The sequence below is a fragment of the Diadema antillarum genome, unplaced genomic scaffold (assembly GCF_040938485.1).
Source record: "Diadema antillarum isolate AM-2024a unplaced genomic scaffold, OU_Dant_1.0 seq00000163_RagTag, whole genome shotgun sequence".
NCBI classification, from domain to species: Eukaryota; Metazoa; Echinodermata; class Echinoidea; order Diadematoida; family Diadematidae; genus Diadema; species Diadema antillarum.
The window spans coordinates 1300406-1372494 of NW_027271234.1; the positions used below are offsets into that span (position 1 = coordinate 1300406).

The 72089-nt window shown below is 38.4% G+C and overlaps 5 protein-coding genes across 5 annotated transcripts in view; 2 read left to right on the forward strand and 3 right to left on the reverse strand.

The window, feature by feature from the left end:
• Window positions 1–9435: 9435 nt before the first annotated feature.
• LOC139728078 (putative divalent cation/proton antiporter TMEM165) lies at window positions 9436–33251 on the reverse strand. The gene is made up of 7 exons (XM_071639040.1): window positions 33190–33251; window positions 27489–27869; window positions 23490–23727; window positions 22481–22656; window positions 15813–15995; window positions 11601–11706; window positions 9436–9509 (listed from the first exon to the last, which is right to left on the reverse strand). Exons 2-7 carry the CDS (start codon window positions 27624–27626, stop codon window positions 9436–9438), a joined length of 915 nt encoding a protein of 304 aa, XP_071495141.1. The 5' UTR covers window positions 27627–27869; window positions 33190–33251.
• A 3710-nt stretch (window positions 33252–36961) lies between these two features.
• On the forward strand, window positions 36962–43752 carry LOC139728079 (coiled-coil domain-containing protein 169-like). The gene is made up of 7 exons (XM_071639041.1): window positions 36962–37136; window positions 38313–38395; window positions 39916–40070; window positions 40730–40828; window positions 41791–41844; window positions 43158–43273; window positions 43659–43752. Exons 1-7 carry the CDS (start codon window positions 37048–37050, stop codon window positions 43750–43752), a joined length of 690 nt encoding a protein of 229 aa, XP_071495142.1. The 5' UTR covers window positions 36962–37047.
• A 5127-nt stretch (window positions 43753–48879) lies between these two features.
• Window positions 48880–51291, reverse strand: LOC139728089 (NADH dehydrogenase [ubiquinone] 1 subunit C2-like). Its single transcript, XM_071639051.1, has 3 exons — window positions 51159–51291; window positions 49746–49886; window positions 48880–49251 (listed from the first exon to the last, which is right to left on the reverse strand). Exons 1-3 carry the CDS (start codon window positions 51289–51291, stop codon window positions 49199–49201), a joined length of 327 nt encoding a protein of 108 aa, XP_071495152.1. The 3' UTR covers window positions 48880–49198.
• A 5464-nt stretch (window positions 51292–56755) lies between these two features.
• On the forward strand, window positions 56756–63910 carry LOC139728090 (L-aminoadipate-semialdehyde dehydrogenase-phosphopantetheinyl transferase-like). The gene is made up of 5 exons (XM_071639052.1): window positions 56756–56899; window positions 57769–58003; window positions 59998–60116; window positions 62003–62209; window positions 63669–63910. Exons 1-5 carry the CDS (start codon window positions 56756–56758, stop codon window positions 63840–63842), a joined length of 879 nt encoding a protein of 292 aa, XP_071495153.1. The 3' UTR covers window positions 63843–63910.
• A 5468-nt stretch (window positions 63911–69378) lies between these two features.
• LOC139728080 (guanylate cyclase soluble subunit beta-1-like) overlaps window positions 69379–72089 on the reverse strand; it is a 12873-nt gene continuing 10162 nt past the window's right edge. Inside the window, exons 6-7 of the mRNA XM_071639042.1 lie at window positions 70093–70247; window positions 69379–69736 (exon numbers count right to left, since the gene is read on the reverse strand). Of these exons, the coding sequence (XP_071495143.1) occupies window positions 69598–69736; window positions 70093–70247 (294 nt within the window). The 3' untranslated portion in view covers window positions 69379–69597. The remainder of the gene's footprint in view (window positions 69737–70092; window positions 70248–72089) is intronic.

Consider the following 72089-nt stretch of genomic DNA (forward strand, 5'->3'; position numbering starts at 1 on the left):
GTTTTCATGTGCCCAAAACTAAGCATCGAACAGAAGTGGTAATGTGTTGGAACTGTAATGACATGTGTGATTGCTTCAAACCTTCAAGAGCAAGTGTCCTCAACTGTGACCCAATTTATGTTTTGATTTCTCAACACAGTTTTATCCCTGAGAATCAGTCTGCCCTTATTGTCTTCTCTGCACTCTTCACTCAAGAATTTTGATGCATTTTTCGGCTGGTCCGGATAACATGTACACCTACACTGTAGTATAGTGCACTATGAAATTGATCAGCTTTAGTCACTTCATTCTTTGTCTCTGTTGTTTTCCTCAGTGGTGCCCTTTGACTTATCAATTCATTATCCTACCATTCAACCAATGAGTAGATAACATTCCATCTGGAAATCTACAGGATGTACTCCGATATGTGCATACTTTGTTACCAAGAGTTTCCAAGTACCATGAGTACATCAGGATATACTGTAGTATTGAGGTCAGATCAAAAAAAGAAAAAAAGAAATGGTGGATAGATTAGCCCTTCCTGCAACACAATTGTTGCAGAAAAGTGTAATTTTAAGTGTGATTTTGGAATGTACATGTAACTAGGACTCATGAAAATATTACAATACTAGTGCTCAAATGAACTAGGTATCTTTGACAAACACTGATGTTTTGTTTAAAAACACCCCAAAAAATAGCTGCTGTAGGATTCTTTCAAACAGTCCTATTCGACAATGCCAAATCTTACAAGATACACGTGCCATCATATTCTGTACACCTGATGTTTTTGTTGCTTTTATTTGTAAAGTTATTTGCAAAGTTAGACATCAGAGCATTTCAAATGCAGGAAGATTGAAAGGTTTTGTATGTTTCTCAGATTTCTTCACCAGTGATAACAATTGCCAATGAAGCTACGGAGAAGCAGATTTGTTCAGCTTCTTGTGTTGCTTATTTGATGTGGGATATAGTGATTATTCAGTGGACTATGGGCTGTGTCAGACTGTCTGAATGTGTTGGGCAGTGCCTGGCTCGCCCTGTGGATTCTTAGGCATGGTATCCAGATGTTGACATCTATCCTGTGCTGTGAAGTCCATAGCATGAGTTACCCTTTGGAAAAGAGTGATGTTTACTGGTAGATACCATAAAAGTGGAAGTTTTCGCACATTTTGCGCCAAAAAGGAATTGGCTTGAATGTAAGAGCGGCATATATTTTTTGTTATGTTTGTTCATAATGATGATTCATGTTTTGATTCCATTGAATTGCAAGCATGTGAAATTTATATTAGTATACCCAGCAGAGTGAAAAAAAAGCCCCCAAATGTCCACTTTTACAGTACCACAAAGTAATGGATTGAGGCTGTGTAGTTGGATGATGAACTTCAAAAGGTATTTAACATCATAGACTTTGCAAGTGCCATTGCAAGGAAAAGCGTTTGCATGTTGTTGCCAAGGAGGCATTAAGGATATGCGAAATTGTGTGCCTAAAAATGCTAGTAAATATGTCAGTTTATCAATTGAGCAAGACAGATGTGATAATGATAGGAGGGAGAGAGAGAATGTCTAGTAAATGGGGTGCAGCGGTTGGTGGGGGGGGGGGGGATGGGATGTGCACCTGCTTGTCAGCAGTTAGTTGCCGAAATGGTGAAATGGTTGCTTGTTGCAGCCGGTTCTTGTCGTTTCTGTCCTAATTGTGCATAGTCTGAGGATGTTGGTGCCTTTGTGCTGCTGTCACCTTTAACCTGCTCTTGTGTGTAGCATTGTGTAGGTGTAGTGTTTCTTTCTTTGTTGCATATCTTGCAGGGGGTTAGCTCACCTGAGCCAAAGGCTCGAATGAGCCAGTAGAAATCAATCATAGTCCCGCATGCATCGTGCATTGTGCGTTGTCTGTCATGCATCTTGCAATTTTAGCTTCTTTGTGAAAACCAAAGAAACTTCTTCTCTAGAACCAGGAGTGATAGAGCTAAGCTAGTGTCATGGGTAAGTTGATAGGGGAATGTAGTTCTATGTTTGTTCATGGCAGCTCTGAGGCCAGCATGGGAGCAATTTTCACACTTTTCATATCGTTCGTGAAAACATATATGGTAAATTTATCACCAAACTTGACAGGTATTACAGCTATTTCGATGATAGAGTATTTCATGCCCCCCGCCCCAGACTATGTTACCCCAGAGCACCAAATTGGAGAATCTTTAAATAAGAAAATGTATTTAAAACCAGAAATGCTCCGGGTAAATGCAGTAGTGAGTGCACTATGACACATCCAGGGGTGACCCCATTGAGGCCAGGACCAAACTGATGGCCAGTTTTCATACTTTGATCAATCTTCCTTTTGAAAATGGATGTTTCAATTTTCTACAAATTTAGCAGTTATCACCAGTGTGATAGAATACACAAACAGACACCATGCCCCCTTGGAGGCTATGTTCTTCTTAAGTAATAGTATGTATAGAGTGCGTGGAGTTGTGATACTCATGTGAGTGTCAGGCCCCCAAGGTCTCTTGTTTGTTGATTTTGCTTTGTTCTGTTATGCTTGTTAACTGGATGCTGGCTTATCCAGTATTTTTTTTTTTTTTCAATTTTATTGATTTTTTTTATTTGCAATGGCATTACTTTCCATTAGAAGGCAGCCTGCTTTTCCTCGAATTATATCATCATTTGCAATGGTATTAATTTCCAGTAGAAGAAAAGCTGTTCTTGAATTTCTTTTTTTGCCAAGAAAAGTGCGTAGCAGTTGCCAGCAAAAATGTGATTTCAGTTCCTATCTAGAATGTACATGTTCCTTCTCATTCATTTCCCTTGTCAAAAAAAAAAGTATATTCTGGTACATTGGAATCAAACCACATTTTGTTTTGAACTTCAAATCATTCTTTTAATTTGAAATGGAAAGAAGTAATAAGAAAGTCAAGCTATATGCACTATTTTCTTAAAATTGTACATTCAGATTTTTTTTTTCTTTTTGTGAGAATAGTGTAAATAAAAAGTAAATGATGATATGGGAAACGATTTATCACAAATCTCTGCAAAAACAAAAACAAAAACAATGATGCTTGTTACTCAATTATGTATATGTAAATGTCTTCATTGTATATATATTTGCCTGTTATGTAAGATAATGTGTTAACAAACATCAAGTTGGAATAAATCAAAGCAAGAAAGTGATTGCCAAGTCAGATTTCTTGTTCATTTCAGATGACATACAATTTACATGTCTTTGAGTCCATTTTTGTTTGAAGTAATTTTTCCACCGTGGGATGTGTGCGTGTGTGGTTAACCTCGATATATAAATCCATAGAAGTTGATCTTGTTTGTGAACACAAGACATTTGATACAAAGTATTTTTCTCATTAAACCGTAACTATAGATGGTTTGGTCCGGAAACATTTTCATTGTAACTATTGTTCACATTTTGTGTATTAAACAATACTTCACATTGATTATACAAATTTAAATTTTTGCAGTGGTTGTTTCTATCCCAAACTCACATTTTAGAACTATTTTAAAGCACTAAAGCTGGGTTTTTGTTTCATCTGCAGAAGGTAAATTATGCCAATTGAGTGAAGTGTCTATTAAAACCAAATGAGAAAAAAGAAAGAAAGGTCATTTTCCAAAATGAGCATATGAGCTAATTACAAAATGGTGAATTCCAACTGGTGCATTGCTGTCAACAAAGTCTGGTTCAAGTCTATCTCTGGCGATTAACCTGTTCACGAGACTAAAGATAATCCAATCATAACCAATATCACTCCTGCTTTATGTACACTAGGTGATTTCAAGTTTGGTGATAGTGCTATCTCAGCACATAGCACCGGTGATAAAACCGAACTTGAAATCAGTCGGTGTTGGGAGGTTGACCTCAAAATTATGACTTGTTTCTGGTTGCTGGTGCTGGGCTCGGTGTTGAATGTTGTCTACTGAAGGGATAAAATTTGTGGCATTTTAATCCGTTTTCCTCATTGTGTGTCTAAAACTATGCAGTCATGGCTACATCTTTTTATATTTGACTTGCTATGCAGCATCACTTTTTTTTTTTGTTGCGCAATTCCCGCAGACTTCGCCAATGGTGCTATACTACATTTACCAACTAGTGTTGGGATCAATAATTTCTATCGGTATCGCCTCGTTAATATGATCGTTGGTGTTGGAGCTCGATTTAAGGCAGTCATTTAGGAGCCAGCACAAGCACTAGCACTGAACTTGAAATCACCCACTGTACAAACATTTTTTCAGCTGTATTTCAGGTCATGGAAACAAATCACTGTGATTCTTAGCATTCCATCCTGTGCCTCCTTCCACACCACATACTCCTGGAAGCCCTCATATCTCGCCTCACTAAAACCCTACCCCTGACTTGACCCTTCCCTTCTCTCAGATGAAAACAAAAGTCACTTCAGAAAACTTATTGGAGGTCATTGAATTTATTGGCTATCATATACAATGCATTTACACATTACAATGGTAATGTTCATAGAAACCACGTCTGCAGCTCGTTCTGCCAGAACTGCCTGACAAAATACAGTTTCATATAGAAGACATAAAATATTCAAAGTATGTTACAAATTCTTAACAGTGATTCATGTACATGTATGTCATGCACATGCACAAAGACATTTCGACATGTCAGATGTTTACACAAAAATAAGACTTTTCTGGTTTCCATAATACACAACACACTGTGTTGAGTATGGAAGGCTTCCATCACATTAATTGGTTAAAGAATATTGGCTTACTAAACTGACAGCCACTTCCAACAAGCACACACACCTTTGCCATATGCAGTTTTAAAATGGTAATGCACAAGTAACATGCACTCCTGTATATATTTCACCATCAATCTACACTTGCAAGACGGAACCAATGGGTTTATGCACCTTGCATCCCATTTCAAATGGAGCCAAAACAGGTCAATCTACCCTAAACTTTTGACACCGGTTGAAATCTTCGCTCATCCAATTTACAAACATCAACCTTGTCACCAATTTAACATGATTGTCTAACCAACCTACTCCTGGAAGGATCTTCTCTGTACCCAATGTTAACTTAAATCTCTACCAAAAGGCTGCAAACTCCTCTCGACTTCTACTTCCTGCTCCTCACACCATGCATAGTGAGTGGGACTATTAAACTCCATCCGGGGGTTCCTGCACCCTGTACACAAATAAATTCCACGACTTTTTAATGACTTTTCCAAGATAAATTCTACAAAATTCAGGACCCTTTTGCGGACGGTAACTTTATGAAAACCTTAGTGGTTAGTGTTAAATAAATGAAAAGTACTACAGGTATTAATTATTTCATAGTGTCCATGTAAGGCCACAGGGTGTATAACACCCCAACACTGTCTGTAGCGAACAAGTTTATGGTCCGATTTTATTCGATGAAATGTTTTCTTTTAAAACAATGCAAAAAAGGATCCCTAAAAGGTGAAAAGTATAAAATTTTATAGATTTCCAGTTTTCTTTTTTTTCCATGACCACAAGAACCCTGTCCACTACAAATCAGCATGCTGGTGCTACATGTACTCTACAACCTCACATAACAGGCAGGCCAGTAAGGACAATCAACAACTACTAATCATTCTGTAATTGTGCTAACCCTGGAGTGATTAGACAACTACAACAACAAAGAAAACACACTGTAACACGACAGTTTGTTCAAACAGTAAGACATGGCATAGCGATACGAGTTGGGAAAGCTTCCGGTAGATGAAGTACATTTGATGCTGAGGGCAAGTAACTCTTCCAGTGGGGCAATATTTTTTTTTTTTATCTTTTTTTTTTTTAATGAAGGGGCAAACAATACTGGCAACACTATACATTGCAGACAGGACCATGGTGATTACCCAAATTTAACCCTAACTAGGCCGGGGGGGCCTCCGAGGCCCCCCCTCGACATTTCACGTGATGTATCGCTATCGCGAGAAGCTATCGCCGCGATGTTTCATGACTTTTTTCTTTCGAGTCTCCCGCATCTTTTGACACCAAATTTGCGATGCCCGGGTGCGCGGTTCCGAAGTTGTGCATAAATATGCACATGCATGTCAGACCGAAAATTGCTCAAAAACGTGAATTTGTGTACAATTTCAATGCAAACGGTGTTTACAGGCAAATTTCATAAAAGCATGATTATTTTGGAGGTTTATTGATTAAAATAAATTAATTATGCATTTTCTTGTTCAGAACAATGTCACGGACAAATTCCCCCCCCCCCCTATTCTAAGAACTTGCTATATCTCACACAGCACACCACAAAGTGTTGACAATTTAATGTTACATTTAAATCTAGAGTCTGACTTTGTATTTGCACTGACATGTACTGTATACGCCATATATTTCGCGAATCTAAATTTTCGCGAATCACGAATTCCCGACGATTTCGCGAGTGGTTAAATTCGCAACCGTGGAGCCTTGTACTGAACGGAGAAGTGCACACGCGTATGCCACATTCACAACGGGATCAGAGTCAATATTTTCGTGTGTCTTTTAATTTCGCGAATAGCATTTGACTCGCGAAATTCACGAAAATAAAAACCTCGTGAAATATTCGGCGTATACAGTATCCTCTGGAAGCAACAACTGAAGCAAAAAATGAAAAAAAAACCCCAACAAAATGAAATTGACAGCTCTCTCCAAATTCTACACAATAAGATCGAGGAGAGCCAGATTGCAAGCATCGGTGCATAGAGTCGTCAATGTGCGCTGGACAGAAATTCCCTGTCACTGGCAAAATGTAGTATCCTTCACTACCTATACCGCAGCGGTGACACGACATTTGCTCCTGCGACAATTGCTCCGGTCTTATTTTCTCTAAGGACTTAGGGTTAGGGTTAGGGTTGTGATAGGGTTTTAGATTTAGTTTGATGTGAGGATTAGGATTAGGGTTAGGGTTATGGTTATGGGTTGAATTTACGTTTGGCTTAGCATGCAGATATATCATGGGAGTAATTGTCGCAGGAGCAAATGTCATGGAACCACCGCAGCAGATGATTGCAATTATCATACACTGTATCACAAATGAAGTGATTTTAAGGCCTTGAGAAGTCCAAATTTACTTCAGTTTCCATCTTTATAAATCCTTTTTGCTCACCCTGATAACACTTTCCAGGAAAAAAAAAAATCTCTTTAGTGGTATGGCAGAGACTGGAAAACGGCATTACGTCTGAATGTGACCACGTACATGATCACGTACAGTCAAGCATGCAGAAGTTGAATCATCACCAAAGTCGAAGGTCTTTTCAAGTCCTCTTCTCTTTATATCCTTTTGATTTCAATCCCTCATGCGTGGAATTTTTAAGTCGGAGCTATTTCTTCAGTCCAAATAGATTTGACTTAGGAAATGTTGAATGTATATTGTAGCTGTTGTGCATACATTCAAAATTGTTCCTACTTTTTTTTTTCTCGCACACAAAGTGAACAGAATGCAGGAAATTGTTGGCACATTACAGTGCACTCCCGTTACAATGAACACGGTTATAACGAAATTTCGTTATAACGAAGTAAATCTTCTGGTTCCAAAATTGTCACCATTAAAGTCTATGGTACAAATTTCGCTTATAACGAACACGGTTATAGCGAAATTTCCGTTATAACGAAGTCTTTTCCGAGCGCCACAGACAAAGAAAAACAAAAGAAATGTGCTTCGTTATAACGAAATGCGAATTGCTTTCGAAAATACGTAGCGGAACAAGCATTTATAGCGTCTCTGCATGGGTGAACGCTTCACACCACTGTGTGTTTGCTCCTCGTGTAACGCACAGTTTCTGAGAGGAACTTGCGTTTATTATTGTAATACAGTTGTCCCATCACATTTCACATAGCTTTCCAGTGTATGATGAGTATTCAGCAAACAGAATATGATATATATACGTGGTTTCCTTGTTTTCATTATGTATTGTATTTGTTCGCTAATAACGAAATTTCATTATAACGAAAGAAAACTGCCGGTCCCGAGTATTTCGTTATAACGGGAGTGCACTGTATATGAATAGTATCATTAGGTGAGCAAAAGAGGTGAGACCATATCCAGACAGTCCATGGCATAATTCTGGGAATGTTCAAAAAATATCTCATAAATACTTAAATCCACTTTGCACAAACTTGTACAGCACACATTCTCATTCTTATAATGTTTCATATGCCAATTTCCATTTGTGCCACAAATTTTTGTTACTGGTACGCACTACCAAAAACAACAACATAATTTTTCATTGGAAAGTTGACCTCATCTGGATTAAACTTGTCCAGGTCAAAGAAAGGGTTAGATGCATGCACACTAATATAAAGTGAAAGAAAGCAATCCAAAATGCAGCAGGCATATCTATGGCATGTCAAGTAGAAATATAATTCATCTTTACAAGGTTTGAGTCATACACTGCAGTTTATATGTATTTATGTCTCTCTCTATCCATGCATATGCCAATTTACTGCCCAAAGTCTGCTGTTAGTGCATCCCAGGCCATTTTGCTATCACCACGGTACTGTAAAAGAGGAGATTTTTGCGCATTTCTTGTGACTAGAAACTAGCATTGAAATGAAAGCACATATATACTTTGCTTGTTACATGCAACAGGATTGAATATTTTGATTTCGTGGAATTAAAAGCATACAATATTTCATCTTACCCGCCTCAGCACAAAAGATAACTCACGCAAAAATTTCCACTATTGCAGTATTGCATTTACCTCTTGGAACAGAGATAATGGCAGCGAGAATTTTGTTTTCAGGTGTTTCAGAAGCATTTACTCTGACTCCTAATGTGTACATGGAGGGAGGAGAGGTTTACAACATGTAGAGGGTTATCAAAGTAATTGCATTCCATAGATCAACCTGTGAGGCACACAATGTAAGCAAAGTTTTCTATCACAATTATCTTCAGTGCACCCTGTCTTGCTTAAATCACACTCCTTGAAATACCATGGCAGTGTGGGTATAGAAATATATTATCTGGCTGTCTGAGTTAAAGACCACCCTAGGTGTAGCATAAGCGAGAAACTTTCATAGCAGGTGGCTGGTGCTGCTACAAAGTATAATTCATGTGAGTCGAGGCGTGTTTGGAAAGATGCAATACAATTTGATGTGCAATGAGACATTGTTTCTGTTCAATCTAATCAAAAATTTGTCCAAGCTTACAAAATGGCATCTAATCTTGACATTCCAGCCTGCTGAGATGGCGCACAAGCAAAGCAAACTGGCCAATAGTTGTATGATTGCTTGTAAATGTGAGCTGGTGATACGACAAGGCATGCACATACTATTTCATTATTGCAGCAACCATTTCGACATCAAAATGTTTTGTTAAAAAAAAAACACAAACTATTAATGAGAAATGAAATGGCAAATTTCTGTCTCTGCATTCTTGTCTTTGTGCGAAAATGACTGGCCCCCAAGAGCGGGTCGTCTCCTCCACGCAAGACCCAATCTCAGAAACATGTTGCAAAAAACACGCCGGACTCTCCCCGACTCATGACTCATCGGGGGAGAAGAAGAGAGCCGACAGAGCAAAGACCAAGAAGACCACACCTCCAGTCAGCGTCACTATGAGGGAGAATGCAAAATACACACAAAAATTATGATTACAACTCAGGGGATGGGATATCTACAACATGGCTTCACATTTAAGCAGAGGCCCAGGGCCACTAAATATCACGTAGGGCCACCAAATTTCCAAAAAGGTTATCTTTCAGAGGCATGATTGGGCAGCTACAATGCAAACTAAATTTTCATATTTCATTTTCTTTCAGGCGACAACATTTCTTTTTTGCAACATTAATCAATTCCAAGATTTTAGGGTCATTAGAGAAAGAAATTAGTGTCAAGCCCTGTCCATTGAACACAGCAATGTATTTGTGAGGAAAATTGCAATGTGTTGTTTTTTTCTCCATGACAAGGGCAATTCCGTGTTGCCTTTCCTAGAAATCATAAATCTGCAATAATTTGAAATATATATGAGCTACAGGGACAAATTTCGTATCAAATGATAGAACTTGTCTAGTTCTATCATTTGAGTGGCATTTTGATACAATTAAATGGTATTTAGGCATTCTTTTCATCAAAAACCCATTTTGGGGCAAAAACTTTGATAATTTTTGTAAAAACACAAACTCTTTGACTCTCAATATTCTATATTCACCAACACATCAGCATTTCATTCAAAGTAGCTTATGGTTAAGAATGGACCAAAAACACTAATATTAGCCTTGTCTGAGATATGAACTGTGTTGAAGTATGAATATTGGGACTTTAAAAAGTGGACAAAGTTGTAATGTCCGTAACGCTACATTTGTGAACCTGTAGAGTACATGCTGAATGAGCTGTACACAATTATCAATCTACAACAGACCCTGAGAACTCATTTCAGAATAAAATTTCTTTTACTTAATGCTCCGATTCATAAATTTTGCAACATTCCGCATGGAGGTAAATAATTGTGTCCAAAAAATGTAATGTCCGTAACGGCAAGCATTTTGTGTAATATCAGTCAAATGTTTTATCGCAACTAATCAAACCTCAGACTGTTAACATTTCAGGGCAACTGGGTTAGAATAAATGTATTCAGAATGATCATGCTGATCGAGTTGTTGAAATAAGCCCAAAAAGTCACAAAAAATTCTCTAAAATGTAATGCTGGAATTGCCCCATGCTAAAACAGCAAGAAGCAGTAAAAATTCTGTGCAGTTTATAAAAAAGATATATATCATGTGATGTTCATATCATAAATGTTGGAAGAAGGGAATATCATCACACCCATCTCCTGTTGAAATTAGGTGTTTAGAGGTCACAATGCAAATCTAGTTCTCTTGATTGCTTTTCTCATTTGTACGGGCCAGTCAGTTTGTTGAACAATTTCTTTAACTGATTGTCCTCAAGACAACTATCTACAGTTTTGTTTTCCTACAGTCTACACTTGAAACATATCAAATCATGAGTACAGGAAAATACTGTATACGCCATATATTCATCGAGTCTATAAATTTGTGCAATTTCAAGGATTTCACGAGTGGTTAAATTTGCTATCATGGAGGACAGCAAAGAATGGAGAAATGTATACGTGCATGTCACATTCATATCGGGATCAGATTCAATATTTTCTTGTGTTTTTGAATTTGTGAATAGCAACAGACTCATGAAAATCATGAAAATAAGAGCCTTACAAAATATTTGGCATATACTGTAATAGCGATTTAAAGGGCATGGCTAGTAACCGATCAATGGGAATCAGTGGGAATACTGAGGGATGATTGTTCCAATCCTTGTGGGATTCATTTAAGAGTACATTATGTATCTACTGTTGTGTGAAAATTATTTGCTTCAGAACGGTCTCATATTCAAGTAATGTGCAGATTAATACCCCGTCACTGACCAGGCACACCAACCTGGAAACATTAAACTGCACATTACTTGAATATGAAACCATTCTGAAGCAAATAATTTTCACACAACAATAGATGTATAATGTACTCTTGAATGAATCCCACAAGGATTGGAACAATCATCCTCCAGCATTCCCACTGATCAGTTACTAGCCATCCCCTTTAATTCTGCCATCTGTAGCAGCAACTACACGGCACAAGATATCAGTTGCATTTTCGGGTGGCAGGTCTAAGCGGGTTAAGCTGGACTCCATACCTGTTCTGGCTGATATCCTTTGAGCCACCATTCTCCCACCGATCACAGCTAAGCCTGTACAGAAAGCATGACCCAGCGTCCCTCCTATTGTCACTCCTAGCACGTTCTGTGTGAGGAAAAGTGAAAAAAGTTAGAGGGTGTATGTATTCAATCTCACAGAGAAAGAAAGAAAGATTGACATGATGCATACTCTAGTACATTGACAACATAAATTCCATTCAGAAGGCAAAGTGTTTTGATTTTTCATTTCCGATGAACTGCAACATGAAAATCCACTAATTCAAGAATATGCAAGGTAATATTGATAACAAACGTTAAGTGGGCAAATACTTTTTTTTTTTAATGTACTGATACAGAGACATACAGAGATCTTTGAACAATGCTGATAAATTGACACCATATTCTTGACTCTGACTATGTTTGATTTTGTAACATCAGTGAATTGTACTTTTAATAATCAATTTGAACAACTGGTACTCATTAATCTGTCCATCGACATCGATATAAAGGTAAGTGCAATCCAAAACTAGAAATATCACTTAAGGTGATTAATACCCCCGCCCCGTGACGACAGTCTTACCCAAGGAATGATCTTTCCTTGATCTTCTGCCATTTAAATGTCGTTACCATGGCAACGCAGCTTCCGACACGTCCGAAAAATATGTCTTGCACATCTTCCCACCAAGACTATTGTGTGTGCCACATTTCATAAGCTTTTGTCAAAAACTGAGGAAGTAGTTCAATCCACAAGATCTTTCCTTGATCTTCCGCCATTAATATGCCGTTACCATGGCAACGCTGCTTCCGACACGTTCAAAAAATATGTCTTGCACATCTTCCCACCAAGACCAATGTGTGTGCCACATTTCATGAGCTTCAGTCGAATACAGAGGAAGTAGTTCAATCCGCAAGATCTTTCCTTGATCTTCTGCCATTTATATGCCGTTACCATGGCAACGCAGCTTCCGACACGTCCGAAAAATATGTCTTCCACATCTTCCCACCAAGATCAAGGTGTGTACCACATTTCATAAGCTTTGGTCAAAAAACTGAGGAAGTAGTTAAATCCGCAAGATCTTTCCTTGATCTTCTGCCATTAATATGCCGTTACCATGGCAACGTACTTTCGGGTACTGTCAAAAAATGCGTCTTGCACATCTACAACCAAAGGCACACATCTGTACCAAGTTTCATGGAAATTGGGCAAAAACTGAGGAAGTAGTTTGCAACACAAAATTTTCCATCATTTTGGCTCATAATATGTGAGCTGTTACCATGGCAACATACTTTTTGTCACTGTCAAGAAATGTGTCATGCTGACCTATATCCTAAGACAAACATTCAATATGAATTCCATGAGAATTGGAAGAACACTGATGAAGCAGTTTTGCCATGAAGCATTTTGCCCTATATTTTACCAATAACATGCCGTTACCATGGCAACGCACTTTTTGCCACTGCGGAAATATGTGTCTTGCACATTAACATATTCAGATGAACATCTGTACCTAATTTCATAAAAATTGATCAAAAACTGTGGGAGGAGTTCGCGACGCAAGATTTGTACCCATTTTTGCCCATAATATGCCGTTACCATGGCAACGTACTTTTGGGTACTGTCAAAAAATACGTCTTGCACATCTACAACCCAAGGCACACATCTGTGCCAAGTTTTATGGGAATCGGTTGAAAACTGAGGAAGTAGTTCGTGACGCAAGATTTGCAACGGACCGACCGCCCGACCGCCCGACCGACCGCCCGACCGACCGCCCGACCGCCCGACCGCCCGACCGTCCGCTGATTCCTATATACCCCCTTCAAACTTCGTTTGGCGGGGGTATAAATACACTGCTGAGTCCTAAAACAAGAAAGAAAGAAGGGAGGAGAAATACAAAAACAACAAGAAGTCTGTCTGCTGACTAGAAGACTTTTAGTTTTTGTGATTTGAAATACATACTGGTGCATTTGAATTGTGCTAAAGTAACTAACACAGGGTTGCTACTTCCAGCTTGATTTCAAATGCGGCATTACCATGTACATATTTTTCCTTTCCAATCCAAAACACCGCAACAGAATATTTGACTGCCACAAAGTTCACCCATCACGGCTCTAGACGAAAATATTGATACAGCGCCATATTGATTCATTTCGATTTAAAATGGCACTTTGTGTCATATAAATGGTTCAATGTTTTCCCTGAGTTGACACAAGTAAGTGTCACAGGGAGTCAGCTCAAACCGGAGGGTAGACTTTGCCTTCCTCATTCATCTTGTCAATCAAAAGCAATGCGTCGTGTGATGTGACCAACTTAAAACAAAACAAAACAAAAACCTTCTCCCAAAATAATAGAATGTAATGAGTGCAACATACTCTTATCAGACTGCTGACATGTAATGAATTGTAAACAGTGCCCTGTCACACAATGCCACTTCTACCTGTCATTGCCGTTGACAATGCCAATCTGGCATTAATCACATCGGGAGTCACTAGGTCAAGTGGCTTGTCAGACAAGTGTGGGGGCAAAAAAAAAAAGTGATGCACATGACTAGATAAAATCATTGGAGGCAAGAGTCCTCCTGGATGTATCTAAAAGAAGTGCTACAGTGTAGGCCTGTAAAAGTATCTTGACCCGCGTGATCGCTGAGACAGACCAAACAGTGAGACATTCCCCCCATCCGCCCTGCCAATATCTTCAGTACAACTGGGAAAGATATAAATACAACAAATTGCCCTTTTATCATCAGTAATGACAGAGTATATGGCAGTAACAAAACTCAAAGAGTTGACATTTATGACATCATACCCTACAAACAACAACAAAATGGCAAAAAATACATCTCCACAGAAACACTTTTTTAGATTGTATTACCTTTTTTTTTTCCATGATTGAATCATGCTATAAATCTTGATGTCTTAATGTATCTACATCCTTCTTTTCACACATACACTTACTCTATTTGACTTTGACTACATTTCCACAGGTTGATCTTTAACATAAGCCTGAGTTTGATAACAATTATCAAAACATAAAACACAGAATATCCTATGCATATCTAAGTTCAAACTGCCGGCAGTCACTGCATAGAATGTGTTGGGCAGGTCATATGGTTGTCAAGCTGAGCAACTCTCAGTAGCACATCTTGTTTAATGGAAGATGTACTGTGGGTCACAAACCTCCTTGTGCTTTTGGGTTTTGTTTTTGCTTTTTTCTCTGTCTGAGCCCTGTTTTATGAAGAGTTATAATTGATTATATAGTTGATTTCCATGGTAAGTCTATGGCAGTGTTTGGTGAGGAAAGGAAATTTATTATCGATTATATCTTTTGATAAAACGGGGCCCTGGTACATTCATTCGTTGACAGAGACTGAGTCATTATTGAAAATAAACATGTATTCATCACACATCCTTTTCTTCATAAAAATCTACAGATTCTGTTTTGATAACCTTGATCTTACATTGTATTTTCCTGCACAGGTGATCTGCTGAGATTGTTTCTTCAACAAACTGACAGAGGAAGAATCTCTTCCTCTGTAAACTTACATTTGTTTAAAAAAAAAACAATCTTTGGCAAACACATCTACACCTTTCACACCAAACAAAACTGAGAGATTTATCGTTCACCATATTCATACCAAATGATGAATGCATGGATCTCAACAGAACCCATCTGGGCAGAGACATTAACGTCACTTTATGTTACAATGAACAGCACTGGATGGTTGTTGGCATCATCTTAAGTCCAGTAGCATAGGGATATCATCGAGTGGGGAGGCTGGTCCTGCTCGGATATACTCAGGAATCCCCAAAGGAACTGTGTACAGCTTTATCACCAATCTCTACTAAGTACACACACGGCTGAAAAATCTTGAGTGGAGTTGACCGTTACCTATGAACGCATGCTTCAATGCACAGGCATTTGCTGATGCATGAATGATGGGCAATATTTGTGGTTTTCAAACGTCCCCAGGTGGGCAGCAGATGAAAATCAATTGATTTGGACCACCCACGTTTCTCCATGCCATCGGGTCTTTGATGCACTTTGGTAAAATTCTAATGTGAACAGGAGGTGGCCATCAAACACATGATGTTCTGCTTTCCAGCAATGTTGTTCACACTATCACCCTTGCCTTATCATCTCTTGCCTGTCACTTCGCATGGCTAAACTTGATAACGTGAAGAGAGAAGACAATAACGATTTACAATGGTGCTTACCTCTCTTGCTGCTAATACTATTGTTGTCATCTGAGACCTGTCACCCCACTCCGCTAAAAATGTTAGTGTGAACGCCTCCAGCAGGATTGGTGAGAACAGACCCAGAATTTTCCGCCGCTGCCCGCCTCTTATGATTCCAGACTCTGGATCCTGTGTCACACTTGACATCATTTCTTTTTCTCTCTGAGAAAAATCAGACAAGGGAGTCAAATACTCAAATCAACACATTTTCATTTGACATACAAAACATGTTACCATCATATCACACAATACCAAAGCATTTTACTGAATGAACAAATAAACACATCTAACAGAAATACATAGATCTAGGATTAACAAGCGATCATTCCTGGAGATTGTTTTTACAGCTCAGGTTGCATGAATTTTCAGATTTCTGAAATCCTGAAATCAAAGAAATGTGAAAAAGCTGATCAAAACTAATCAAATCTTGAATGATGGTCGGTAATGAAATATGGGGAAGGTTCCTTGTCATTGACATTTAGTGCTATCAAGGTTAGTTATGAGTATGTCAGATATATTTGGAAAAAAAACAACAACAACAACACACCTGAATGCAGATCATGTTTAAAAATTATAAAAATATACACATCCACCCTGGAAGCTTTTTTACTACCTAGAAATTTCCATTGAATAATGACTCTTGAACACTTCCTCATACGTGCCTAATAATTCCATATTACCACTTTCAAGGGGGAAATTTCTTTTTCTAACACTTTTCATTGCCTCAATAACATGTTAATGGTAAAGGGCAATATTTTGAGCAACATTATTTTCATGTAACACAGCATGTACATTGTATACCAAACCAAAATTAGTGTAAATTACTAATTAATAAATCCTGGTAACGAGATGCATTGTGAAAGTGGGTAATACAGGTAGTCCAAACCATACATGTACATGTATATCATGGTATTTGTAAACTGCTCTGTTACCGCTGTATCTGAGTTAGACCTGTATGCTTTGGCTGATTATTAGCGTACAATTATACATACTATGTCAGCATGGAAAAACAGCAAGAGGACATTTCCTAGTACTGAAAGAATGTATAAATATATTTGAATCAAAACAGATGATATGGAGAGGATGGTTTTTTTTGTTGTTGTTGTTGTTGCTGGGATGTAGTATAGGCTTTGGTGAAAAATGCGATAAACAAAAAAAAAAAGCAAGACAAGGCAAAGCAATGAACAATGACAGTTGTATTCAAATGCAAGTAAGATAAATTTGGAGGGGATTCCTTTTTGTCAATGCAGAAATACATACATGTATACGTGTGCATGTATCATGGAAAACAAATGATAGATGTAGGGAGAATATAATGTCGTTTTTACCTTTTCATTAAATATAGTAATGTATGCACAAGTATCTTTAACAAATTATATGAATGATGCGTACAACTGTATGTGTTTGTGGAGGGGGGAGGGGGGTTGGGGGCATGATTTCATTTTTTTTCCGCCCCATGCAGTCACGCATGCAGTAGATGTGTATTATGGAAAATATGACTTCAAAGTGTATCCAACGCTAAAAATCATAATGCGCTGGCACATGTATGGTACAAGAGTTCTCCCTTAAATACCAAACATTAGACCTATTTGCCAACTACTAAACACACGACTTGTATTATATATAGCGATTGAGAAAGTGGCACCGATATTAATGTCTACTTTCATTTTCTGTTTTTTCCAAGTGCAGCAGAACTACCTGTAATAAAATTGTCCCATTTGATATCAATACAATCGTAAGTGCATGCAGGCACAGCGGGGCAATCCTACTTGCAATTTTTACTTCCTTGATCTGTAGTTTCAAACAAAAAAGACTGTATTACTGGCCAGTTGCCAATATATAAAAATTATGTATAGTCAGCAAAACAAAAGATGCACTATTTCCATTGATAAAAAACAACAATAAGAACAACCCAGCAACAACCACCCCATGCAGAGCAATTCAACTGCACCATAATGTAGATCCAATGTAACCAATGTACGTGCCTAACAAGCATTACCAGTGCAGGGGGCCCTTCATTCACATTTTGATATGATGATGTTCATTGATCTTGACAAATGAGGTTTCGCAAGTGAGATCATGTCGGAACCTACATTTAAACCGCAGGCGTGCAGCAGATGGACTGTGTATGATTTATGGGAGAACATTTAGACAAAAACAGGGTCATAAGCTTCAAATAAATGATAATGATAGCAATGATAATCATAAAATAACCGGAAGAACTCTTGTGACACTGCATTGTAGTGTTACATTGCTGCCATGATTGCTGTGAAGGAAGTAGTGTCTTGATGTTTGACTTATGACATGCATTTGACTATTGCATTACATGTAATAATACACGCTGTGGCATTCCTTGATTAAATGACAGGAAGATTTCCTGGATTAAATAACAGGAAGATACACACTGTGACACTCCTGGATTTAACAAAAAGACTTTACCGATGATGCATGCATGTTTGTGCATGTGTATGTACACACGTATGAGAAAGAGCAACAAAGACAGATGCAAGGTTACTCAAGAACTTTTACAGTTTTAAGATCTTGCTTTGGTACACCTATTGGTAATAGGCCACACTATCACATCTGGTGAGGCTTCAAAATGAGAGAATGGGTTGAAGTCTTGTTCTGTTAGGTACAAAGCTGTATTGTTCATTGGAAGACTGTTACTTCTTACATCTAGTGCAAGCTGCATTGTCATCTTCCATACAGTCAAAGAAGCAATACAGTCAAGTGTAGGTATAGGCATGATGTGATGCTGGTCTGAGGCCATATTGTATTACCAGCATGCTACAAGAGATGAGAACCATCACTGGCTGTTGGGCGGAAGCTTGGTGGTCTAGTTGTGGATATATGATGCCTGTCTAGCAATCAGGAAGTCTTTGGTTGGAGTCCGACCCAAGTATGTGTGTGCCCATGATTTTCTATCACGGTTATTACTAAAACACTGAATAATCAGTGTTCATTTCCATTGACAAAGAGCAATTTGTCAATCAGTTGCAATAAAAAGAACTCCACACCAGAACCCTTCATTGGGGAAAAGAGTGTTCTTGAAAAACTGCAAAAAGGGGCACTTTCCCATTTCATTTATGATTTCAAATTTTAGAACTATACAGAATTGCTCTTTTTGAAAAGACACGAAATCAAACTTGACACGATTGATCCATTTCACATATTGTGAGTCTTTGCGAAAAACTGGGTCATGAATACGACTTTCTGTTGGTTTTGTGATGCACGGTCAAATACGATACAATCAAATGTTGTGCATTATAGAGAGCTTTATTCTCTAGTTGTAAATTCAGGGTGGTGCAACGATACATACGATCCGGCAGTCTTCAAGGTGCATGAATCCCAAATACTGAGTGTGGTGTGAGATGCAACAACACGAAATGAAATGAGCCATCTGTGAAGGCTGAACACACTTGTGTGGAGAAGGGACACATGACGGGTCACAGACGCATGTGTGATGCTGGATATTGTAAACTTTTCAAGTAGCTGCTGCAGCATGTAGATGTTCTGAAGGTTATATACAGGGGCACATGGTGTCACCTTTGAACTCTGACCTACTGACCTCATCAGTGCCGTTCTCTACACCTATATGGGTTTCTACATGGTTTGATGTGTGATTTTGAAGAACAGGCAAACTTCCCTTCTTCAGGGATTCCTGTACCTACGTAAGAACAAAAGGTTCAACTAGGCATGCAAAACAGACCCAAATCATAACATACCTTCTAAATATGGCAAGCAAAGAAACAGAAATAAGACATGCATACATGCGTATAACTTGAAATTCTTCCAAAATAAAGGTTTAACAAGAGACCCGTGGGTCTAGCGCTCACCTGAGTATCGCAAGTTCACCTTTCACGCAGTCACTAATCTAAATCATACACAGCTCTACCAAAATTTGACCAGGCATTCTCAAGTAGAAGATGAACATGTACAATTAGGGCCTAAATTCAGATCACCCCCCCCCCCCCCCCCCCCCCATAGTATAAATTTTAGCTCAATCACTTCTGGTTCTATAGAAAAAAACTTTTTTTTTTTAAGATTCCTTAATTGGGGGGGGGGGGGGATGGGGGGGGGGGGATGGGGGGGGGGCAGAAGCATGGTGCCCATTTTAACAAAATGAAATCCTAACCCCCTAGGGATGCTACATGCCAAGTTTGGTGAACATCCATCACGAGGTTTTCAAAAAGAAGATGAAAATGTACAATTTAGGCCCCAATTTGGACCTCCCCACCCCTCCTCCCTGCCCGCAAGGGGGCACCCCTGCATCTACTATCAAACAAACTTGAAACTACAGTCATTAATGTACTAAGCCATAGTATTAACTTAGTTCTATCAGTTCTGATTCTAAAGAAAATTTTTACAGATTCCTTAATTTTGGGAGGTTTGGGTCCCTTGGGGTTCTCCAGGTGGGATACAGTGCCCATTGGAACAAGTTGAGATCCTACACCCCTAGGGATGCTACCTGCCAAGTTTGGTGAAAATGGGTCATGGGGTTCACAAGAAGAAGATGAAAATGTACAATTTAGGACCCATTAGGACCCCTCCCCCACCCTCCTCCTGTGGGTCCCAAGGGGGCACCCCTAATTCCACCATGAACAAACTTGAAACTACAGTCACTAATGTACTAACTCATAGGATTAACTTAGCTCTATCACTTCTGGTTCTAGAGAAGAAGATTTTAAAAGATACCTTGATTTGGGGGGGGGGGTTGGGCCCCCTGGGGCCCCCCTGGGTGGGGCATGATGCCCATTTTAACAAATTGACATCCTAACCTCCTAGGGATGCTACCTGCCTAATTTGGTGAAAATCCATTGTGAGGTTTTCAAGAAGATAATGAAAATTTACAATTTAGGCCCCATTTGGACCCCGCCCCCTGCCCCAAGGGGGGCACCCCTGGGTCTGCCATGAACAAACTTGGAACTACAGTCATTAATGAACTAACTCATAGTATCAACTTAGCTCTATCACTTCTGGTTCTAGAAAAGAAGATTTTTAAAGATTCCTTAATTTGGGGGGTTTCAGGGCCCCCCCTGGGTGGTGGGGAATGGTGCCCATTTTAACAAATTGAGATCCCAACCTCCTAGGGATGCTACCTGCCAAGTTTGGTGAAAATTGGTCTTGGGGTTTTCAAGAAGAAGATGAAAATGTAAAAAGTTTTACGCAAGACGGACGACGCATGATGCACAACGGACGACGGACTCCGGACGAAGAGCGATCGCAATAGCTCACTTGAGCCTTCAGCTCAGGTGAGCTAAAAAAAGGACCAACCACACATACAAGCAGGAGATACACACAAAACATATGACACACATATTCGTATGTGTGTTGCATATACATGTAAATGAAGCTAGTTTGATTCAACGCTTCTTTGCAAATAATTCGATATCAACTGCTCTCTTGAAACTCAAAAAAATATGCATGCATAGATACAAATAGATATTTTGATTCTTTTTACTAGATTCTTTAGAAGTTAGATAGCTGTATAAACAGCATGAACAAGGGGTAACTGGGTAAATACACAGGCTGTAAAAAATGCTTTAAAATAAAACAAGGTACTCAAGATAGAGAAATATAATAATGCCACAGCAAACCACAAGAAGGAAAATATAACATAATTGAAACTAAAGTACAGGATACAATGCACTCTAAGAGGAGGATGGAAAGAGAGAGAAGAGGGGGAAGGGGAAATATTGTAAAAGTAGATATTTTCACACGATTAATTTTTCGTGCTCTGCCAGGTAAGATGGCTTTCGCATGTTTTTAATTCCGCGGAATCAGGACATCAACTACTGCAACATATGGCATGCAAAAATATTCTCGGGCTTTTAGTTTCATGCTCGTAGCGTCTGATTAAGCAAAATGTGCAAAAAAAAATTCCACTTTTACAGAAGATCATTTCTGTGATCAAACAACAAAGTTATGTCAAATACTTTTCCCTCTCCCCGTTAAAAAAAAAATAATAATAAATCACACATAATTGTTCAATTTCTTCACAAAATTTTAATTCTTACAAAAATCTCTCTTGCTCTTTGGGTTCAACAAGGTTTAAGTACACATGTATGTAGCCATTCTTGGTTAGTTTAGTGTGCTACGAGTTTCCCTTCTGCATAGGGTAATACACCCCTTGTGAGCGCCACATTTTAAAGCTTCACTTCACACATTTTTTTTTCATTCATACTTGTGAATAAATAGATTTAAATAGATTTTAATATTCATTCATTTATAAGCAGGTAGCCAGAGACAACTCTAAACACATGATCATTAGATATAGTCTTGCAATGGTAATTTCTTTTCTTGTCGTTACAAGCTTCTTTGAATGCTAAAGTAATGCTCCAACACAGCAAAAACTATTGTATGTGCCATATATCAAGCAAGCCTAAATTTTCGCGTATCGGGACTTTCCAACATTTTTGCATGTGGTTAAATTAGCAATCAACGGAGAAATGTATGGGGGATGTGCCTGTCACAGTCATATCGGGGTCACAGCCAATTTTTTCACGTCTTTAAATTCCCGAATGGCACCTGACTTGCGAAATTTGTAAAAATAGAAACCTCGCAAAATATTCGGCGTAAACAGTATTATATGTGATTATAAAACTCTTGATTTTAAAGGCTGGAAGCTTAACAGCCGGGTGTCTTACCTCTTCATCTCGCCGCTTCAATTCAGCCTGCACCTCTTCGAGCTCCTCCTGGCCCTCGTCCGGAGACATGTTCCACCCTTCCCGCAGCATCCTCACACCAAAGATGAAGAAGAGGACGGTTGAGGCGTAGTAGGTGAACTTGCGCGGAATGATGGTGATGGCATAACCAAGGAGGGCTGTACACAAAACACAAATTTCAGATATAAGCATGAAGTGTGCTATTTTGCATCAAATGAATACATGAATACTTATCTAAATCAATAAAAGACGGTAAAAAGAGTTAATCCATACTTCACGATCAAGCAGTGAACTGTGGATTCGTATTTAAACTACAACAAAGTTGGGTAGAGAGTAAACACAAGGTATTCGCTGGGATGGAGCCATGCAATATGATGAATGTCAGCAGAGCACGTTATATTTAAAATACTGTGCTTTGGTCACTAATTAGCATACACGCTTGCATGCTTTGCTTCAACAATTAACACATCAATACAATATCTCTGACAACTAATCATCACAGAGTACAGTTTACCTAATTCCCCGCCCCTATGTCCCTATTGTGTCACCATGGTCTTCCTGTTGAACAAAGGCAAATTGCAACTACACGTGTAGGTTACGTTTGAAAGAATGATTGAACGTTACAGGTACTGTTTACCACTGGGAGCAATGATCTAAAAAGAGATAATTTTTTATGCATATTTGTAAGTCAGTTGTATCACTATACATCCTACTATGTAAAAATTTTGCAGTGAAGCCAAAAATATGAGATATCAATATTTTTCTAAATAAACCTCAACTGTAGACAGTTTAGTCTAGAAACATTTTTATTATAGCCATTGTTCACATTTTGTATATTTAACAATGCTTCACATTGACTATACTTACTCAAATTTCTACATTGGTTGTTTCTATCCCTAACTCACATTATAGAACTATTTTGAAGCACTAAAGCTGGGTTGTTTCATCCGCAAATGCCCAGGGACATACAGAGCTAAGGGAATTGGCATACCAGATAGCACCGTCATGACAGCAAGGGCGCCAAGCGCTCCAGTGAAGATGGTGATGCGGGGATGTCGCATGGCCATGATGGCGGCAATGAAGAAGGTCTTGTCTCCCAGCTCGCTGACGATGATGACTGAGAGCGAGGCAACGAAGGCATGGACGAATGTAACGTCAACGACAGCCTTTTCCACAGGACTATCGAGGGCACCCTCTCCTCGGTCATCGTTGACAACGATGTCATTATCCTAAATGCATATACAAATGTAAGACAGCCACAGTGACGAAAATTGTGAAGTGATGACATCATTACCCGACTCATTTGGATAGTCATATCAACTAAAATTGTTCAGGAACTGTCTTGAAAAAAAAAAGGCAAAATCTTTTAATACATCATTTTGAGCAAAGTCTTACAGTTTCGTTTGTAAAATTTAATTCTTTCTTTCCAGACGTAACTCGAACTGGTCAAGAATTCTCCTTTTTAAAACACTCCTGTCACTGGAAGCATATCACATTGTGAAAAAGGTTCAAACTAGGCAGCCACTCTCAGGCAAACTTGACCCCACTGATGTTCAGCTTTTCTATCAGGTCCCCACATCCATACACCTTGAAAAGAGAGGAGCGCTGTGTTACGAGACTCAAAAGGACTGTGGCAGGGCTTTGGACTTTCTCATCCAAAGTCACAGTGTCTAATCAACTATTGAACTACAGATTTTACTACAGTGTATTTGCTGTTCACGTACAAGATACGACAAGACCCAACACGACATTCAGACCGTTTTACATACCACATGCTGTATGTACAATTGTACATATTCAGGGCTGCACACTAACCCATTCTGTCTACTGGTCGAACCTGTTCCTGTTAGACCAGTAGATGCCCAGTTTTTTTCAATTTTTACTGGTCCAAACCTAAAATTTACTTGTCCTGTTCTTTTTTTTCAAATGACCCTGACAATCAATTTTTTTTTTTAAAGTTTAGTATTTCCTGAATATTTTACTGTCTGGACAGTGATTTTTATACCAGTTTGAGACTGTTGGACTGGTGTCAGTGTTATTTGATAAATTGGATGCAGATCCAACTTCACATAATTTTGATTCAGTTTGATGGATAGATGTTAACCAGGGAAGATAATAACTTTAGAAAATACAGCATGGCATGATTAAGTGATACACTTTGTGTTATATTTCAATTATTCTTGACAAGTGAACATTTCACTTTGTTTTATTGTGATTATACGCAGAAAGGGTATTGATATCACAAGTAAGACATAGGAAAGCACATTGCTCATGGAATGTTTGTTGGGGCGAGTGTTGTGAATCAAACACCTTTCATTTATAAACAATATGTTCCATATAATTAAAAAAAAACCCAGAATTTACTTTAGTACACCTTACAAATTGTATATCACTGTCAAAAAGGTCCAAAGTCCCCTGGAACAGAGGTGAATACCTGATAAAGTCCTCCATGTCTGTGATCAGGCAAGAAATAAACTTCTCAAGTGTGTGATAGTGAACTGTAATCTCTTTTCGATTGTGCCATTTGTTTATTGAATGGTCATCAGTACCTTGAAGCTGAACTCTACAAATGGGCAAAGACAAAAAGCGGCATTAAAGGGGTAGTGTTAATAGTGTTATTAACTCTGCCAAGGGAGGAGCTTATGTTTTCATCGGCATTGGTTTGTTCGTCTGTTTGTCTGTTTGCAAAATAACTCCAAAATTTGTAAATAGATTTGGATGAAACTTGCAGGAAAGGCCATCATGTTGAGAATGACACAGAGAACAGATGATCAAATTTTGGTGGTAATCTGGGAATTCTAATGGATTTTATGAAGGATTTTTTTTTTTCATATTTGGCAGATAGGGTCAATGAACTTGGGAGTTCAAGCTGCACATTTCTTGAGGTTTGCATACGTGCACTAAAGTGCATTCTCTAGTTTCTGCTAGGGCGAGGTGTACCATGCAGCTAGAAGTTGATGACGTAACAAAGGACTTCTATATTGGGAAATCGGGCGATTTTCAGCATGCATAGGCCTACACTGTACTTATGGGTGGAAATCACTGATTTCCATGAAAGAACAAGATCAGTGGTGGAAATGAGCTGCTTGGTGAAGGTCTGCACTCTCAGAGTGCTTCTCTTGTTAATTTTGTGACAGTCAGATTGTCTGCCTTAGACAGCCTTATGATACTTGATGCTACATCGAAGCAAAACCTTGCATGTAATGGGTGTAATTGATGCACACTCTGTTACATCACTTACATTAACATTGAACTACATTCTTCATGTTGGCAAATTGCACAGTGATCATTGATACAATGACTAAGAATAAGATTTTGTGACATCAAGATAGAGTGCAGGCACAGATAGACATGTAGCTACCTGGGGTTGTTGTCATGTACAATGTATTTCATAGAGCAATAAATTCAAATTGTCATTAGTATGATATTCATGCACTAACAAATGGGATAAGTTACGTACAACATTACAGTACCTATTTGTATAATGCAGGGACCACCGCAAAATGGGGGGGGGGGGGGGGTGTGATGGTTGCAGTCCCACACTCTTTTGACTCCAAAAGACATTGAAAAATTATTCTAATTTTAAAAAGTCACAACAAAATCCAAGACTATACAAGGGAAAGATATTCCTTGATGGTCCACTTTTGGCCTGCAGCCCCCACCCCCCCCCCCCCCACCCCGGAAAAAAAACCAAATAATGAAAAAAATAATTCTGCGGCCCCTGTATTGTTCAGGAAGGGAATGGTTAAAGGGACGCAGTCCTCACGAAATTAAAAAAAATATGTTGTTGTTGGTACCTCCAATGAACTACTATCATCAAAAACAAACTTTCAAATCACCAAATAAGCTCGTACATTTCGGTTAAAAAAGTGTGACTCTGCAAATGAGCAAGTCTTGGCGGAGAGTCATATGTCATCGATGCACAACTCTTTCCAGCGGTGTTCTGCTCGTCATCCCTAGTTATTTATAAATACATGTTTATTATTTATTTTTATATTGATTGTACAGTGGACTCCCGTTATAACGAAGTCCTCGGGACCGGCAGTTTTCTTTCGTTATATCGGAATTTCGTTATAACCGAACAAATTAACAATAAAAATACATAGAGTGGATGACATTGCAGCCCAAATTTTTACTTCGTTATAACCGGAATTTCGTTATAACCGTGTTCGTTATAACGGGAGTGCACTGTATAAATAAGCTTGAAATATTTTGTTTGAAATAATAAAACCACATATTGTCACATTTTATGAAAAAATCAGATATGATCATTTTGAACACTTAAATTGGTTTTCTGAGGCACGGCTGTCAACTTGAGAGTAGGGCATCAATAACGTTGCACCTTTTGGCAGGCTCTTACACGATCGCTTGCAGGAATTATTTTTTAAAAATCGCGTACGGAGACAATTTTTGATGTCCACGCGTATAAATTGGTGAAAGGTTATATTTTTTACTCTTCTTAATTATCAGTACAGTGAAAATCTCAGGACTGCTTCCCTTTAAAAGCAAGTAAATGTGAATAGATGTCATTTACACAAGTGGAGACTGAAAAACAAGTCCCTAGTTATTGCCTTTATTTAACTTTGTCACAGGTTGTTTTGTAACTATTGTAGGTCCATGTGGATTGTGTGGATCAAGCAATATTGGTAGAACACATCAGCGAAGTTTTGAGGAAAAATCAGACAATCCATTGAACAGTAATCAATATTCATTAAATTTCAGTGCAGCCATTGCTGGATAAGAAGACAACATTAAACAACAGTTCCTAACATCATGTATGTACAACATACAATACAATGTATATAAAGAGTATTCCACAATATTTTGTTTGGGTTTTTTTTTCTGATACAGCCAATTAAACTGTGGTGTGGTGTGGAGCCGTACTTGAACCACAGATGTTTCAAACTTCAGCCAAAAGGAGTACAACCTTAGATCCTCCCCCCCCCCCCCCCCCCTTGCCCCCATCAGCAATAATCAGCGCCTCACATACCAGGGCAGCCTTCTGGTCTTCCTTGCGTTCCTTGCTCTCTGACTGCTGTTGGGCGTATGCCAGTCCAAAGGAGCACAGGCCACACATAATGCAGCTGACAAGATGCAGGTACACGATTCGTCTTCTCTGAGTTCTCATCTTCCTTATCAGTCACTGTCAACTTCCCGACCAATTTTGCCCTTCTTTTCTCTTTTTTTTCAAGGTCCAGAAGATTTGGGGGTGAGCCGGATCACCCTAAGACAGCTGCTTGAAGTAGTCTTTATCACTGTCTCTCTAGATCCAAGACAAACAAACTGGTCTGTCCTTTGATACTCCCAGTCAGGAAACGTATTGTATGTCTTTCAGTTGCGCTGGCTAATTCTGAACATCAGCAACACAGACCTGAGGATATGAAACAAAACAAATATCAAGAGAAATGCTGAATGAGAAAACACTAAAGAGACAGTACAAAATTGGTCCAATCATTTCTGATTGAGTACAGCACAGATTTTCAGTATAGTCCTAAACTTGTGTTTTTTCACACTATTGCCACCAAGCAAATAACAGGTTCTGGAGGGTTTGTCATGTTTTTTGTGTGATCATCAGTGGAAGATAGACTTTTTTTAATCTACTAGTACATGTATGCATAATTTACAAAATTGATGTCGAATAAGATATTGGCATCCCCTTCCCCCTCCCCCCCCCCCCCTTCCTAAAAAAGAACAAGGAAAAGTAGAAATTACGCGGTGCGTAATATATGTCCCCGCCGGAAGTAGCATTTTGTAGCAAAATGTGCAATATAGGTAAAAAATCAAGGTCAAAGGTCAAAGATGTCAAAGGTCAAAATTCTGTGTAAAAGTTTTGAAGCCCTCACCTAGTGCCATCACATATAAAGCAAACGGAATCGAAATCGGGTTAGAAATGGCGAAGGAGTAGCATTTTATAGCCACTGTACAATACAGGTCAAAAATCAAGGTCAAAGGTCAAAGAAGGCAAAGGTCAAAATTCTGTGTAAAGTTTTGAAGCCCTCACCTAGTGCCATCACATAAAGCAAACGGAATCGAAATCGGGTTAGAAATGGCGAAGGAGTAGCATTTTGTAGCCAATGTACAATACAGGTCAAAAATCAAGGTCAAAGGTCAAAGAAGGCAAAGGTCAAAATTCTGTGTAGGAGTTTTGAAGCCCTCACCTAGTGCCATCACATAAAGCAAACGGAATCGAAATCGGGTTAGAAATGGCGAAGGAGTAGCATTTTGTAGCAAAATGTACAATATAGGTCAAAAATCAAGGTCAAAGGTCAAAGAAGGCAAAGGTCAAAATTCTGTGTAGAAGTTTTGAAGCCCTCACCTAGTGCCATCACATAAAGCAAACGGAATCGAAATCGGGTTAGAAATGGCGAAGGAGTAGCATTTTGTAGCAAAATGTACAATATAGGTCAAAAATCAAGGTCAAAGGTCAAAGAAGTCAAAGGTCAAAATTCTGTGTAGAAGTTTTGAAGCCCTCACCTAGTGCCATCATATAAAGCAAACGGAATCGAAATCGGGTTAGAAATGGCGAAGGAGTAGCATTTTGTAGCAAAATGTACAATATAGGTCAAAGGTCAAGGTCAAAGGTCACGACTGAAATTCTGTGTAGAAGTTTCAAAGCTCCCTTGTAGTGCTATCATATAAAGCAAACAGAATCAAAATTGGCTCATAAATGACAGAGAAGTAGCAAATTGAAGATTTTGATCACACACGGACGCACACACGGACACACGGACGGACACACGGACGGACACACGGACGGACACACGGACGGACACACACACGTACGGAGCCCGTTTCATAGTCCCCTGCTCGAACTCGTTCGGCGGGGACAAAAAGAAATTATGTTCTCACTATGATGCTCCTACATACATGTACAGTGTAAGCCAGTGTACAGTTCCACTTTGCACATGAGCAGAAAAAGGTCATTTGTACAATCAGGCATGCTGTTCTTTTAATTCACTGAGATAAGCATTCCTGATGTAATGATTATTCATGTAACCCAAATGGTGCTTACTATCATAGCATATAAATTACTCCACCTGACAACAAGCCTCATATTTAGCAATATTGGTAGAAAAAGTTTGTTTATAATGCATTCAACACAAAACAATGAAATGAATGCCTGCCAAAATGTCAATTGACAGACCATTCTTGTCACCTGCTCTGCGTAAGTTCATTCTTTGTTTGAACGTGAATTCCATAAATTGTGGGCATGCTCATGCATCATGCTGCTTTGAAAACAAGCGAAGTGCCTAACCAACTGAGAAAAAAGAAAGGTCATTTGAACCAATGTGCCCATGAGCTAACTGTAACTGGCTTATGTACAATGTACAGTCACATGGAGTCTGTACAGAGCAACATACAAGAAACTAGAATCATTCCCTGTCTTTTATTCTTCTACTTCTTCTTTTTTTTTTCCAATCAGGTTATGGCATCATATTACAGCTTAAAGGGTGTGTACAGTTCTGGTCGAGGTGAGGATTTAGCTTTTAACGTTTTGCGAGATATTCAGAAACCACTCTATGAGATGTCAAAGAGCATGCAATTCTAAAGGGTATCAAAAGTTTATTTGATGAAAATCGGTTTTGAAATGGCTGAGATATCCAAAAACAAGGTGAAACCTAATAAAGTTGTGGCCTGTCGCCTTTTATCATTATCACTTTTTTTGGATATCTCAGCCATTTCAAAACCGATTTTCATCAAATAAACATTGAATCCTTCTTAAAATCACATGCTCTTTCATATATCATACGAGGTTCCTCCTTATCTCACTTATTAATATTATAAACCTGAATTCCCACCTCAACCAGTACTGCACAGTCCCTTTAAATTATTCACCTATCAAGCATGGTAAGTGTACCAGTTTTACATTGCATAAAACAGCAGCAACCGACTTTTAATCTTAAAATGGTCATCGAAGTAAGATTAAACCTTTAAAAGCATTTACATAAAAGCATGCTGTTTGCATTGGCTGAACTTTAGTCCTTCATCAACGCTATGCACCTCTAGCTTGTAATCAGCCTCATCGCATCACTTGAGATAAAGACAATGACAGAGTTTAAGACCAAGTTTGACCTACATTTGACCTGTATTCATACCAAAGTAACCTTTGCAGAGACACAGATTTGCAAACAATGGTTTGTGTTTTAATTCCAATAATAAGGACACCCTTTAAATAGATCACGTTGCCCTATCTGAACGACAACTGTTGCCTACAGGTTTCTATTACCTTGCATCATACAGATGCATTATAATATACTTTGTATTCTGACATATTGTACCAGTAACTATCTTCATTTCATTTTATACAACTCACAAAATGCTACAAATGCACCCTCTTCAGGGGCGGATCCAGGAATTCCATAAAGAGGAAGCGCCTTTACAAAATTAAAGGAAGGGCGTACACCCCTCCCATTTTTTCTTACTGTATAAGCTATTATTTTCGCGTACAGATACTTTTGCGAATTAGAGGGTCACAGACATTTTCACGTGATGTTGTTTTCGCGAATTGACACCAACGCTATCTCACATGTATCGCTACCCTAGTGCATGGCGACATTTTTCACATGTCGTTAAACTCACAATCCAACTGTGATTCGCGAAATTTGCGAAAATCAAACCCTTACGAAAATAACCGCTTATACAGTATTTCTTTTGTTTTGACAAAAAGTAAAGACAGGGCGCATGCCCTGTGCACCCCCATCTGGATGCACTTCTTTTCTAGTGATCAAAATGGTGCATTGACTGATGACCGACGTGAAAGCAAATTGTTTGTGTTATGATCTTTGTAAGCTATGTAAAAATCACAATAAGCCATGTGTGATATCATTGCACAACAAGCCCATGGAAGTGTACATAATTTGTACAGTGTGCAGGATGCTCAAATGGGGTTGCCATGATACTAGCCACAGGACACGGTGGACCCATAGTAGACATGTCGACCATGAATGGGCAGATGTCATGTCAATGTCATGCTGATAGAACCATACGATCGAGGCTGCCCGATTTAAGAATAAGATATAATATTTCTTAACTTTCTTTTCACTTCTTCTTATCTTTCTTCAAAGAGAGTGGAACCTACACAACAGCTGCACAGAGGATTCCATGCTATCTTTTCAAGCAAAATACAGTAGGGATGAATATGCATGGAAGCATGTCTATGCAGTATCTGTACTCTGCACATTTGTGTTTTCTACCAAGCTGCCTGTTTTGTAATCCGTTACCGCTGTGGACTGTCAGCTATCCATTGTGGTACAACTATAAAGATTGGAAAAATACACTTGTAGGGCTCAATGGTGAAACAAACAAATGCACACACACACACGTACACACAAACTACTTTTGAAGAAACACATTGTTTCCTACTTTATTAGCCCTTGCAAGAATAATAATGAGAAGACAACTTTACAAAGCAAGGACAGATGAGCCATGGCTATGCGATAACCTCAAAATGCCATTTACAGTAATTTTTGTATAATCATAAAAACATGATGGGTCATAGTACAATTGTATGATTTCACTGTGTCTCAAGAAGAATGCACTCACACACTGAATGCAGCAGATGTAAGAATTACGATTTTTAAGTCCTGTGCATATCAGGCAATTTATTCACTTCATGATACTGATGTTCACAAAACTAAAAAGGAACCCCCATCCGTTTAATAAACTGACCAAAAGATCGGTCTGCATGTATCTTGTCGGGATTGTATATTCCGCAGAGACCGCCTGGGTCCTTGGCTTTTGCCTTGGCTTCCTACTACGGAGGGCTGCTCACGTAAAAAAATGACAAAAACTCCTCTGGACAGACAGATTTTTCTGTTTTTAGACAAGGTAAAACAGCTTACACATTCTAGATTTCTACTTTGCCATGTCCATGATAATGATAATTGGTATCTAAATTTGAATTCAAATTTACATGAGTGGTTGGTCTGTGCTTAGCGGGTTGAATTGTAATAAACAGTGAGCACGCACAATTAAGCAGTGGAACAGCCTTCCTCAGGAAGCCATCGAGGCCAACACCATTGACACCTTTGTTTGTGTCCTGGGCCTCGAGACAGGAGTAATCCAAGCATCAAATTCTTTGTTAATTTATTACTTATTATTCTTTATTTCAATGAATGAATGAACTTTTATTGTTTCTTGGGATTATCTATTATTCAACAAAATAAATTATATTGCTGTTAAACTCAAAATCTACTGCACCGTGCAATACCGACCTACTTGTACCTGACAAAGACAAAGTGACAGAATAATCAGCATGTTGATTGCGGTCACTCACCAGGAAGAAGAAGAATTCTACAGAAGTATTTAGATATCCTCTAAATCAAACATTGTTTGAAGACCACGTCTATGCATGGCTACGCGGTCTAAAAAGTTAGCTTCACCAACACTTACCAGACTCCCTAGCCTAACGTTAGACCCCGCTGCTGCTGGGCCCCTCCTGGCCCTGTCATTCATACTCATGTCATGAGATTCACGGCAAGGCCAAGCAAGGGTTTAATATTACAAATTAAAGCCCAAGTTTATCTCCACCGCTTGTTCATGTTCAGCTCAGTGAAGGGAACCAACGATGAACGGAGTGAACGAGTGGCGCGTGTAATAATAGCAATACACATTTCAGAGCATGAATTACTATTGTCTAGTAGGCCCTATACGGTAAATTTAATGATAAATCAATTTGAAGTGATACGTACCATATCCGATATCCGTCGGAGGCCAGAATCCCTCCCGTGAGAGCTACCGGTTTCTATACTGTATGCTGCCGACGTTGAACGATATCCATACATTACACAGGGTCACCGACATACGTACAATTACGTACTATTCACGTACATTATAGCGTGCCATAGGGTTTACATACAGCAGCTGCTCGCTTACGGCGCTGTATGCGGTGCCAACGTGTGAATGATGTGGTGGTCTCGTTGTTTCAACTTTTGCCACAAGCTGGCGCTCCTCTTCAAGATTTAGCTAAGTCCCTCGAGCTAAAAAAGGAACACCCGATGTTGGATGTTGGTAATCACACAGACTTTATTGTAAAAACTCAAAGGTCCAGAAGAAAGACAAATCTATTAAAACAATACAATGTATTTGTATTCTAACCTTATTTTGTATTTTTCCTTCCTTCCAAAATTCTCTCATATTTATGTGCAAACGACAGGAACATATCACACAATATTGTCTTGTAATATTCCTCATCTATCCAACTGATATTATTAACAATTTGCTGAATTTACATTGAGTTTATCTGCAGTTTCCGCTCATGAACCTTCTATAAAAGAGAGAGGGGGTTCTCCCAGTAGAGATCTTGGACTTTAAAGTCATATCAAGTCTTCTGTCTTATCTGTATTTGAAATGAAACTATTGTGGCTGTTGGGATATCTCAGAAAAAAAAAAATATACTGTTTAATAGGACTGTCCTTGATTGTTTGAATTTGTTTTTCTATCACATCAGTGATGCCAGGCCAGAGACCTGTTACTACAGAAGGTACATAATAGTATAGTATAGCACAGCATAGTATACTAGCAGTATACTTAGTAGTCTACACAAAGTATAGTATAGCACAGTAGGCCTATGGTATACTAGTAGTAGAGTAAAAGTAATATACTTTGCCTTGAGAGTTTCTTGATACAATTATAGGCAGAGGTGACTCCAAAAGAACTTTTCACTGAGGGGCGCAACCCCAAAGTAAATACTTGTATTCTTCTGAAGGCATTAAGGCCTATATAGGTTTAAACAACAACTCGAAATTAGGCAAAGTATATTTGTTTTATATTTTGGATCAAAAATTCAAACAAAAGAAGGGAAAATAGTTTAAAAATGCGAGGTGAGAAGTCTTGTGGTGGATGCAATACTGTGAAGGAACCCTAAACTGACCCTGCGAAGCAGCGCACGATGTCAGAGCTACTGCTCTTTGTGAAATGTTCTATTTTACAGAGTGACGGTACAAAGAGGTACGCAATGTCAGAATTGCTTTGTGACGTCACAATTGTTTTGTTAGAAATTGTTACATTTCACAAAGTGACGGTACGAAGTAGTGCGCAATGTCAAAATTGCTTTGCGACGTCACAATAATTTGTTAGAAATTGTTGCATTTCACAGAGTGACGGTACGAGGCAGTGCGCGATGTCAGAATTGCTTTGTGATGTCACAATTGAAGACCTGAATATAAAAACGACCCAAGTCCAATTTTTTGCCAAATTCAGTTTGACATGAGAAATTGTAGCTTATGCAGGGACTCATCTTGTGTATGAATGATAAATACTAATTACCCCTGGAAGTGCCTGAAATGAATGAGTTAAATCTTTAATGAATGTAAGAATGAAGGACTTGGGTCATGCTTACATTCATATTATAGCGCCCTCTCTCATCCTTCTGTCATCTTTATAGTAAAATATAATGTATTATGAATCAAAGAACGACCCAAGTCCATCACACAAAATGGCCTCTCGACAATTAATGTAAATGTTGATTGTCATAATAACATATGTTCTAATTTGTATATACAGTGTTGCCTTCCCATCACAGTTAAATAGAATATTATTGGAAAAATAAAGAAGATCTGAAGTTTTTTTAAGTTTACTCGAAATGGTCTTCCATGGACTTGAGTCGTTCTTATATTCAGATAAAATCGTTTTGTTGTATTGTTATATTTCACAGAGAGACGATGCGTGAAAGCTGAGTACAATTTCAGAATTGCTTTGTCGTTGTGTCATCATTTTTTTTTGCAAATAGTATACAATAGTATAGTATAGTATAGTATAGTATAGTATAGTATAGTATAGTGTAGTATAGTAAAATATAATATATTGCATTTCCCATAATTATCCCTCCCCATAGAGAGAGAGAGAGAGAGAGAGAGAGAGAGAGAGGGAGAGAGAGAACGAGAGACTGTCAGATGTAGGGGATAATGACCATGATTCATCATATCAGATAATCAATAATCTTATATCATCAGCGGAGAGCGAGGACAATATTAGAACGTTGAGCAAAATCGGCCTCAGGTTCTTCAGAAAAGGAGATAAAAAAGCTGCAGCATTGATTATAAAGATCAACCGCACTTTCAAATCCGTCTTAATTGCACTTATCATCCCTGCGCACATGTGTGGACAATAAAATTTAAAAAGAAAGGGATGTCTTACTTTAAAAAACAGCAATGCAGTTGAGTAGGACAGTGGCGGATCCAGGGGAGCGCAACGGGCGAGCGCCTCCTAAATTTTTGTTGAAATATAAGAAATGAAAATAAAAATGGAAGGGTCGTGTGCGCCCTTTAATTTTGTAAAGCTCCCCCCCCCCCCCTTCACGGAATTCCTGGATCCTCCCCTGTACTAGGAGATGTATGCATCTGAAAAAAAAAAAAAATGCGATGATGCAGTGTGATCGGTCCAAGTAATATTCACAGATTACGAAGAAAAGGGAAGACCCCCCCCCCCCCAAAAAAAAAAAAAAAGTGAGAAAAAAGTGAAAGAAGAAGAGGGAAGAGAAATGAGGAGAGTGACTAACAATGTCCAGTTATTTCTATTTCATAGTGCGCGTGGAGCTTTATTTTTGTGCTAGAATAAAGGAAACATCACGGATAGAAAGAAAAAGAGAAAGAATAGTTTTTAAATGCAGGGACATACACGAAATCAGAAGGCGGTCTAGACAGAAAAATTACAGATTAGGGCCCTTATGTTCATCCATTATCTATAGTGTTCGCCTAACAGTTCTTTCTTTAGTGAACTATTAGGTACAGAAATAGTAACACAAAAGTGTGCTTGTATGAATGTGTCTTACAAATAAGGGGCATAGCCTTGATACTCATAAAAGCCTTACAAGTAGTGAATGATGGTAAAAACATTGAAAAGAAAAGTTTTCACAAACGATCTCCCCTCTTATAATTCTTCTTCTTCCTCTCCTTCTTCTTCTTCTTCTTCTTCTTCTGCTCTTCTTCTTCTTCTTCTTCTTCTTCTTCTTCTTCTTCTTCTTCTTCTTCCCCGTTCTCCTTACACCGAGAACGACACTGTTCATTAGGTGTTGTTGTCTTTTTTTCCTCAGAGACATCAATTGATGAAAGCAATTGTCGCAAAAAAAAAGGGTAAAGGAATAAAAACAACAGCAAGCCGTTATTACGATGCTGTATTCTGAAGGAAAATTTCTGTGTTCTGTAAAAAAGTAATGACAACAGTGACAACCAAATGCGCTCCTGTAATCCAGTTCCTTTGCCTATACAGAAAAGAAAACAAACCAATTAACAAGCAAATAATACTAAGGCCTGTGTGTTTAATCAAATGAGACAGTACCCTTTTTCTTGTCTTTAAATCAGGGGTTGAAAAAAAACAGTTGTGTGTGTGTGTTTTTTTTTTTTTTTTCATGAATGTCAAAACGTGTCGCCGCTGTTACTCGACTCACACACCATCCTCGATCCGATCCGGCAAGTGGAGTGATGACGTCACTATCGTCAAGCGAAGCCTGAACCTTGGCAACGATTTTCATCGAGTTTCTTTTGATGTGTTCTATGCAGAGATAGGAGAGCTGCTTTTCACCGAACCGTCGATGTTTCCAACAAGTCACGATGGCTAATAAGAGGGGAAGAGATGCCTCTGATGATAATCGAGAGATCGAGAGAATTCGGGCTGAAATTGAGCAAGAAAAGCAGATGAGGTATCACAATAATGCAATCGTGGAAGTAAATCGTAGTCCCACTCCCCTTGATCTGTGTTGTGTCACGCATTGGCTCACGCCTATGTCTTGCTCAGCTCGGGCTTTCTATTTCTAAAGTGAACCCCGGCGCCCGGAGCGCTGTGACCAGTTTAATCCACATGTGCCCTAGATATTTATGACTTTGTGTGATTCTGTAAATTTTGAGTGATGGTTATGCATATTATAGATCTGTCGCCGGCCTTATTGTGGGTCCATGCTATTCACATCTGTCTAGAATGACCAGACGCTGCGCATTGTGCGAAGACACATGTGTAGTACAGTGTACTATAGTAACGTTACAGCATTGGGCAAAATAATTTGTGCACTTTACGTAAGGGCACCACGCATCAGAAGGGTACCTTAACATCGGCACCCTGCGTATCATGGCTGTTAGTGTATACCCAGTCATTGGGTGTCCGGACAGGTTGTGGGACCGGACGCGTACTGTAAACTAGTGTAAAGTGCGTCTGGTTTGACATTGACGCGCCTACGTAAACAGTTTTTTATCAGTGAGGGGCTGTGCATAAATGCGTGTTCAAAGTTAGATAAGCAAGTCGGTACGCGAGAGTCTTAAGTGTCCGGACACCCAACCCCCCATCCTATAGAACAAAAAGGTATGCATGGGATGACGCGCCATAAGCTACGCAAATAATACAACTTTATGTCAAATGAAGAGACGAAAAACAAACCTAACTACACGCGGTTCAATTACATGCTATTACTAATTAGATATAGTCAATTATGAATAAGACGCATGACTGAAATTCACATGTGTATTACCTACTAACACTATAGAGGGAGGGGTGCTGATCTTGAGGTACCCTTTTAAGCTGTGCGAAGAAAATGCATTGCACGCACTAAAAGAATGGCATTATTTCACTTCAGAGATTGAGAATCAACAGGACGGTCATAAGATTTGAAACTGCAGTATTTATGGCATATTTGAAACAAAACTTTAAAGCAAATTTGTTTGATACTTTTGGAATAAACGTGCTACAGATTCTTAGGGTGGCGATAGGTAGTAACCCTCAATCATACTCTCATCATCACAGACACAGGAATGATAATGTGTATCAAGTTACGCTAGAGCCTACTCATTAAATCTATGACTTACTACCCTTATTCTTGCTTCCGCAGCGTAATGCTCGATCAATCAATGCTTGAGTTGACAAACACACTCATGGAGCTGGAGAGAAGATATGATGGTGTCATGGATGAAGGTAAACATTCTTTGACATATTTGACATTGTTTGTATTTTTGTATTTTTACATGATCATGTGTATGACATGTTATATTATGATTCCTTCCCCAATAAGCTAATGACTGCAGGCCTATACGTACCTCCGCCAAGGAAGGAAGTTTTATGTGATCATGGGTGTTAGTTTGTCTGTTTGCAAAATTACTTCAAAAACTTGTGAATGGATTTGAATGAAACTTGCATGAAAAGTTGCTTTGATAATGGTGAAATGATTAAATTTTGGTAGTGATCCGGGAGTTTTTCTGGATTTTTGACAGATTTTTTAATCTTTTGGCATATAAGGCCAATGAACTTGAGAGTTCAAGCAGCTAACAGCACTTACTGGAGGTTTACATATATGCACACTATTAAGGCGCATGCTCTGCTCAGGCAAGGCACTGTGCAGCTTGAAGCTGATGACGCAAACAATAGGCTTGTATATTGGGAAATTGCACCCATGTTTGGGTAGAAATGAGTCGCTTGCTTGGTGGAGGTCTGCGCTCTCAAAGTGCCTTTCTAGTTTGCATAGTATTTTTTTTTTTTATCTTTCATTTTTTTTTATTTCCATCCTTTCACAAAAACAATAATAATCATCGTACATAATTATACATACCAAAAACCAAAAACAGACAAAAAAAGAGGAAAAAATTAGCAGGTGCACACAAGCTTGCACTTATTTAAATTTCGCATAGATAACATATTGAATTATGCTATCAATATCTCCTACATGTACCACAGAAAAGTAACGGCCAGAATGTCATGTCAAGGAGGCATGCAGACTTATCCACTTCCTTTCAAATTTACTTAGTTGTCTATTTTGAAAACCAATTTGCCTCTCAGTCATATATATAATTTTTAACTTTGACCAGAACAGTTTAAATGTTGGCAAAATACCCAAATGTCTACATAGCATGTCTGCATAGTATTTGCCATAAGTGAAATGTTACAGTACTGGCAGCCATGAGCCGCCTATTACTTTATCTGGAACAGCTGAAATTTTTTTTATATCATGTTTTTCACTCCTCTGGCTCTGCTTGATATTCCTCACAGACCATTGCTTACATATTTGTCTGTAAAGGTACTGTTCGAGCTGAAATTTTCGAGGTGGTTTTATTTTCGCGAATTTTGCAAATCGCCTTTGAACCGCGAAAATGTCCTCCAAGTAGCGATTCGCGAAAATATCTGTATGCAAAAATTTCAGCTTGTACAGTAATGAATTTGACTCCCTTATTCAACAGTGATTAAATCAATTTGCTCTTTCTGGATTGGTACACTGTATTATGAGTCACTACCTCAGTCATTAATTCAAGAGGGTTATTCTGTGTTGCTCATTGACTGCCATGTTTGACATTCCAGAGGCAAGGATATAATTTTTGTTTTTATTATTCTGACACTTTCATCAGATTGTTTTAATGAAAAAAAAAAGTTCTCATTGAATCATTATGACTATATCACAGAATTATGTTTGTCTTTATGATGTTCTGGTGTTCCTTGAATCCAAGGTAATGAATGGAAGACGAGGTTTGAGACTCAGGAAGAACTCAACGCTCTCCTTGAGAAGCAGATTCTCGTTCTCAAGGAACGTCTGGACAAGTCCAAAGAAGATGCCAAAGACGGCTTTGATGCACAACTCAAATCTTATGATGAGCTGTCTGAGGTACACATAATTTGTAGGCCTCACACAAAATGCTTGGCATTCTGCCAATGAAGAAAGGGTTTGTTGCTAGCAAGATGTCAGCTAAGGAAATTTTCATCTGTAAAGACAGGATGCATGTTGTGGTTGTAGTTAAGTTAGCATTTTATGCTTTTACACAGACATTCACATAAACATGAGTTGAGCTATGATGAAAGTTTAACACTTAATGGCTAAACATGTTAAGATGCACATCACATAGAAAAGAGTTGAGGATAATAACAAGTTCAAGTTAGCTTCATCATGCCAATAGTATTTGCTTAGATCATTGACAGTTTATCACTTCAAGCCTAACTGTCAATAGTAAACACGAAGAACATTTGCAATTAATTTCTTATACATACGTATTATGCTCTGGTCAGATGATAATGATTGAGATACCATCATCTGGGCCCCATTTCATAACAGATGTTAGGGCAGTAACTCTTGCTGGAATGACAACTTCCCATAGCAACAGCTAATCATGAGGCTAGATCCGTATCATTACCATGACGATTACCATTCCAGCAAGAGTTGCCATCATATCAACTTTTTATGAAATGGGGCTCTGGTGTACTGGTATGTTCTGAATTAAATCAATGCTATTAACATACAGTATTATGCTATTTTTTGTTTGTTTTCAGTCAAGTCTAAGGAGGCTGGTTCGAGAACTTGAGAGAGAGAAGAATAGCTTGAACAGTCAGTTGAGGGATTATGACTGGAGGCTGGACCAGGAGTCTAAGGTTAGCTGCATTACAGAAATCATTGCTCATTATTTCCTTCTTTAATTGGGGGGGGGGGGGGGGGGGTCTCCCCTTTTTCTTCCTCTATTTTATTTTAAAGTTGTAGGTTGTATTTTAGTTTGCTTTGGGATGGAGATGAGTGGTTTCATTTTATAACTGGTGATTGAAACAATCTCCTAATATATCTCTGTCAACCTGAAGGCACTATGTATCATTGTTGTACATTTGTTGCATTCTGTAGCGTTTATCCAAGATTCTAACCATAAGACATTGTCACGGATTTACGATATTTCAAACCTGTTTCCAATTCTATCCAAGGACAAGAGATGAGTCAGATCACACACTGAGACCTGATGCATATATTTTTGATTTGTGAGTGCAAGTTATCAAAGAAATCAACAGAAGGAAGATTAATGAATGTATAATACATTGTAATCTATGCATGATCTTTCTTTCAGTGAATGTAAATGTTTGTGCAAGCATATATGCCTTGCTGCAGTTGTATTGTTAATAACATAGCTGTTCATGTTTATAAAAAAAAGTTTTTTTTCTTTCAATTCCTATGTAAAATGGTTGTAATCTGGGTCTGTGTTCATTCATTCTCTCTTTTGCTGACAATGTTGTCCTTTTCAGTTACAAATCTAGAAGACAGATGCCGACCTGAAATCAACATCATTTTTGCAAATGATTATTATATCCATTTTTATCAGCTCTTCAAAGGAATTTTCATTGTTATGAACTGATACCTGGATATAAAAAATAAAAAAAAACCCTCTAAAAATGTACATACAGGTATGTAGGTATGACATGTGGTATAATAGTGTATACTGTCTGCATTGTCAGAGCAAATTTTCGTGTCTATCGTGACCTGTTCTCTAATTATACAAATACTGTAACTGAGATATAATATCAATGTTCAATAGGTACTATCTCCTTCATTGTCTCATCATGGTCTCATACAGGCATTTCACAAGGCGCATGAAGCAAGAAAGAACTACCTCACAGAACTGAGAAATGTAAGATACCTCACTTTATTCTGTCAGAAAAGTACACTTAGCTGTCATAGAGCTGTAAGACATAATAGTAGGCCTAATGTTAACTGGATATTTCATTTGTCCCTGGTAATCAATCCAAACGCGATGTGGCTGCAACTTTAAAACCTGGTGTTTTAGCCCTGCTATAATGCAGGTATACCCTGTGTATATCTGCATCTGTACTAATACAGATAGATAGCAGAGAGTACATGTACGTGTTCATATTTTGTGTCAAGATACTTAGGGAGAAAAACAGTTCCATTCCTTGGGGTTCAACTTTGACCATGGCTGTGGTCTGTAAATGTTACTGTGAGATGATTGCATTCATTTCACTTGAAATGGCAAATGTGTGTGTGTGTGTGTGTGTTTGTTTGTTTTTTCTTTACAGAGAGACCTACAGACCATTCCAGTGTTTTGTTGTACAAAGAATGTCCTCCCTCTCCTGTCTCTCGCTTGCCATATACTGTAAAAGTGGATATTTTCGCTCGACTAATTTTTTTTTGCCCTCGGCCGGGTAAGAAGAGTTTCACATGTTTTTAATTCCGCAGAATCAAGACATCAACTACTGGAACGTATGGCAAGCAAAAATATTCACATGCTTTTTTCTATTTTCGCGGTAGTTTCTGGTTGCGCAAAATGCGCAAAAACTTCAACACCGCAAAAATGTCCACTTTTACAGTATCTATAGTTACTGACACGCTTGAAAGTAAAACTGGAGTCATGAAAATTGTTGAAATTAAATTGAATTCCCTCACATCCTGTGCAGAATGTGCCATAATACAGATACCCTTATGGGTACATGTTTGCCAACCTTCAGGATCAATGCAAGCGATGGCAGCAGTAATTTTCAAATGTTAGAGCAAAATATCAAGCAGTTATAACCTCCATGGCACTGCAAGGATCAATAAGGTCCTCTCACTCAAGCTGTCTGTGTTGCCATTTACTTGGTATAGCTCCACACACTTTGCGATGATGTGTTCTGTGCCCACAGTACTGCATGATGGCCTCGTTCCATGAAATTTACCAAAATTTGCAAGGATGTGAGTCGATACACAAACAGCATGGAGACGAAAAGTTCAAGAGGGAAGAATGTCAAGAGAATGAGAGATTAATCGGTATTCATTTCAGTTATGCAACATAATAGCTTTAAAATATTGACCTTAAGGTTGATGCTGTTTGTGTTTGTGTGTGTGTGTTTCTGCTATTGCTCCTACATCAATCTATCCTTCTATATCACTCCTTGTAATGGTCAACTCCCAAATAAGGTTTGATCTGCTTCCCATTGTACATTGTAGGCAAGAGTTCAGGAGGAGGAGTACAGACAGACTCAAAGGGGGCTGAAAGGCAGTAATTTCAGCACACCAAGGGACAGCAAGAACAGTACCCCAGGGAGCAGGGAGCCTGGAAGAAAGTGAGAAGATATCATTTATCTCCATACAGTGCACTCCCATTATGACAAACATGGTTATAACGAAATTCTTTTGTCAACGAAGGAGAGATTCAGGTCCCAAAATTACAATATACATAATCTTTATATATTTCACTGTTCAGCTATAACCAAATTTCGGTTTAATGAAAGAAAACTGCTAGTCCTGAAGACCTCATTATAACAGATTTACAGATGCTTCAGTTTATCCACAAGTTGTTTGATGACTTGTTTGTGTTTACTTGCTGATGTTTGAAAGTAGGTATTATGGGCCTGTCCCTTGAATGCTTGACTTTGTTTGTATGTCGGTAACCTGATGACCTGCAGCATTTCATAAAATGGCTATTTTGTTGCTTTTTTCTTCATACAGTGTACCAGACAACCAGAGAATTATAGACCCCCGCAGGGGACCCATCAGAAAAACAGCTGCAGTGAAGAAACTTCCCAAGTTGGACACGCCGTAATGTGAAATCATGATTCTGTGATGAAGTCAGCCATGTGCAGTAGGATGATTGGAGTGCGAAACAAACCGGATTCCACCGTGCACAAGAGCCTGCTTAGTTTGCCCTTGAATGGCTGACAATGACTATCTTCAGCTTCTTTAGCTAATAGTATGAAGTGACGATAGAGCAGTCATGTAGTCTTGTGATTTGCGAAATGTAACTTGCTCTGCAAACTTGGACAAAGCATTTCAGGTGAAATACAGTTTTCAGAAGGGCTATAAAATCATCTTCCACCATTTGGACTTTGCTTGCAATATACTGTGTTGAAAGGGTCTACCAAGAAACTTATCTGGCAGATGCTATTTGCCAGGATAATGATTTGTTTTGGAGTATTTTCAGACTGAAAGTGTAAAATAATTTATGTCAGTTTACCCGACTTTCATTCCTTTATCACTCTCACCATTCAGAAGTGGGTAAGTACGTAGTACATCGCTTGATGATCTATCGTTCTATATATTGTTCTATAGCAGTCATATTTCCCAACAAGCTGCATGCAATTCACTCTCGCGCAGAAGAGTGGTGGATACCGCTATGGCTCAATTAACATTCGATTATGAAATATTACATAGCAACCATGATCAGATATACTCTCAGATTGCCATGTTGTCACCAAACTTTTTTGGCCAATATTTCGCATTTTGGTTTTAACCCAATAGATATTGAGTCATCAGAGACGTATTTCACACATTTCGTATGGATGTGTGTACATTTTAGACCAAAATCAACAGTCTCTGCAGGCACACAAGAACTTTGGTTCACCTTTAACTTTGACTTGCAGCAAAGCCAGGTGGTCTTGTCTTGTACATGAACCCAGTCATTATGCTTAAATAGCACGAGCTGTATTAGTCCCTTGACTCTGTACCATTATCAATCACATTTATGGGCTTATTTATCCGTCTTGTTGCTTATACTTGCACTATGTAAATGAGTGGGTATGAAGACTGAAATTTGGAACAGAGTGGCACATTGGAGTGTATCTAAAAGTAAATATTTTTGTGTAAAAATATTATGTGATATATTTATTTGGAAGAAAGTAAAGCCCAAGCAAAGTGTAGACATTTTTTAGGGATGCAAGATAAAACCATCTTCCATCCTTGTGCCTTTTCTCCAAGAGACCAAAAAGAAAGAAAAAATCAGATCACAAGTTTTGCAAAACCTTTGATGTTCGAGTACACCTGAGAGCAAATAATTTTCTCATCTTTTATACTTGAAGTTAAAGAACAAAATAGGTAATTAATGCTATTAACAGAGAAAAATCAAGTTTTTTTGAGCTATCAAAATGACTGCGCTGGTATAGATTGATATTCTTGGGGTTATCCTGAAACATGCAATGTACTTTGCAAGCGTAATTTTCATGTTGTAGATCACAAAGAGTGGATAGAGTAAAATATCTCTGGACCAACTAGTGAGCTTATCTGCTAAAATACAGTATTTTAGCAGATAAGCTCACTAGTTGGTCGTTATACAAGGAGTATGGCACTTCAACACCTTTGTGGTCACTAAGCATGAGACATGCTGTAGATAATATTCACTGGACTGTCCATGGTAATAATCCAACAACACAATTACCTTGGATGCCATTTTTTCCCACTATCCAAACTTTCATGCAATAGAACAACACTAATCATCTCAACTTTGCTGAAGCGTAAACCTTGCAGGCTTGGGGTGGGGAAACCCAGAAGAACCCCAATCACTAAATAGTTTTTGACTATACAACTCCCTCATTGGACTTTCCTTCTTTTCCTTAAATTCTTTCAGGAATTATGTGTGAATGTGACTGTGTAAGTTCAAATTATATGTTGTGTTACTATCATTATTTTTTTTAAATGCAAGTCTTCAAATTTGCATCCCATCGAATGTGCGTGTAGCAACTGTCATGCAAGAAATAACTTGCATCAACATTGAGGTCAAATTATCTGCAGTGAAACCTTCATTTCCTATCTTCCAGTTGTGTCAAGAAAGGAAAGGGTCACCTTTATAACGTAGTGGTGATGCTTTTTATTGAATCAATAATAAGAAAGGCACTGCCTTATCTATCACTTTAAGTATCAATAGGACTATCAAATTAAAGCCCCATTGGTGATTTGCATTTCAGGGCTGCTTTACATTGTACACGTACCATGTACATGAATGTGTCATGATGCAAAGGTTTGTACACACTCCCACACACATTCTACAACTCTTGCAGAGAAGTGCATCCCATTAATTACTATAAGTGTAGAGTAAATGCAAGTGAAGTGCAATAGACATTTTAAATCTCAAATTATGAATGTAGATATTTATAAGTAGTTGTGCTGAGGACAATTATTAAACATCTTTTACCCTCAACAAAGTGAATGTGTCAACCTTATTGTGTCAGCTGTGTCAAAATTGCCTGAGAGCCAACTGTGCATGAGTTGAACATTCTCCCTAGATACTGTACTTCAATAACAGCCAGACTACAGTATGTTGTGTATAGACATTTAAAGGGTGGTATAGCTCTGGTTGAGATGGGGATTCAGGCATTAACTTTTTGCAAGATAATTATATGACATATTAAAGAGCATACAACTCAAGAGGAATTAAAAGTTTGGACCCACCTTTTATTAGGACCTCTGTTTACTTTGTTTTTTTATATCTTAGCCATTTCTAAACAGATTTTCATCCATAAGACTTGATTTTTCTTAGAATTGTAAAGTTTTCATAATGAAGTGGTTTCTAATTATCTCACAAAAAGTTAAAACCTGAATCCTCATCTCAGCCAAACCTATACCATCCCCTTAAAGGGAAATTTCAGACCAGCTAAATGCTATTCTGATAAGAAAGATTAAAATTCTATAAATGGGTCAAAATCACACACACACACACACACACACACACAAATACAAGCCCATCTTTATTAAATTTCATTGTCATGTCTGGAAGGATTTTACTCTTTCTTTTCAGACTAACTTCTAACTAGTCAAGAATTTCCCTTTAAAGGTCAGCAGCTGAGAATGAAAACATCTCTTTAAGCCATCAGGTAATTGTAGTAATTTGCTGGAGAAATCATCATCTTGTCCTCATTGAATTGAAAATATAGATTTTACTGCATGTCCTACATTTCAGAAAGACTAGATGAAACTTGAAGTTATCAAATTTGCACAAAATCAGGGTAGAATTTTTTTAAAAACAAAATTGCAGTATGAGAGAGCAACATTTACCCCAGTCTAAGGCCACTGCACGCTACATGTATACGACTTTTGGTCATATGACTGACTAATTGTGAATGTGAAATAAACAAGTGTGTTTATTCTGATGCTATTGTGATTTACAATGTACAGTACGAAGTATTTCAAATCCAAAGTCGGTCAGTCATGCATAGAAAGTTGTAAAGTGTGTGGTGGCTTTAAAATGTGCTGCCAGTTTAAGAATCACTTCCAAATTGAGCCGTTTAGAGGCTTTTATTTAAAAGAACAATTATGTAATTCTGATCAAAATATGGCTCAAATAAAAAACACTTCATCCTACCTAATGAAATACTAACAATTGTGAAAAATCATACAGCAATAAACCACATAATATACTGAATGTGATTCCTGGGACATGATGGGTTAAATTTAAAACCATCTCTTTGGTTTTAAAATGTTTGACTTATTAATGCTTGGTTGACTGCATCCTGAAGAAGTATATCTATTGTACACACATACCAAAAACAACAAAAAAACAACCACACACACACACATACACACACACACACACACACACACACACACACACACACACACACACACACACACACACACACACACACATGTATTTGCAGTGGCCATCAGACACGAACATGCTTTTGATATTGTTGACACAATTTTTTTCAAATTCTTTTTCCCTTTCATCTTCTCTGATTTTGAACAAGCTCTCAAAGTTTCACACCCATGGCTCTGCCTCCACAGAACACTCTTCTGCAATGATAATCACTTCAACATACAGTCAATCTTGCGTACGTCGACCTCGCATAAGTCGAATAATCGGCTAGGTCAAAGGACTTGTCAAGTCCTCTTCTCTTTATATTCTATTGACTTTAATCCTCATAAGTCGAATTTTCTCTAAGTCAAAGCTATCTCTTCAGTCCCAATAAGATTCGACCTAGGCAAGGCTGACTGTGACAAAAAGGGACAATATTCATGTGAACAATAAACACAATTCAATAGGTTGTACAGAGTTTGCACATGAAATACAGATTTAATGCACCCTCCTCTTGACCACAGAGCTGCACAATTCCTTTAAAAGTCATCTCTGCATGGCACACTGATGACAAAAACATTTTCATCGAGACAAGCATATATTGAGGTTAGTCTTATTCACTTTGAATGCATGAGAAGTCAACATCCAAAGCTACTCGTGCTCTAATTCACAGCTGTCCTATGCAGGAACCAACTTTGGGAACATACCACTGGAACACATCGGGTCCAAACAATAGATCTTTCTACTATTCTATTCCATCATTTCTTTTTCAAGGATAGTCCCTGCCAAATGAGTGCTTAATTTATTGCATTAACTTGAATTTCTGTTTGGTGAATGACATCTGTTTAGACTGCATGCCTTGCACACACTTCGGCAAGTGACATTGGAAACCTCTGCAAAGGAAGAGTTAAGTAGAACAAATTACTAAAGTTCCCAATTTATTTCATTTTATACTTTTATATGATGCACTGACTGACATTCTTACACTCTAAATGACAAGCTGTCAGTGTAATATGCGGGGTGTGAGAGTACTTGCAGAAAAAAACAATCTGAAAAAATTCTGAAAATTCTGAAACAAAAAGAGTCTGAAGTGCATTAAACAGTGAACATTTCAATGCATTCAAATTGCCGTAAAGTCTGAAAAGTGAGTTTTAGGCAGAGTAAGAAAGTCTGAAATCAGATTAAACTTGGAACTCTCACATCCCTGAATATGGCTAATTATTTGAGCACTTAACAATGTTTGGGTCGTGCCCAATACTGTCAACTGCGTACAGTACAAAATATTACAGGACTGCTTGTGGCTTTCATGCTCCTGAGTACATCAGCTTTAAAACTTAATGCAGACATGGAAAAAATTTACATTAAAATGTAAATCCATATCATAGAATATCTTGTCAGGTCAAAGTTTGCAACAAGAAAAAGGCTTGGCTTGAAATACAACATGGAGGTAGGCTTCAACAGCTGTGCATGGGAGATCTGAAGACAAACTCTTCTCGTGGACGATTGTATATAAAAGCTTGCTTGCAGATTCCCACAAACAGGTGTCCAGTTCCATGACATTTACTCTGTAACCCTTTACATATCACTCTCAAAATCATATCATATCTGATACTATTTACACATCAACATCTGTGCTTAACATTATGCACGGATTTGCATGCAGAGTAGATTTCTGCAGGCTGCAGGTGATTGGCATGGTTGATTCTCAGCGGACAGGAAGCCATAGTCGTGTTATTTCCGCCAGCTTCTTGGGCTCTTCTGCAAAATACAAAGACATGTATCACTGTGAGCTTACGAATTTGAAAGTCACTCACGATTTACAAACACATAGGAAAAAAACTGTCAGTGTTCAGGATGAGTGCTTGAGGTGGTGTCTTGTTCACTTGGAAGGCATAAACAGGAAAAAAATGTTTGTGTTTTATTTACATTCTACCATTTTAAGCACAATACTGTATCTTCATGTAACACTGAACTCAGTACAGTATATTTCTGATTAAGATACTCTTGCCACAAATTCATAGCATTTGAATTCTTTGCATTCACCACTCTGTGTTTCCAGCAAGTCCCAAAACTTGTAAACATTGCACTATTAAGTGGTAATGTGCTGGAGGAGGAACAGTGGATTAAGAATGACAGTTCTTTTAGTGATTACTAAATTCTAGGATTTGAAGCTTGTGGAAAACGTCACATGTGTAAATGGATGGGGAAAACATGGTTTCTTGTCTTTCAAAGTGATGGAAATACATGTGTACCTTTCTTGAAGTCGTCTGGATTCCTCTTAATGTACTCCTGTATGTAGAACTCCCTCTCTGCCACCCTCCTGCTCTCTAACTTTGCAATGTAGTAACCGAGTACTCCTCCGACCATGGATGCAATGATGTGCCTATGCCCACCTGGAGTTGATATTCAATTCAATTCAATTTTATTTCCACATGCTAAAAAGTATAAGAAACACAAATACATGTACACGAACATAACATATTGCACATTACTTTTACATAGGAAACAAAAGAAATGATGCAAACAGCTATATAATGGCATGCGTGGGAATCAGAAAAAGACCATATAGGACTTATCAAGGCCGATTCCCTTACAAATGAAGAGGCTACAAATTGCGATCAAAAATATACATTTTTATGATAAATCTATACCATTAGAAATTATTCACAAAATTGCAAAAAAGGACAATATACACATAAAAGACAAAACAAAAGGCAAATATCGCAAGAATTATTCGGCTGCACTTTGGATTAGAAACATTCTATATCTACGTTTAAAAGATGATAATGTAGGACATTCTTTGATAATAGCAGGTAACTCATTCCAGGACTTAGCTCCTGGAATGTAATACAGCTGTACAAAGATGTGGTTTACACATACAATGTATAAATTCAGCTTCTAATCAGGCACACAATGACACACAAGTGGAATAACACTTACTAATGTGTTTTAATGGGCGCTCTGCATCAGTTGATTGAAACTCGATTTTTGAAAAAAAAAAAAACAGATAGGATTTTTTCTTCTTTTCATCATGGATAGTGGACATGTGTGTGTAACAAAAAATCACCGTGCAAAGTTGCGACAATTTATACGTCAGATGTGAGATGAATAGAAGTGAATAGGGGGGCCTCATGAGGCGTTCCCCCCCCGGGCCTCATGAGGCATGGGGGCGGTCCTCATGAGGCGTGGGGGCGGTCCTCATGAGGCGGGGCAGTCCTCGTACGCGGGAGCGGTCCTCATGAGCGGGTTTCCCGGACTGATACAGACCGATCTTTTCGTCAATGCACGAATACGCTTTGTAAACAGACTTGTTCACTTGGTAAATTGTGTTCAGGCTGGTCGCACTTAGAATGACCCCAGCGCCAGCCCAGGCGCGGGTCACGGCTCAGGGTAGAGAAGCAATCTTCTTAGCCTGAATTAGGAGTTCAATCTAATTTACTACAAAATACTACCTTAAAAATTAAGTCACTCTAGGTTCTATACGTTAGGCCTACATAACCGCATACCGCACAGCACAGCGCTCCGGGGTTTTACTACATACACAATTTCTCACACATCGGACTGTTGAGTTGTCTACTTACAAATACAAAGCAAAGGTAATGTTGAAGCAACGCTTCATAAACGAAGCTCATACATCTAGGAAAAAATATAAGAGTATAAATTACCTGATACTAACGGAACTTTCATAAGTCCATTATATACAAGCGACGATGCAAGTCCATAACCAGTGCACATAAACGTGTATTTGTTGAAAATTCGGACTTGTCCGGCGATTCGTTCCTCTCCACTGGAAGCCATGTTGAACCCATAAAAATCTATGGACAGATAAGGATACGTACAGCGCGCGGTGCAGTGCCGTTGCAGTACATAAAGCCAACGCAGACTGAGGGCCGCGGATTGTACGCAAACACACACGACGTGTATCACGCGCCTGGAGCCATAGCCAGCTGGTATGATTATCGCCGGGCGCGGGCGGCGGAACCACAGTCTGTAGTTCGCCCCGAACGTTCCGGGGAATCCTCTGGTGAACAACCGCTCCGGACTGCATCGGTGAGCTGAGTAAGCCAATCAAACCAGTTTGGCTAGGACCTACCCTTTATAGTCTTTTATTGTTGCATATTTTTTATCCACGTATAGTTTACTATTATCTGTGTAATGGTGCCCTTCTGACCGAAGTATAAACGTGATTCCATACGATCAAGCTAGTATAGTCTAGATTCTTTCAAACACTAACCATGCTAACTGCTAAATTTAGTGCAGTGTTTACAGCCAGGAGTCCTTGGTTGTGCAAATCCATTTATTGTCGTAGCTGTAGCGACGTAGGATATGTCAAAGTGAGAGTCAGTAGAAAAATGTGGAGAGTCTTCATTCTCCGCCAGAGAATGATGTGTGAGGTAAACTTGATAGTGTAGTAATCCACTCTGTTGTTGCCAAGACAAAGGCTTGCAAATACATAACGTCATAAGGCTGTTTAAGCAAATGCTTATTGCCTAGAGTAGATGCATGTATACTAAGATGGAATAGAGATCTACTGCTCCTGCTATAATTAATAAATTATATTTATGTATCATGGCCAAGACACAAACGGTTAGTGAATAAGGGAGGCTTGATCAAATGCAGAACCAAGAATAGGCAAGATGATCCAGGCCAAACAAGGACAAAGTGAATGCCAACACTTACCAGAGCAATGTTGTTTATCATTTGGAAAAACATTACTTGGCAAGCCAATTAATGAAGGCATGTGATGTATTAAGGTAAATGTAACATGGATTTTTTTTTTTTTTACTGGTGAATGAAAGTGTGACAATACATAGTTCTGAATCATTAATTTCCCATGGTAACAATCAAAATATGCTTAAAGATTTAGAAATATCCTTGTTTTTAAAGCCAGAACACGAACAGTTGTTGTTTTTTCTTATGTCTGATTTACTACAGTCATTCACATACATGTACTTACAACATGCATCCATTTTCTTTCTGGAAATGCTTTTGGGCAATTCCGCAGTACGTTCAAGGTGGACATGACATGGATAAAAGAAATGTGTCTCTTTGTCTTACTCTTTAATTTAGGTATCAACTAATGCCATGGATGTTCACCAATCATTACGGTCTTTCAAATTCAGTAGATTTTATTTTTCGTATTTATTGGTTTTGCGAGATCAAAAACCATCATTTAAAATGTACATATGGGACTGAGGATGCTGAAATTCACTTAATTGCAGATTACAGTGGGTTCCTTTGAAAATTTTTCCTCAAAGTTTTGCTAAAGGGTAAAATATGAATACATTTAAATACTCTAGAAGTCATGTGACATTTTGTCAATTACAAAAGGGTGAAATGACCTGCAGAATTACTCCGGACAAATGTAACGTTACCCGTACTAACTGTAATGTTACTAACCATGCTTTTGGGGGTCTAGCTAATTAATTATTGGTCTAACTGCTAAAATATTTGCGTGAACATTTGTCATGATGCAATAATTGAAATTAATGCAACACTTTGTTTGAAGTACCTTGAATTTTTGCACACTTTTTGTTACAAGACATTGATTTTTTTGTCATGTCCTTTTTTCGTAACGTTACTAACCAGCCCTTTAAGTTGCCATAACAATTCTGATATTTGTTGGATTGTATTCATTCTTTCCTATATCATAAACCTGGGAAGGGTAAACATGTTTTAAACATGATTTTGACTTGAAATGAATAAATGGTGATTTAGTAGTAAAAATAGATATAGCTGGAATGTAACGTTACTAACCGCGGAATTGCCCCTTTTCTGTTACTTTTGAAGATAAGTTCTATTATGACTGCTATATTCCTGAAATGTGTGCTACAAGCTTGGAGGTTGGACACCAAATACTAAGTATAATGTTGCAGTGTAGTATCTCCAGGATGTCAGTGTTTATGTTTCCTTTTGAATGTCTTGGATACATGCACTCTATGAGTTGATTTTAGGTGCAAAATCTGAGGACGAAGTAAATCAGAGCAATGAAAGGTACACATGTATATGAAATTAGTGTACAGTTGCCTAATGAAAATCCAGTGCTAATGTGTGTTACTGTTGGCACCTAAAAATAGTCAACTAGAATATAAAGCACTCGAAAAGTGCAGACCTCTGACAAGCAGCTCATTCACCCATACACACATGCTAAAAATTGCCCAATTTTCCAATGATAAAGAAGCCTTGTGTTTGCTTCGTAAGCTTCCTGCTGCTAGCATCTCAAGCAGAACACGCACTTTAGTGTGCGTATGCAAGCCTCAAATATGTGCAACTTGAACTCCCAATTTCATTGACCCTATTTGCCAAAAGATGAAAAATCAGTAACAAATTCATTAAAAGAAACTAACAAAATTTTGATCTGTTCCTAATTGTGTTTTTATCAACTTTTATTCACAGCTTGCTGAGTTATTTTGCAAACAGGCAAGCAAAACTACCAATGCTGACAAAAACATTTACCTCCTTGGTGGAGGTAGTAATTTCAGTACTAGTACCCAGCATTGCCAGCAACATTGCAAAATTACCATTATTTGGGCTATGGTACATCTTTTGTGTCATTATGCATTTTTAAAGTTCTCAACACCAGAGAAGTTTCATGATAAACTTTTGATCCATCATATCTGCAAAGCCTTAATCCACCCCATGGTGAAAAATAGGTTTGACACCAAGTAACATGCTTTACACTTGTGGGAAACTAGGTACAATGTATTTGATGCACTCTTTAACATTTTCAATGAGATTTCTGATATTCTTTGCAGAGTGCTATAGTATTTGCAGGGAATCAAATGTATGGCATGTAGTTCTCATTAGAATTAAATGCACAAACTGGCTTCCCTCTATATAATTTGTGTCTAAAAAATTTAAAATCATATTTACCATACCATACAGTTATGAAGTCCAAATTTGTCTATGCTATCCCTTCGACGTTTGTATACGGGTGTATTTATATGGATAATTTTGTGGGGAAAAAATACCATCAGCTGTATTTGAAGCGATAGAATGTGTCTTTAATCTTCTCTGCCAGAATCTCTCCAGTACAGTACCATAAAAAATGAACACCATATACCTGGTATTGTTGGAAAATAATGATTAATTGGGCATACCGGTAATGCATAATCCTTGTATGTGACCCTCAGCAAGTTGATTGAGATAAATTATTTCTTATTCTGGTCCTTCACAATCCTTGAGTGTGTGCCAAAATATTTCCTTGTTGATTATTGATTTAGGTGGTTGCTGTATGGATACACCACTGCAATATCAGTTCAAGCTCCCTGCTCACCTGAAGTTCAGATTGTGTAGCAACTGATAAAAAAGAAAAAAAAAGAATAATAATTGCTCACTAACAGTTACTCAATGATTCATACAAAATTTATGTTTCATATTGAAATAGAGTGAAAGAGAAGACAGAACCCCCAAAATGAAAAAAGTCCATCAAATAGTATCCAAAAGCCACCGATGTCCAAACCATAATAAGAACAGTAATGGTATGCTGCAAGTCATACTACTTAGATATTACTAAGTGCAACCACTTGTGGTTCAGTGTATGGTGTTGTTGTTATATTGTTATTTTTTACATGCCGCTGTTGCGACATAAAATGTGTACAAAAATATTCACTGGACTAAATGTCCATTTGATGTTGCCAGGTTGATACCACTATTGTATGCCAAACAGCATGTACCAGTATGTTACTCTACCTGCTTTATAGTCTTGTATAGTAGCTGGTACCTTCTCTCTCTGCAAACCAGCATGTGTGATCATTTCAAGTGCAGAGTAAAAATGTATAGATCTATGCAGATATGTACATCATTTCACCTTTATTTGAGACCACCCATTTTCAAAAACAAACATATACAAAGTATTTGACCAAAGACCTATTTCTTCTCCCCACCCCCTTATTATGTCATCACATGTGTATTGTTCTTGGAAGCACTCCTTTGGGGAATCCCTTATTTCATTTCCTACCCTATCTCAGGAAATAATCCACTTCCTGGAGCTTGGTTGTGATTGGATGGCCTGACTGGATGAATGTGCTGGTAGCCAGCCATGCACCAAACCTTCCAGTCTTGTTTCAGACACTCAGCAGTGCCAGGCTGTTACAGAGGACAGTCAGGACTAAGGGTCACAAGGTAAGCTGAATTGTTTCTTTCTTCAATGACACCATGACTTTTCATACTTCATTTTTAAAAGATATGTATATCTACAGTTTATATGTGCATTAGAGATTTTCCCCACAGTATGATGAGTTCCATCGTTATGGTAGCAAGAGTCCAGAATCAAGGGGAGAGGAGACATGATGAAGTGAACCATTTTCTTAACCCGTTGAGGACGGGCTGATTTTGCTACAACACGCATTTCCCATAGACTCTTGCCCGAGTATACTTGGGACTCATCCTCAACTGGTTAAGAGACATCTTGAGCTGGAATGATGCCAAGCATAAGTGTGTGCATTGGTAGTATATCACCGTCGCTGGGGTGACAAGACCTTGTATCTTAAATTTTGGTGAAAATGACTTTTTTTGGATTAATGGTCAGATAATCAGTTAAGTGATGTTTCTGTCCATATCCCAGCTGTCTTACCCCAAAATGAAACCACCGCAGCATGTTAAATGGAAGGCTATCCCATTTGGTAATGTGCTTTGGCGGACATTTTTTTTTTTCCTGAACATTTGATATTTTGTAGAAGGTATTGTTTCCCCAGCGACCACATGAATGGTATCATTTGAAAACTGGTGAGTTGGGAGAAAGAGATACAGTTGGGTATAAAACAATTTGCTGTCTAAGATTGCCACAATAAAGACATAGATCACATGTGAATGTGCATTGCCAGTTCTCTACTGTGTAAATCAGATTATTTAAATGATGTGACATATCAAAATTCATGTCAACATGAGAGCTTGGGATATATAGATTCTGAACCTTTTTGTTTGGGGTACATCAATCATATGTATATATACCTATATTTTTGTATAAATCTGTTATTAATGAAACCTTTTAGAATCTATATTGTCTTGGCCCTGGTTCATCTTTCTATGATACAGTGTGATGATGCGCACGATTTCTCATATCCAGGCACAGAGTGTATTATATAGTGAACTGTTTGTGCGTAAGTAAAGTGAACTTTGCATGTATTGACCTAAAGAGCACCTGGTAAAACTGATAAAGGAGTTAGCAGTGGAGCAAAACAACACAAAGTGTTTTCCATTCTGAAACAGCTAATTTTGTGATATCATGTATGCCTTGTTCTTTGCCCATAAGCTGGAGACCATGACGAGTATCAGATGGGCATTTAAATGCGGCTCCTGGACGCCTGACCGGTCAGAGTGGCTCCTGGCCTCGTCCAGCATCCAGCTGGAGGAGAAGAAGAGGATCGGTCAGTTTGTCTTCACCAAGGATGCCAAGTCAGCGATGGTTCGTTTGCCAATGCAGTCTCACCTTACCAGAAACCGAGTAGAGAATTGTTAATTAGTGAGGATGGGGAGGTCACAGAATGCAATTGCTCAGGGGCATAAAATTGCATAGGGAACTTGCAAGTGGTCTTTAGAGGGAGTCTATTGAAATCTTAGTAGATGTTGATCACCTCCTTTCTTCAGCAGTCTGCACAAAGCTCCCTGTCATCGGTTGAATATGGCAGCAATGACCTTGTTGCATGGATTGCATGAAAATTGTGACATTCTCTGGTGAAGAAAAAAAATAAAATTAGCCGTTGTTGTTTTATTCACAAGGCTATCTGTTAAAAGTGCGCCAATGAGCATCTATGACATAGTACATGTTAACCATTAGCTGATGAGTGGCAGGCCTATGTCCTGTTGTTTGATATGACATCATATCAGTACCTCTGCTGGTGCAGTGAGACTCAAAACTCTTTTATGTCTACCCAGTATCAACTAAATGACCCTTAGGGACTCTGTCCATGTCTTTGCCTTAAATTTGCTTATGGTGTCAAAGTGATCACAAAATTCTCACGTTCTGCTGTATTTTCAAAGAATGACAGCTTAGTTTCATATATACATTGAGAAGTAAAAAGTGATGCATACGCAGTAGCTTAGAACCCCTCTCCTGCTCTCCTGCCCCCCAAGAAAAAAAAATCCAGTCATACAGAAAACATGATTTAGGAAGCTAAAAATAGCAAAATTACTTTAGAGGTTCCCTTTGATGAACATTTAGAATCTTATCGTCTTTCAGAGTCTAACCTAAACTCAACCATTTCACTTGCAACTTGTTAGTTTTGTGATTAAAGATCAAATACAAGAGTCTTTCTACCATATTACCCCATACAGGCAGGACGGCTCTTGGCACGGAAGGCCATCCACGAGACACTGAGCATCCCGTGGGTAGACATCCAACTGGCCAGGACGGAGAGGGGAAAGCCCTACCTGGTGAACACGGACTCCATCGACCGAGCTGAATACCCCAGCTTTAATTTCAACACGTCCCACCACGGGGACTACGCTGTCCTTGCAACAGAGCCCGAGCTACCTTGTGGCGTGGACGTCATGAAAGTTGTCAGGCCAAGTGAGATGTGATTTCTTCTTTTCTTACCTTATGCTGCATTTACACCATATACCTGACAGCCATGGCAGCCCTGTTAACCCAAAACTCAATGCACCGTGGGTAGATTAGACATTCTCCTCTATTCCCCTCTTCGTATTCTAGTCTTGTTCGTTCCAGTCCTTGCCCTGGTGAACATATAGCTATCAGACGCTGTTCTCACAGCATCTGGTCAGGCTAGACTATCAATATTTTCTGTTGCGGTCTGCTACAGACAGCCTCCAAGTTTTGTTACAGCCTATTACGTGCTGTCATTTTTTTTTTTTGCGTTCACCCCACTTTATTACGACAAACATCTCTCATGAGCACCTGGGGGGCATTTCATGGAGGAACTTGTCGGATAAAATGTCCGACAAGTCAATTATATCCGACAAGTTCAGAGAAATCAGCCAATCAGACTAAAGAATTTCTCAAAACTTGTTGGATATAATTGACTTGTCAGATATTTTATCCGACAAGTTCCTTCATGAAATGCCCCCCAGGACTGCAATGGCAACTTTGTTGACAGTTTAAAAATCTGACATGGTGTCCATAGTAATCATAGCCTGTCATGTTTGCCCTTCACATCTCACTGCATTGTCTTACATCCATCCCGTTTTGTCCACGGTGGCCGCCGGGAACGTGGTTTAAATGCAGCATAAGCATGTGTAAGCACCAAGGCTGCTAAAGCATCATTCATGTTGTAGCTTTTTGAAGAAAAATTAACCTAGTCGTGTCCTGGAAGAGTGTTGGTTGTATTCAGATGTATGATAACATTTGCCAAAGTATTTTTGCTATCATTGCTTGAGACATCAGGGCATCCAGGCAGGTTTCACTCATTTTCACCAAACAACCTTGTCTGTCTGTAGATTGAGTGTATGCAGCAATATTATTAGAACACATCAGTGAAAGTTTGAGGAAAATCAGATTATCCGTTCAGAAGTTATGAATTTTTAAAGTTTTTGGGCTGCTACGGCCGGGTGAGAAGACTACTACAGTTCATGATGTCGCATATGGCAAACAAAAAAACACAATGAACATATATTTACTTTCCTAGCACAATGAAAGAGCGTTAGACTTACCTCTCTCAGAAAGCAGAGCGAATACTATTACCCTTACCATATGTCAGTTACAAGTCGAGAGAATGTGTACTTTTCATAAAAAGTAGAATTTAGCAAAATTTTCTTTGTACTTTCTGTATATCGTTCTCTGTATGAAACATCAAAATCTGTAGTTGTTTTTTCCACCCATGATGGCAGTACCAAAACTTTTCAAAATTCATAACTTGTGGATGGATTGTCCTATTATCCTCAAACTTTCTCAGATGTGTTCCAATATCATTGAAGCATTCATGCAAGTCATATGTATATTTGGGTTCCATTTTAATTCAAGAGTGTCAAACTAAACAATAGATAGATACTTAAGTGTACAAATGATTCACAGGTCAGAGTGTGTCAGTAGGAATTGTGTGCACAAGGTAATTATGGAATGCTTAACCCACGAGGCAAAACTGAGTGGGTTTTGGCTACATTCCAATACCGCATGCACACAATTCCTTCTGACGCACAAACAAGCACATACATCATTTGTTTTTGATAGGACGGTGACAAATTTTGCCCGAAATCAGTTGTTTTATCTTGTTTCTGAAAATTTGCAAGTCTCTCTTTTTGGCTTGCCATGGAATAATTGATGCATGAAAATTTTTACTGATGTATGGCTAGCTAACCATCTCTTGCCAAGTGTTCAAATGCTTGCTAAGAAAGTGCACGAACCCGGTCTCCATGGGTAATGTAAGTCATCTCTTGCTATTAAAGTGTTTGGATGCTTGCTAAAGTACACAAACTCTTTGTTACAAGTATGCGCAACAACATTGATCGCAAGTGATCAAGGGTGCTGCCAGTAAAATTGATAAGATAAGATCGCAGGATTCTCCCAACCTGTTCTATAATATTTTTCTCTTTGGTTATCATTCTTCCCAGATCAAAGCATGGAGGACTTCTTCCGGAATATGAAGAGACAGTTTACTCCCTATGAGTGGCAGACTGTCATGGCAGCAGACACACCATACCAACAGCTTCACAGGTTCTACCGACATTGGGTAGGTCTAATATTTTGTTGGTTTTGAGTTTTCTTCTTAAAAAAAGGGGGAACTTATCTGTATGGTGATTTCTTTCCTTCTTGGAAACAGTTGACCTCGGAGGAGTCCTTATTACTTTGTGCTTGTGTCAGCCGTGATTGTAGTCTACAAGTCTATGTATAGCTACTTTAATAAGATGGTTGAAGATCTCTTTACTCATATATTCTATGTCGGAGACACAGTAACTTATTCATTCATGCAAATTCAAAAATTTTTGTTTTGTCTTTCTTTAGTGTTAAAGCCAAAACATAGTTCTGGTACGCCTACTAAAATTGTCAAATTTTGTTCCCAAATGTACACGTATGCCTAAGAAATGTGTGAAATAAAGCTGTAATAACAAGATATTTGATGGGCAACAACGAAACTGCAAAATATTAACCAAAAAGGTTCGCTGGAGTTGCAATCCCAGAACTTACCCAATCAGGGTCAGGCTAACTTGGACTGGGGGACAACTCGGCCTCGCTTTGACGGCGGTGCCGAGTTGTCCCTCTGGATTGTACATTGTTGTACTATGGGAGCGCTTCGCATTCTGGCTGGTCGCAGTTATGGGCCGAGTTGATACAATGCGCATGCAAAATGAATGTGTGCCTATCAAGCGCCTATGTATAGAATATGGTGATCACGAACTGCTTGTAAATTGTCTGAAATAGGGCCAAGTTTTCCCTGAGACACTTTTGATCTCAAAATACTCTAAAACAACTTATCATCCTGGCAAATATGAAATGGTGCCAGACGCGTACTCAAACCCATTCCAGAACTATGTTTTCTCTTTAAAAGTACATTAGGTAATACATGTACCTGGGTGTGAAATGATGCTGGCTCCACATGACAGAGTGGCCATTATTAATTTTTGCCCTGCTGCTATTAAAATCTTCCTAAGGGCCTAGTACCACTAGCGTTTAGGAAGATTTGCATATGAATTGTGCACAAAATTGGTTATATCTGCTAAACATCTGCAACGAAAATTTTGTGCAGCTCAAAAATCCTGGCAACGGAAAATCGTGTCTCTGTGGATAATTGCGGACGTGTGCAGATGTCGGCCGACTCATACAAGCATGTTTCACAAATATTGTGGATGTTTTGTGAATATAAACCAATTCTGCGCGCAGTTCATATGCAAATCTTTCTAAATGCCAGTGGGGCCATGCCGCAACATTCATAAGTTATATATTTATTATTTTTTAAATCTTGCTACTTAATCTTTTTTGTTTCAATATCTTTAGTTCCATATTGTGTACTTTGTGAGTGAGGATGTTTCCTATGGAAGACCTGTATATTCTTGATTCTTTCCTACATGTGTTGATTGTTCTCACACAAATGTTAATGAGACACCTTTACTCCGAGTCTGATTTCTCTTACATTAAATTTCATTTATAGATGTCCTTGCATTCTTTCCCTACAGTTTCAAAACCCTTTCTTTAAATTCTCACACACACACACACACACACACACACACTCTCTCTCTCATTTTCTGGGACTCTTCTTCATTTCCTTGTTTTTCTCACATTTATTTTCCTCTCTTTTCTATGTAGATAGTCTTTGAGCTCATTAGAGGGGTTTTCATCCTTCCCCTTCCCCCCTTAGCCTGTAGGATTATATGTGCTTGAATTGTCATTTTTAATGTTCCCTCCCACTGTCCATAGTGTTCTCTGGTAGTCAAGATATTTCATCATCATCACTCTCTCTCTTTCTCTTGTCCCATCCATTGTTGTTAACCCTTGTTGTTAAGACTAGTCCCCAGTATACTGGGGCAGGTGTCTATAGGAAATGTGCGTTATAGCATTATAGCAAAATCAGCTCGTCCTCAGTGGGTTGACAATCATTGTTATGCATTTTATCTACCCCAGTGCCTGAAGGAGAGCTACATCAAGGCTCTCGGAATCGGCCTCGGCTTCGACCTCCAGAGGGCCGAGTTCCGGCTCGGCACCCTCGAGCTGTCTCCCTCATCCGTCGCCATGGATACGGAGCTGTACCTGCGTGATAGACTGGATAAGAAGTGGGTGTTCCAGGAAACCATGGTGGATGAGGAGCATTATGTGGCAGTGGCATTGCAGGTTAGTGCTAGCCCGGGGGGATGGGGGGGGGGGGGGGGGTGGCTTTTCAGGGGAAAAAATGTCACCAGGCATGGCAGCAACCACACCATATTGTTTTTTTGTTGCCAAGATCTTGTCATACCTCCTTCCTGTTTTTGTAATATGTAGACTTTAAAAATACGCACATTGTTCTATCTTGTGATCTATCCCCAAGGTACATTGAAGAATTTCACGTTAATAGATGAGGTCAACAGATTGAAGTCTCCATTCTTTTGCTTTGCCACAGGGGAATATGATGTTTGTGTGATGTTGTATGCCGACCTGAGCACAAATAGTCATTGTGCAAATTATAGGTTTGTCAGAAGTAACAATGAGACTGATTTTGATGGAAAATTATTTCTGTAACCATGAACAAGAACAAAAACCATAAATCATACAAATTGTGGCAGTATGCCATGCAGCGCTTCTATTGTCGTGATGAGCAAATTTCACATTTTGACTTCCTATTTTGTGCAGTGCACAAAAGATTATTTTTGCTTGTCCATCTCTATGTTTGCATTGTACAAAAAGTGAAAAATGAAATAAGACAATTAACTGATCGTATCTGTTGACACATGTCTCATAACTTCATCAGACTTGATGCAAATATGGTGTAAAATGAAAGCTGATAACATCTGAGATTAAGTCATGAGACTCTGTAGGCTTCAGAGTCCTGGAGTTTAGAGAGTCAAAGGTCACAGTTATATTTCTAAAACATTGCAGTAGAGTAGCTCAAAAAGTGTTTGCCCTGATTGGTCATCATTCAGATAGGTATGTCAGTCAGACGTGATATCGATACCAGACTGGCGTAAATGACTATGTACTCTCTAGAGTTATTTTTGTGTAATTCACCTTTTCCAATGTAGTGGTGTGTATATTTCACTGCTAAACTCATCAGAAAACTTCTATGTAGCAGTCAATGCTAAGCTCACTAGATTTTGACTTTCGCTGACCCCATTGCGGTGCCCCTATAATGTAGAGCAAAGGAATTTGTGAGCCCAATGCATGCTCTATTCATCTCATCAGCTCGCTTGACTGCTTTTGCTCTGGCAAATTACCGAGCTGTTCTCTCTTTGTAGACAGGCAAAAAGAATCTCATCTGTTGGCATTAAAGGTTCTTTGAAAATTGTGGGAGGAATGGGTTAATCAGTCGCTTCCCCAGTGGGGAAAATGTGCTCAGTCTTTAATATGCAATGAGACTCAAGCAATATCAAGTGAATACAGAGCAACAATAAAAGGAAGCACAAGAAGAAAGATCAAACTACTTGAATTAAAAGAGAAAATAAAAGGATGATATCATGCAAATTACATTATGCACTTGGGACCAGATAGTAACAAGTGGTTGGTTTGCATCTAGGTCCGGATTGGACTAGACTGTCATTACAATGTTCCATCATCTCTGATAACAAATTGTCCATTCTGTATCTTTATCCAATCCCAGCTAGGACCGGACTACCAGCGACCGACTTGCCCATCTTTCACAATCCTGCAGCCGGAGGAGCTTCTCGCCACGGCAACCGCAATGCATCCGGAGGACCTCGCTTACTGGGAGGATTTTGCATCTAAGCAAGAGGCTCCGCATCTACCGCACAGGAAACCCTTGGAAAGAGATTGAGGGGTGTCTGTGGTCGTGGGCAGACCGACTGTGAGAAACATGCTCTTTTGACATTTCAAGGGAAGATGATAGCTCAAAAATGCAGTTTCTTGATTCCCCCCTCCCCTCCCCCTCCGCCAAGTGTAGTTCATATAAAGTGCAATATTGATTTTTGTAGCAGGATCTCTGCATGTTTAAACGGTGTAGACTAAGCACATTAATAATGTTTGTCAACAAAATTCTATTTTGTCAAAGCTCACATCCTCACCCAACAACTTGTTTTCAAAAATATACATTTGTATATCTTTATTTCTCAAAGGTTTTGTGGTATCCATATTCTCTCATGAGAGGTCACAGTACTAAATTGCTTTTTTTGTCCTATTTGTTATTGTAAGTGTTTACAGTCCTATGGTTAACCCTTTCTGTGCCTGAGACTTTGGACAGTGTGTACAACGTTGTGGGTTTTTCTGCATTAATCTGTGCTCAAAAGCACACAAAGGGTTAGTGAAACCATACTACCTCAGAGAGTGATGAGGTGCTGCTTTAATGCTGATGAGAGAAAAAATTGCACAAAATTGTCTCAATTTTGTTGGTGTTGTTGCTGAACGTGTATAAGCAAGGTGAGATGCAACTCACATGAATGTGCCTTCTTGAAGAGCATTAGGAGCTTAGAACTCTCTTTGTTTGCCTGGAAGAAAATCAGATATCAATGTATTTGCAGGAAGCAATGATTTAAAAAAAAATTGCTCTCTTCCCCCCCCCCCCCCTTTCTCTCTTGTAATGTCTTCCAGAAAATGATCTTGATCATGTATAAGGAAAAAACAAGAAAGTGATATTTTCCAACATTTTTGTTTTTGTGTGTGGACTTTTTCACCTTATCAGAAAATTTCATTCAAGTCATCTTCCATGAGGATGATGTTTGCTAAAGCAACAATAGTCTCATCAGTGACATGGACTGACACTTATAAAATAGATGTTTATTCTGACTTAACAGTTGATTGTATGAGTTAAACACTGCAGATCAATACTTGGGAGATTTCTATTTTGATTGCTGTCTCTCTGATCTTCATGATGTAAAACAGAAAGTGGGACAGATGTGCCCACCTTCAGTCATTCTTTTGACTGAGGCACTACCCAGGGAGCCACTTGTTAAAAATATTATCTGATTCACTGCAGCTGTTTGTTGGGAGTTTGTGCTAAATCAAAAAGCCACTTTTTATTTTTTCAATTTCAAATCACTGGATTCCATTTGAACAGCTTCGCTTTTGATGTCACACCTGCACACTCACACTGTTTTATGTTGTGTACAACTCAAGTTCTGATAAAAATGGACTAAACTTTGTACAATAGAGTATTCGTATGCTGAAAATAGTAATCTATATGTACATGTTTCTAACTTTGTGTCAGCTTTGCTTATACACACAGCCTAGAATGTGTGCATTTGTGTCAATTTTTTATCTCTCTATGCAATAGCTATCATGCTGAACTATCACTTGCTTAAATATGACTGTAAAAGTGGAAATTTTTGCAGTGTGGAAATGTTTGCACTCATTTTGTGCAACCATAAAGTAGTGGGAAAATAAAAGCACGTGAATATTTTTGCTTGCCATGTGTTCCAATAGTTTATGCCTTGATTCCTTGGAATTAAAAACATGTAGAATTTACATTACCTGGCTGAGTGCGAAAAATTACTCACGCAAAAATATCCACTTTTACAGGAGGCCTGTAGACAATGAATTTGTATGTGCAGTGATTACACTATGTTGATAAATGGATGTGAGAGAGGAGCAGTGCTCATCTATTGTGTGTGGTTTGTTTTAACCTAATTGACAAATCACCCTTCATCGATGAGCTTCCTCCCAGTGGATAGTGATGGTTCTAATTCCTTTCCTGGCAGCTGGTACAGTACTGCAATTTATGCAAATTAATGATTCTTGCATTGAGTCGTGTTTATTGCAACTGATTGACGAATTGCCCTTCATTGACATGAATATACTGAGATTATTCACTGTCTTTGAGGAGTAGCCATAATAGTCATAGGCCATACATACATCCCACCCAAAATAACCTGATGAAATTTAATTTAACAAATCCTAACCAAAATTAATCTGTCCCTAAAAATTAGATTATGTGTGGGTATTTTTTTCCCCCCTGTGCATCAGTATGTTTTCGATGATTTCGTAGTATCTTGCAGATACACTATTGCAGTAATGAAATCTTGCATTCCTGTGGCAACTAAATAGACAAAAATAGTGGTATGACTGAAATTAAAACTCCCATTATACTTCCAGCTGTAAAAATGTACATTGATGTTTCACATTTCACAATGTCAGCGAAACAAAAATGTGAGTATCCTAATAGCTGTCTTGTTAGGTTATGAGTTCTATGTGATCTTATTTTATTGGGAATAAAGTGACTGACAGTTCAATCGGTCATGTACACTGTAACAAGCTTTTTGCAATCTGCCCATTCATTGGGATGACATGTTTTGTGGCCTTTTGTCAGTTACTGCTTGCCCCATGTTGATGTTTTATTAGGGTGCCAAATGTATTTCTCATCACGCACACACACACACACGCACATGTATATATACTTCCATATGTGTATGATTTTATCGTGTGTGCATACAGTATACATATATGTACATACATGTACAAGTATACATGTATATATATATATATATATATATATATATATATATATATATATATATACATATATATATATATATATATATATATATATATATATATATATATATATATGTATACACACAATACATAAATTATATGTATGTATATACATTCACATTGTAATGTACATGTGTGAAAATTATTATGCATTTTTGGGAGATTTTTGGTGGGATTTTTTGGGAGATGATTCATAGACTAAGTGTTCTATGTGTTTATATGTCTCTATATAAATTTGACGATATAGCCATTATAGCCATCAATCGTAATAATTCTCGACAGTAAATACAGTGCACTCCCGTTATAACAAACACGGTTATGACAAAATTCCTGTTACAACGAAATAAAAATTCAGGCCGCAACATTACCGGCTCTTTGTTTTTTATCGTTCATTTGTTCGGTTATAACAGAATTTCAATATAGCGAAAGAAAACTGCCGGTCCTGAGGAGTTTGTTATAACGGGAGTCCACTGTAATGACGTGAAGACACATGGATTGTAAAGTTTGAATTATGTTTTGCCTGGCATGACATCTGTGTGATCGAAATGAAAATGTTCAGACAGGATTCAATTTTTCTTGACCAGCAACAAATAGTGTACATCAGAATATAAAACCATACTGCGGATATTTGCATATATAAATACAATTGAGAAGACAGAAGCAAGATGTCACTGGACAATAAGTTTATTATGCATAATATGTGCATTTAGTAATCTGTAAATCATCTTATATTCAAATTTGATATAATTTTGTTTTATATCATCTCTGTTGACCAATCATAGAAAGCTAATACTGCCTGAATGTGATCTCAACTGCCAATTACATTTCACAATTTTCAAGTGATTAAAACGGAGATATTCTTATAAGATATTATCGTTTTCTTGTCAAATATACTTTCTTGTAGATACATATGGCCTGTCAAATGCAGTCTATGTCATCAAACTGAATCAAGTACGTCTATACACTTTCTTTTATTGAGAAATATGCACATATGTGTTTATTCATTCAGTTACCATACCTGTCACACTTCACTTGCGCTTTTTTTTCTTTGTGGGTCATTAATGATTGCTTATTGCATAAGCGGTATTGAAAATTTGGCATTACAGGACTGATTCAGGAATTGATACAAAGTACAGCAAACATTTAGGTTCACCATTTTATGCATTGCCCACCTATTATATATTCAAGTACTGTTTAAGGTGTAGCTGTCTTACAGCAGGTCTAAGGATAATTCAATCAATCTGACCTTTTAGAGAGAAACAAAGTTATCAACCTGAACAAAATAACACAGCTAGAATAAGATGATCCATTAACAGTAAATCTATGAAGACAATAAAAATCGAAAAGTATTGGTCATAATAAGCAATCATAAGAAATAGTCTTGTTTTGTGTCAAATATATACAATATATACAAATTTACACCCTTTATTCAGCTCATGTAAGATGATTCCCACAAAATCTAACTGATACGAATGCAGTGAACGCAATGAATTTCTACACTGAGTAAACTTCTAGTCTAACACTGAGATACGAAGCTGATAAAGGTCATCAGACCAAAACAACTGAGACACACTTTCTTTTGCATCTTGCACACTTACGAAGGGACTGACTCTATTAAAGTGCTAGTGAAGCTTGGGGTTGGATGCTGGGGTCACAATGGTCTATCAAAATATGGCTTGCTCTCTGTATGACTATGAATATACTCTATCTAAAAGAAACAACTAATATAAGAAATAACCCAAACACGGACATATTGTAAGTTAACACTTAAAACCTTATCTACAGACAAAATAACTTTCTGCACACTCATTTTTTTTCTGCACCCTTTGTCGTGTAAATTGGAGAGAACGTCTTTCTAAAGTAGAAAAAGATATATTGAAAGAGTCTAAACATTCTCGTCCTGTTTGTCATTCTTACATCTCCCTACACTATAAAAAAAACAAACAAAATATAACAAAAACAACAGACAACACAGAACCGATTGGCATTCTGATTAACCAATTCAAGAACAAATTCAGAAAAGATATTCAGAAATACTACTTTGAAATAAAGAAAAGAAAGCAAACTAGAAACGATGTTATTGATGAAAACGAAAGAAGACAAAGAAGTAAAAATTGACCAGCTCTGCATTTTTGCCCGTTCAAACATGCAAATTTAATGTAAGCCCTGTACGAGCGCTGTTGGGCAACTCGCGAGGAAACAAATGCAATACATTCCAGCTATACAGTAATTATGCAGCCATGAGACGTTTGCGCAGCGCATGACTTGGTTATTAATGATGCAAGCTTACCACTACACGGTTATCAATGCCACATTGCGCAGGATACGAATCGCAACTCCTAAAAGTACTTCACATCTGCTCAGCGATTACTGTTCTGACAAGCCCACTTTAAGTGCTGTTGTGCTCTGTGAATTATGAAAGAGCTCCGAAATACTTAAAAGAAGTGAACAAAGATACGAATATTGATTTAACAGAAACTTTGTGCGAGTAAAAAGACACTACTACGTTTAATAGACACATGTCTACTTGTATTTTGGATTAACTCATCATTTGAAGTCATACTACTAAAGTTTATGAGCAATTTATCACTGAAATAAAGTCGCACAGACACAGACACACACACACCCACACATGCACACACTCACAGTTTTGGCACATAGAAAAGATTTCTCTGATATCCACTGCTTAGACTTATTCAAGTATGCCTAAACCACTTAAGTGTCGCCAGGTGCTATGTATGTATAGCTAGCCAGGCCAAATAAAAGACATTTCTAAAGAGTATTATTATCTGCAGGAAGTATTACGCATAGATATTAAGGTGATGCGAGAGTTAAGACAGCCGAAATTGAAGCAGTCTCCTCTTTTTCTTTGATACAAAAAAAAATAGTTTCGTAGTTCTAAACCAGAATCTTTGTTCATGCATGCGCGATCACAGATAAATAAAACGTCCACTTTATATCGATCTATTAGGGAGTGAGTGACAGGCAAACGCCCTATAATAGAGAGAAAAGACAAATCAGAGTTAATTTTGTTCCCAGGCGAAATCCGGCATTTGTTGTGCGTGACGACAACTCCGTTTACTCATTTAGGGCTCGGCCGCTGCCACGGCCGGTTTGCGGGTAAGGAAAAAGCACCTCATTGGCTTTGGTTTGCCTTTCATGTTGACCAGCCCTCTGTACTCGAAGTCAAAGGTCGGGTCCTCGTTCTGTGGGTCCATCAGGCAACTGTAAAAAATATCAAATGATCATAATGGTAATAATGATGATGATGGTAATAATAATAATAATAATAATAATAATAATAATAATAATAATAATAATAATAATAAAAATAATAGTAATAATAATATATAATGATAATGACACCAGTTTCAATAATGAACGCTACAGGCCTCACTCGTTCGATTGTCTACAGATGATCAACCATCAGTGTCACAGTAAGCTCATTTAATATATCACATTAAAGAAGACAATGCGTCCTGTCAAGTAAAGATTATCATAATGTGTAGTGTAAAAATAGCTATAATTTTCATACTAGTATTTCACTGTTTTCTGCAAGAATATAGACCACGTCTGCTTACTCGTAGGCGTTTTCAGACACGTTGATCTTGTTATTGACACCTGTCGTCTCTGTCCTACTCGTGAGGTTGACGGTGTTGCCGAAGAGACAGTAGCGTGGCATGCGATGGCCCACAACCCCAGTCACCACCTCCCCGCTGTGGATACCAATCGTAATCTGTAAGAGGATAAAGAATGTGCGGTCGTCATAGCAATAGAGGGAAGAATCATTTCGGGGGGCGGGGGGGGGGGGGGGGGAGGGTGGATGGAATGAAGGCAATGTGAGCAAAAGTGAACCACCAATTTTGCAACATTTCATCTTGGTCCCGAGCGAGCCTAGCTACAGGACGTTGCTTGCATATTTGAAATTCCCTTTCATAATATAAACAACAAGATTAGAATCTGGCTTTTCCAATACTTTAGAATGCATTTAACTTGCATTGACTTTAATGATGGGCACTTGTTTAATGAATACATAAATCATGTCAAGATTCTCGAAGATGGTGCATTTCTTGGCGTTTCATGGCCAAATCAAATGGAGACAGGTGCGTCTGTCATTGAACCGATGCACCCACTCTGGGGTGACAATTTTAACATTTAAATGATCATCACTTTATAATCATTTGTCGTATTTCGCACTATTTTTCATCAGTCTTTTGTCATGAGCTTTATCATGTTAATGATCTAGAAAAAGAGTAGGTCCTACAAGTTTTCTCCCAATGTACATCTTTCTTGAGATGAGAAGAGAGATATGGATTAAGGCATTAAATCTCGGACGGCGTTCTCCGCTTTCCTAAACGTTGAAATCGATTCAATCACTTTCAGTCCTGAATTCCGCCTCGTCTTCTGCAGGTGTGTACATCACAAATTCGGTATAATTTAATGTCAATGCATGAGTAGAATATAATATATAGCAAAAGTAATAGCGTACACAGTCGTGTATGTCATTAGTAATTAGTGTTTAGGCGGTAAGTTTACGACAGAAAAGCTATGCCACATGGCCTATGACGAAATAGATGGCACTCTCTCTTATGTATAAATGATAGTAGAGAGTACACAAGGAACCTATAAAAATAAAAATAACGACTCTCAGACACCGCCATGTATGCCCAGTGCTTCCATGTTCTAATTATAGTAGCATGTTTTGGGACGCTGGCATACTTGTGAGCTGCCCTGATAGGAATATTGTGCCTGCGCTTCGTCGTAGATCCTGCGGTAAATTATGTTCGCTACATTCATCATTGACAAAGCCTTGAGGATGCGGATGCGTCGCGTCGTGCAACTGTGAAACTTAGACGACTTTACGACCATCATCTCGAAAGGGCGGACGGTATCGGCCATTTCCACGTTTTAACGAGATGACATGCATGATGAGGTAAGCAGATTTTAGAGCAGTTCTTATTAAGTATGATGTTTCCCTATCACTATGGTAATCCGGTGACAAATATAGAAAGATGTAAACAATGCTAAGTAGGCCCCCTAAAGCCGTGATTTCGTACATTTTCTGAACATGGAAGATGGATTACCGCCATTTGTCAACATGGACGTTTACAGTTATTGTTATGAGTGAGAAACCAACGGGTTCGTCTTCAAGTTTTGTACGCATGAAGGGAAGATGGGCTTAAGATGTGCATGTGGGTATTATGAGCAAAATACGCCAGAAGATCCTTCTCCGGGCAATTTCGACTTTTCGGGCATGGCCAAATGTAATAAAATTTTCCAATGAATTTACCGCGTGCACTAGCTGCTGAGTGCGTAAGCGGCACTGCTATAAAATCCCTCTGCTTGATTCATTATCACTGTGATGTATTTGAAATCAAATTTCATTTGGACACAAACCAACTAATGTAGGAACAGCGTGTGTGGGATGTGGCGAAATGCTTTGGGAGGACATTGACTTGCTATGAACGAGGGAATGATGGAAGATGGAATAGGGGAAAAAAACGAGATGGATGCTGGAGAGAAGGCCTATTCGGAACGCGCAAAAATGAAACAAGAAGGAATCGTCAAAGAAGAAGCA

What these genes read in the sequence shown, in the direction of transcription:
- LOC139728089 (XM_071639051.1), bottom strand. Translation starts at nt 51,291, where the DNA reads ATGGCTTCCAGTGGAGAGGAACGAATCGCCGGACAAGTCCGAATTTTC. An exon ending in GAAAGTTCCGTTAGTATCAG is followed by an intron (nt 49,887 to 51,158) that starts GTAATTTATACT and finishes TATCAACTCCAG; the next exon opens with GTGGGCATAGGCACATCATT. An exon ending in TCCAGACGACTTCAAGAAAG is followed by an intron (nt 49,252 to 49,745) that starts GTACACATGTAT and finishes TGTATTTTGCAG; the next exon opens with AAGAGCCCAAGAAGCTGGCG.
- LOC139728079 (XM_071639041.1), top strand. Translation starts at nt 37,048, where the DNA reads ATGGCTAATAAGAGGGGAAGAGATGCCTCTGATGATAATCGAGAGATC. An exon ending in TGATGGTGTCATGGATGAAG is followed by an intron (nt 38,396 to 39,915) that starts GTAAACATTCTT and finishes CTTGAATCCAAG; the next exon opens with GTAATGAATGGAAGACGAGG. An exon ending in GGCTGGACCAGGAGTCTAAG is followed by an intron (nt 40,829 to 41,790) that starts GTTAGCTGCATT and finishes GGTCTCATACAG; the next exon opens with GCATTTCACAAGGCGCATGA.
- LOC139728078 (XM_071639040.1), bottom strand. Translation starts at nt 27,626, where the DNA reads ATGAGAACTCAGAGAAGACGAATCGTGTACCTGCATCTTGTCAGCTGC. An exon ending in TGTCATGACGGTGCTATCTG is followed by an intron (nt 22,657 to 23,489) that starts GTATGCCAATTC and finishes TTTTGTGTACAG; the next exon opens with CCCTCCTTGGTTATGCCATC. An exon ending in TGAAGCGGCGAGATGAAGAG is followed by an intron (nt 15,996 to 22,480) that starts GTAAGACACCCG and finishes GATTTTTCTCAG; the next exon opens with AGAGAAAAAGAAATGATGTC.
- LOC139728090 (XM_071639052.1), top strand. Translation starts at nt 56,756, where the DNA reads ATGACGAGTATCAGATGGGCATTTAAATGCGGCTCCTGGACGCCTGAC. An exon ending in CATGAAAGTTGTCAGGCCAA is followed by an intron (nt 58,004 to 59,997) that starts GTGAGATGTGAT and finishes CATTCTTCCCAG; the next exon opens with ATCAAAGCATGGAGGACTTC. An exon ending in ACAGGTTCTACCGACATTGG is followed by an intron (nt 60,117 to 62,002) that starts GTAGGTCTAATA and finishes TATCTACCCCAG; the next exon opens with TGCCTGAAGGAGAGCTACAT.